General features: G+C 41.1%; 4 protein-coding genes across 8 annotated transcripts; 1 reads left to right on the top strand and 3 right to left on the bottom strand.

The window, feature by feature from the left end:
• Positions 1-19,082: 19,082 nt before the first annotated feature.
• On the top strand, positions 19,083-27,376 carry TMEM14A (transmembrane protein 14A). Of its 2 annotated transcripts, none has more exons than XM_053937923.1 (5): positions 19,083-19,179; positions 20,409-20,494; positions 22,141-22,242; positions 25,681-25,768; positions 26,779-27,376. In XM_053937923.1, exons 2-5 carry the CDS (start codon positions 20,419-20,421, stop codon positions 26,816-26,818), a joined length of 306 nt encoding a protein of 101 aa, XP_053793898.1. In that variant the 5' UTR covers positions 19,083-19,179; positions 20,409-20,418; the 3' UTR covers positions 26,819-27,376. The 2 variants fall into 2 exon arrangements, with proteins under 2 accessions (XP_053793898.1, XP_053793896.1); XM_053937921.1 differs by lacking the exon at positions 19,083-19,179 and adding an exon at positions 19,329-19,822.
• A 1,463-nt stretch (positions 27,377-28,839) lies between these two features.
• LOC128785396 (glutathione S-transferase) lies at positions 28,840-39,771 on the bottom strand. Of its 3 annotated transcripts, none has more exons than XM_053937918.1 (7): positions 39,663-39,771; positions 35,368-35,474; positions 33,952-34,003; positions 33,591-33,723; positions 32,888-33,029; positions 29,929-30,060; positions 28,840-29,168 (listed from the first exon to the last, which is right to left on the bottom strand). In XM_053937918.1, exons 2-7 carry the CDS (start codon positions 35,452-35,454, stop codon positions 29,046-29,048), a joined length of 669 nt encoding a protein of 222 aa, XP_053793893.1. In that variant the 5' UTR covers positions 35,455-35,474; positions 39,663-39,771; the 3' UTR covers positions 28,840-29,045. The 3 variants fall into 3 exon arrangements, with proteins under 3 accessions (XP_053793893.1, XP_053793895.1, XP_053793894.1); XM_053937920.1 differs by lacking the exon at positions 39,663-39,771 and adding an exon at positions 39,229-39,327; XM_053937919.1 differs by lacking the exon at positions 39,663-39,771 and adding an exon at positions 38,363-38,490.
• A 2,150-nt stretch (positions 39,772-41,921) lies between these two features.
• On the bottom strand, positions 41,922-48,153 carry LOC128786279 (glutathione S-transferase-like). The gene is made up of 7 exons (XM_053939457.1): positions 48,095-48,153; positions 46,910-47,023; positions 46,215-46,266; positions 44,366-44,498; positions 43,344-43,485; positions 42,573-42,704; positions 41,922-42,252 (listed from the first exon to the last, which is right to left on the bottom strand). Exons 2-7 carry the CDS (start codon positions 46,994-46,996, stop codon positions 42,133-42,135), a joined length of 666 nt encoding a protein of 221 aa, XP_053795432.1. The 5' UTR covers positions 46,997-47,023; positions 48,095-48,153; the 3' UTR covers positions 41,922-42,132.
• Positions 48,154-50,581: 2,428 nt separating this feature from the next.
• LOC128786181 (glutathione S-transferase-like) lies at positions 50,582-61,086 on the bottom strand. 2 transcript variants are annotated; one of them, XM_053939273.1, is made up of 7 exons: positions 61,004-61,086; positions 56,619-56,735; positions 55,887-55,938; positions 52,627-52,759; positions 52,164-52,305; positions 51,029-51,160; positions 50,582-50,886 (listed from the first exon to the last, which is right to left on the bottom strand). In XM_053939273.1, the coding sequence occupies exons 2-7, from the start codon at positions 56,703-56,705 to the stop codon at positions 50,764-50,766; spliced, it is 669 nt and encodes a 222-aa protein (XP_053795248.1). In that variant the 5' UTR covers positions 56,706-56,735; positions 61,004-61,086; the 3' UTR covers positions 50,582-50,763. The 2 variants fall into 2 exon arrangements, with proteins under 2 accessions (XP_053795248.1, XP_053795247.1); XM_053939272.1 differs by lacking the exon at positions 61,004-61,086 and adding an exon at positions 60,600-60,691.
• Positions 61,087-70,413: the final 9,327 nt, after the last annotated feature.

The raw sequence follows: 70,413 nt of genomic DNA, 5'->3' as shown, positions 1-70,413 counted from the left end.
GCTATTTCACAGATTCACAGAGTTTTTGAGGTTCAGAGGGACATCTGGAGATGGTATGGTTCAACCTGCTTGCTCAAGCAGGGTGACCCAGAACTGGCTGCATGTCCAGTTGGCTTTTGAATACCTCCAAGGATGAAGACTTCCTAGACTCTCTGGGCAATCTATGCCAGTGCTTAGTCGCCTTCACAGAAAAAAAAGTGTTTCCTTGTATTCTGATGGTACTTCCTGTGCTTCATATTTACAGAATCACAGAATCACAAGGTTGGAAGAGACCTTTAAGATCACCGAGTCTAACCCATGCCTGAACATCTCAACTAAACCATGGCACCGAGTGCCACATCCAGTCTTTTTTTAAACACATCCAGGGATGGTGACTCCACCACCTCCCCAGGCAGACCATTCCAGTACTTTATCACTCTTTCCGTGAAAAACTTTCTCCTAATATCCAGCCTGTATTTCCCTTCGTGCACCTTAAGACTGTGTCCTCTTGTTCTGTCAGTACTGTCCTCTTGTTGCTGCCTGGAGAAAGAGACCGACCCCCACCTGACTACAGCCACCTTTCAGGGAGTTGTAGAGAGTGGTAAGGTCACCTCTGAGTCTCCTTTTCTCCAGGCTAAACAACCCCAGCTCCCTCAGCCGTTCCTCACAGGGTTTGTGTTCCAAGCCCCTCACCAGCCTTGTTCCCTCCTCTGGACACGCTCAAGCAACGTCCTTCCCAAACTGAGGGGCCAGAACTGGAAACAGCACTCAAGGTGTGGCCTCACCAGTGCTGAATACAGGGGAAGAATGACGTCCCTGCTCCTGCTGGCCACACCATTCCTGATACAGGCCAGGATGCCCTTGGCCTTCTTGGTCACCAGGGCACGCTGCTGGCTCATGTTCAGTCGGCTGTCGAGCAGTACCCCCAGGTGCCTTTCTGCCTGGGCACTGTCCAACCTCACTATCCCCAGCCTGTAACGTTGCAGGGGGTTATTGTGGCCAAAATGCAGGATGGCCAGGGTATCAGACCCAGCCAGCATGGGTTCAGGAGGGGCAGGTTGTGTTTGACCAACCTGATCTCCTTTTATGACCAGGTGACCCGCCTGGTGGATACAGGAATGCTGTGGATGTTGTCTATTTAGACTTCAGCAAGGCCTTTGACACTGTCTCCCACAGTGCACTCCTGGAAAAGCTGGCAGCCCATGGCTTGGACAGGAGCACTTTTTGCTGGGTTAGGAACTGGCTGGATGGCTGGGCCCAGGGAGTGGTGGTGAACAGTGCTGCATCCTGCTGGGGCCAGTCACCAGTGGTGTCCCTGAGGGGTTTGTACTGGGGCCTGTTCTGTTCAATATTTTTATTGATGACATGGATGAGGGGATTGAGTCTTTGATCAGGAAATTTGCAGATGACACTAAGCTGGGAGCCTGTGTTGATGTGTTGGAAGGTAGGAGGGCTCTGCAGAGAGACCTGGAATGGTTGGATGGATGGAGAGAGTCTAATAAGATGATGTTTACTAAGTCCAAGTGCTGAGTCCTCCATGAAGTCCCTCCGGTTGCAATGGGAAGACTAGGGACAAAACCTGTCACTTTTGGCTTCCCTTATCAGTGGAGAGATAGAGCAAGAGCCTTACCACAGGATCACCAGGATCGCCCATTCTATCCATTCTAATACAGATTTTTAAAAGAGGTGGGATAAATCAGTGAGGGCTATCTGCCTCCACCAGGGAGGGAGCTTAAGCAGCTACTTCAGTATAAAATATCTAACTTGCATACAGCTCAGGTCAATAAGATAAGCCATACACTTGCCATATTTTTTAATTTATTTTAATTCCCTATTTGTAAAATGAGGATGCTATGGCTTCCTTTTTCCTCCCATCTGTTTGAACTGTATGTAGCTGCTATGTTAGGCTGAATGGTGTTTTGCCTGGTGTCTAGAAAAATGAAAACTGACATCTTTTTGAGCTTTATTGGCTACAGGCTACCACTATTAACAATGAGGGGATGGAATACAGAGCTTCTAGAGCAACTAAGTTTTGAGCATTCATACACAACCTAAAAAGCTGACATAGAAGAGGCATGAAGGGAAAAATAAGGCAGTGAATTTCAATAATTTCTCATTGTCTCAACCTTCTGAACAGCTGCCAACTTCAAATCTAAACTGGCATATTTCTTATTTTGCTGTTTTAACAGGAGATAATTATAGCTCATTGTTTCACAGCTTACTGTATAAAATGCTGAGCAGTAATTCTGTCTATTCTTCTTAGGTCTGAGGAACTTTAACTACCTTTGATTCTTGTGTCCCAGATAATCACTACTAAGCAGTTAAAAGTTCATTAAAAATGAGGCCAAACATACATGAAAATGACAACAAAAACATGCCTGAAAAGACAGATGAATAAAATGGTAGTGCCATTAGAAAGAGATTTTCTCAGACTATATTTTTTAAAATATCTAAAGAACATTTTATGTACTTTAATTATATTTGATGAAATTAACTTTCTTCATCATAATTGTCCTAAGGATGTGGAATTTTAAAATGGAAATGATACTCTGAAGCAGTACCCAATGAGGACATTTTCTGCAAATATTCATATGTATATCTTTCATGACCTAGAGTTCAAATTTATCCACTGTTTTCCACACTATGGAAATAAGTTTAAAATATAGTGCACAATTTAAATTAAGATGGGAAAAGTACGTTTGAGTTGCAGGCCTGTACTTTTCCACAATAGGGAAGGCAGCAGGTCCCTTGGGTTTTCTTCCTTTGGCTGTGAAGGAAAATAGCTGAGTAGTATTTCCAAAACATTTCTGTGCTATTCCACAACATAATACCTCAACCAAAAGAGGTTCCTTCTCTCATTCTTATAATCCAAACTCCAACTAAAAACCAATAGAAACCATAATTAGAAAATGTTCTTTTAGATGTTCCCCCTTTTTTTTTTTTTTTTTTTTTTTTTTTAATTTGAAGTTGTCCAAATTGAAATGCTGCTCAGATCATCCCTTCTCTCAGACTGACCTCTGCTAATGAGAAGGCTCGTGGCATTCTTTCTTCTTTGTGGATGGGTAGGGAACAGCCAGTGCTCTTCTTGCTAGCAGATAAACAGGATAAATGAATAGGGCACCACAGTCTTAGATTAGGCCAGAGATTCATCACTGACAGATGGTACAAAGGTCAAATAATATCTTACCAGAAAATATCTAAAATAGTGAAGCACACTTGTAAGCACAAGTTGAAGTCATAATTCCTGGCCAGGTCACAACAATCAAATCTGTTTTCCTGCATTTAAAACTAACTCTAAACAATTACTAGTAAGCTTTGAGTTTTGCAGCACTGGTTGAAGAAGCGTAAGGAGCTGGCAGAGCCAGTGCTGGCAAACAGGGAGCAGAGCAGGATGCTGACCTGAACAAGGCAGTAAAAGCATGCCAGTGTCAGCCAGTACACTGCACCAGGCCAGCTGGTTGTGCCAATAGATGTTTGCTAGAGTCTGAAATAATTGCTCAGAAAGCAAAGTAGGGCAGTTCTAGTAGAGAGACAGGCTCAGTAGCCACCCCCTCTGCTGGGCAGTGGCTGTGAGGAAAAGGATACAGATAACCAGCAATATGACTGAGGGGAACAATTATGAGGGGAACCATTTTTTATTTGCCAGAGGCAGCAAATACCAAAACTCTTGTTGGCCCATTCCTAACAGTTGCATTATTTGCAATTTAGTCCCATGAGAAACTGATGGCCATTCATAGATATAAAATGAGCCTCTTTGTTAGTTCATCTTATGCTGTGGGCTGTTAAACATGAGAAAAATTTAAAGATCTTATTAAATAATAAAACAATGTTTCTGCATTTGCTCCTTAACTGCTGCAGAACTTGAGGAATAATGATCTAACTCCAAACTGCTGTGCTTACATGAACCAAATCAGAAAACCAAGAAACCTAGTGAATGTGAAATGTCAAAGAGAAGATAAACAAATTCATAAAACTACATAAGATATATATAAAAAAAAATAGGCCAGATGTGGTCACTTTGATAACCTCAGCTAAGAGCCTTTCCAGACTGGTTTTGAGCCAACCTAGTGCCTTTCTCTTAATAAATAACTTCAATGATTTGTAGTCCTGTTTGTATGCAGTTTCCTCCTATTTTAATCTCCACAGGATCAGTAAAATGTTAGCTCAGGGATACTTTCTCTCTGAAGCACAAGAGGCTTAGTCAACCTGCTCTGCATAAACATGTGAAAATACACAGATCAATTGATTTACAAAAGGCAGCACAGTATCTACCTTGCCCATTCCTTCCTGTCCTGAGATAGCAAAGATTAGAGACATAGGATGTATTTATTATGTTTTCCCTATGCTTGAACAATCATATGAAAATGCAGTTCTGCTAAGTCTGTAGGCTAAGAACCAAGGATACTTCAACTTCTTGTGTTTAGCCATCACAACAGGTCTTTAAGGTATGAAAGCAGATCAGGTAAGCAGTAAAATATCCCCTTGTTTTCTTCCCCACATTTCTGAAAGACAGTGAGAATGCAATGTGTAATGTGACACTGAAATAAAATGGATGGTTCCAAATCTGGCAAAGTGAGCCAGTCCTTTTCCTTTTTTAGGGCCTGAAATATTCAGACATACAATAGGTTTCCTTGATATTTCTGTATGGCATCTTCTATCTGACAGGATCTTGGGGACAGTTGAGTGCTATTACACACTGCTGAGAGCCTGAAGCTTCCCAGGTGGAGTTCTGGGGCCACGATCCAAGACAGACATAAGGACTAACATACAGAGCTGAAGGAAGCAGCAGAAGAAACAGGCTGCTCTTAAATAGCACAGTGCTAGCCAAGTACCAAAGATGTACCCTTGATTGAAAGCAAGGCCTGTGACATCTTAAATAACCACAGCCTGTTGGTGGCCAAGCCGACATTTCCAGTGCCACTTGGAAATCTGATGCACATCATGTACCAATTAAAGAACAACCTTTGGGCATCAGTGTCTCAGACTGTGCAGTCCAGACAGACTCCTAGCTCTGTCTGGTTGGACAAACTGCACCAGCAATGTACCCGACTTGAACCAACCATTCAAAATGTGCATCTTCATCCTCCTTGTGCCTGGTCTCCCTGGCACCTCATCACCACCATGGCCAACAATCTTGATCACTCACAGGTGAATCAGACAGAGCAAAGGACTGACCTCCATCTAACAGTTTTAAAAGCTCTTGTTCAAGGAAAAAAAATATGTCAGATTGGATTTGAGCTTCTCTGGAGCAGTTGAAAGGAGATCTTCTGTCTTCCCATAATATCTATTCCATAGGAGGAAAAAACCACAGACCTTGAATGCAGCTGAAGCAGGCACATCTGTATCTCTGCCTGAACACTACACTGAACCCCTATTTTTACCCACTGCTACAGCTAAGATGACTGAATTACAAGGTCACGTATTTTGCTGAAGGCCATATCATGAGTCATTTGATTAAAACTCTGCCCTTCCTGGCTCACAGCCCTTTTCTCTACTCATTAGTACACACAATGTAATAAAATGTTGGAATATCCCCAGAACGGAGTCTTACTTAGACCACTTCCTCTGTAGTTCACTAGCACAGACCTCAATTCCTGTCTTAGGCAACTTTCCAGCTCAATTTTGATGAAAAATAACATTTTAAGTTAAATTTCAAGTGGGATAATGAGCAGCTACAGAACTTCAACATTGTTCTAAATTTAAACAAAAACACAAGAGGACTTTTAGAGAGTATTCAAGAGGATAAACAGAATAGAAGCTAAGCAAATGCATAGTGGACACTATTCATCCTTTCTATTATCCATCTTGACAAGAGTTCTTCGATGTTTAGTAATTTATGACCTTCTCCCCTTCTTTTTTTTTCTCACAATTTTAGCAAAAGCCTTTAACCAACTCTCTAATCTAGGATAATTGAAAACTGAAAAGTTCGTAAAATTATCCAGCTTTTCTGACTGATGAGAAATCATTGATAACATGAGGTATTTTATTAAAGTTGCATTAACATTCTTCTAGCACAGTTTAAGGAAGGGTTCATTTTATAAACTCATAGGGTGTTGGAATGAAAGATGTGATTGTTCCCATGTAACCTCATAAATTCTCTTGCTAGTCAGTTTCGAGTCTATGAGCTTCAGTAAAATTCTCATGAGAACACAGTATCCATCCATAAAAACTCCTGAACCCGCCATGGGAATCAGCTGGTTTAGAAGGGTTCAGAGGTTCAAGCCTGTGGTTTATTTATTGAAATTTTCTCAGTAAATATATTATGGTATAATAGATAACAAGCACACTGTTTTGTGCTAGTACCTCATAATATACATGCACAGTAAGTTTCAAAAATAGGAAGGAAGAACACTGAGTTACATTTAAATGTGAGTGCACTGAACCTTTTCTCAAAAAGAGTCTGAAATCATAAACAATAGTGAGAATTTGCTTCCTTATTTTTCAAAACCACTGTCATCAAATGCAGCTAAGATGTTGCTCTATGCATCTTAAAATGATAAAGAGATGTTGCATCTCTTTATGCAAAGGCATAAAAAGGGAATTCAGATTACCAGAGGTTTTGACAGACTGGGCTAAGGTTATCATCTAGTCCCAGAAGATGATGGTGACTTAGAGATAACAGTGGTAGAACATTAGAAGCTGCAGAAGTACATTCCTTCACTGTAGTATCAGAAGTGTGAATCTGACCAGGAGCACCATGTCCATGCTGGAAATACAAGCCTTTCGTAGAGTCTGCGGTTGAAGGCTCTGAACCAATTTTACCTCCTCCCTCTATAAAGCCTCCAAACCAACCCCTAAAAATGTGCAAATTCCTTCCTTTCCTTGGAGACAGCAAACAGCAGCAGGAATGCAATAGACAGCAGAAGCTTCTGTGAGGCAATGTGGTACCCAAGAATAGCTCAGAAACTCACTCAGGTGATGAATTTGACAGCTAGTTTGTGTCAGACTAATCCTAACACAGGATTCACGCAGTTATTTCTACCTCAAAAGGCTTCTGGGGGAAGAAAAATACCACTAAAATCCAAATAGATTTTTTTTCCAGTTGGAAACCAAAGCCAGTTGGTCTATAGTCTCTGGTGGTTGAGAAGAATACTTCCACCCTAAGAAAGAGTCAGTCTTTCAGTGATATTTTTTGGCAACTCATTTCAGGCCTTTAGAAACAGGCTCTGGAGGTGGCAAGAACAGGGAGGTGACAAAGTCACCTTCCTCCCAGCTCTACAACCAGCTGCCAGCTTCCAATTCTGAAAATAAACAGGCAGATGGTCACAGCTCTTCTGGTCCAAAATCATGCTGCTTCATGCAGGTGTGCAGAGCACTGCAGCCCCAGCACACTGCAGGGGCCAGGACTGCTAACATCACATTACTCTAAGGTGTCAGGGATGAGCATGCCATAGGCAGTCTCTGCATCCTCTACTCTGCAACCCCTATATGCTGCACTCTTCTCCTGGCACTGCAGTATTAAGATGAAATGGGAGAGGAGGATGCTATGGGGAAAGGGTGGAATACCCTTGCATATTCCTTGCCTGGCATCCCTGGGACACAAATACACAGCCTGCATACTCAGCTACTCTGTGCTCCATATTGCATCCCATACTCAGGGCCCCCCTGCCTAATGCTGATGGAGTGTTTGCCTAGAAAGAGCAAAAGGCTGTGCAGAAAATGAACCTTTAGTCTCTCTTCTCTGTAGTCTGTGTGCATGCAGATCCTGCTCAGAAAAATGGGCTCTATTCTGATTTCTGCCAACCGTCTGCTGAAATATAAATGTGTTTTACTTTTTATTCTATTGAACTCCAAGTAACTTCACAGGCTTCCTTCACCATTACAGTACCTTGAATATGTTCAGAAAATTTGCTTCGCTTTGATAATAAAGTTCTGGCTTTGTATTTCAAAGTGGTATACTTCAAATCCTGCTGGGAGTGCATTTTTATTAAACATTCTCTGTATCTTTTCTTTCTCTTCATGTGAGCTCAGCATATGTACAGTATTTGAATGCCTGGATTAGAAGGACAATTAACAAAAATATTCCAACAACTTTTTTTTTTTTTTCTGGAAGAAAGAAAACTTACTCTTAGTGTGTGTGTGTGTGTGTGTGTGTGTGTGTGTGTATCTGACAGAGCTGGTTTCCTTCACACTGACACACCTAATAAATGTTTAAATAAAATTCAACAGTTCAATATGTAAAATAAGCATTACAAATCTTTATTAATTTCTTAATGTAATCAAGAGTTTGATCCCACAAGCAGTGTACATTATTATTTCCTGTTAACAGCTATAGCTGTGCATATACAGGGAGTCTGCAGGCACCTTTATATATTTATACACCTTTTCTCTGGAATAGAGCTGGCCTTTCCATTTGCTAAATCATTTATACCATAGAGACAATGGGAAAGCAATGTAATACAGCATTGATTGACTTTTGCAGAGTAGAAACCAGATCTGAATTCCATTTTAGCCTGGTCAAATCTTAAGGCTTTAAGGGAAGCTTCTGCTTGGTCCAATGATAACAGTAACTTGTTACACGGCCCATCTTCTAAAAAATTCTCAAACTTACAAAGATTTAAAAGGGTCACTTCTGTCAAGAGTGAACTGCAGAGAGGGATGAAAAATAGGCTTGTGTGACATAAAGAGATGGGTGACAGAAATGAAAGACCAAGAATAATGTATTCCCTTGAAAAATGTAGAGGATAATAGGTAGACACAATATAAATTCTAACACTGAATTATCCTTTAGCCTGCAAAAAATGACAGGAGACTTTAAATACCTACAGATGGTCAGTGCCTCCATTTTCAATTACCTCTGACAGATGGCCCATCCCTATGGCCCAGTGCTGGTATGCCAAGAACAGAGATTAGAGATTGACTCCAAGGCAAGAGTGGTGCCATACTTTGCAGCTGTATTTATAGACAGACCCAGAGTGTTCTTTGCCTCTGTATCTACAATTCAAAAACACTGCATGAAGACATATTGAAACAATAGCAGTCACTTGGTTCTATTCCCTGTCCTGATTTACCACCATAAATCATAGTGTAGGCTATTCATCCACCATAAATCATACTGTAGGCTATTCATCAGCTGCATGAAGACCCCTGAACAATCCATTCTAGCAGCTAATAGCTCTGTGTATAGTTCATGCATTTCACTATCACTGCAACTCTCTTTCATTCCCAAAAGTTGAGGATTCTGTTATAGATCAAATCATCAGTTAAATTATTGGCCAGTAATCACAAAACCTGAGCCAACTGCTGACAAATCAAATCCACAACTGGCATTTATACTAAATTAATCATGTAGCACATGGGTATTTGTTAGCACTTTACCACATCGTACACAATCTGGTTATTTCCTGACTCCAGTTCCAGTTTCAATCATGGCTCTTCATTTGATGTAAAACATCCAATAAATAAAATTATCCAAATGTCTTTATCACCTCAAAAAATGTAAACTGTGGGAGTGTGAAATGTAAATTCTTTACAATCCATTAAATCTCCAGGTCCAGATGGTCTCTCTGCAGTTTTTCCAAAGATCCAATTTTCTGTTTTCATCCCATTTATGATGCCTTTATTGAGAATCATAATAGGAGTTCAAAACACATTTAGAAAAGCAACTGTTAATTTTATTTTTGTATTTTGGAGCATGAAGGGAGTCTGGAAATAGATTTGCTTGCCCACTTATCATCACCATCAATTGAGTGGGATGCATCCAGAACACAAGTCACTCTGGTTTGAACAGTGTTAGCCACATGTCTGCAGGCAGCTCGGCCATGCCCCTTGCTCTCCCTGCTCCTGTGACCCACGCTCATCCCAGGGAGGGCTCTCCTTCACTATGGATGAGACAGGGATGCACAGCACACCCTCAACAAATGGCATAGGTAACGTCATCACTGAAGATAAAGATGTGTATGAATTGAGTATCTGTGTGTGTCTACAGATGAAACACACCCAACTGCCCAGCCAGCATTTGCCCAAACTCATCATGTTACAGAAGATGATCATCAGCCAGATTAAACAGTTACTGGGGAATTACAAATAGACTTGACAGAAAGTAGAAGCCAGACTGAAAAAAAATATAAAAGAAGTGTGAAAACTCATAACAGGACAGACCTCAGAAGGGAAACAACTTTCTCAAGGGTGTGTGGTTCAGCCTGTGACTTGTAGGGAACTGCAGGGATCTGTAAAAAGATAGAGAATCCACTTCTCCCACAGGAGACATGTGAATAGCAGTCTTTGGGAAGGGGGGTGTTTTTGTAACCCATACTGCCCATGAGCTGAGGCAGTGCATACAACTCTGTGCATATGTGTGCCTGCGTGTTTCTGGGATTAGTTATAGAAGACTGTTTAGAAATCTCTCGTATGGCTTGTCTATTTGTACTACTGATCTCGTTTCCATAGTTCACTGATTGCTGTATAATTATACTCTGCCAATAAAGCAATAAATTGCTTTGATTCGTATTTATTTTAAACTATGTGAACTCATCAGTTTTTCCCCACAACATGTAACAAGTTGCTGAAGCAACCAAGGATTTCATGCTTTCTTCCAGAGCACTGAATTAATTCATGTTTATTGAACTGTATCTAACTACAGGTGAGATCCCTTAAGTGCATGTAATATTTGTCTCAAAATAATTATTTTTAAGTAAGGTATTACACATACAGTTATTTGAGATGTCCTGTTTCATATAGGAGTTCATATGCAGGTGTTACATGGTTGGGATTTGTAACTAAACACACTTCAATCTGGGAATCAGCATTCAATGTTGGCACCGTATTTTTTCCCTTGAGTTATCTGTGAAAAAAATGAACTGGGCTGATTTGGATCTCTATTACCACAATCTCACAGATAGAACACCTAGCTAAGCCAAACAAAGAATCAAAATCAGAACTGCACAAGTGGTTTTTGCATTTTGCAGGGGTTCACTAATCCTACAGGTTTTAGAAGATTTTTTTTGAAACATCAATTCAGAATTTCCTTTTTCTTTAAGACAGACAAATCTTTACAATTTTACCCATTGGGCTGGCCAAGCCAATTCTCCCTCCTTCCATAGCTGTAATAATATACTCTAGTATTCCCTAAAGCACATTTTGCTGTGCATGCCTGGGTATGCTAGTCAGTGCTAATTTGCTATAATCTTGCTGCCCTGACTTTCCCAAACCACATCACTACAAATGTAGGCAGTTTGGTCCAAAGTGTGGACTCTGCAACAGCCTGACAGCCCTAAATATTACAAAGCATTGATGTATTACCAGTGACAGCAAACTCCCCACACATCCTCACAGTACAGATAAGGCCTAAGCAGCCAAGCAATCAGAAAGGCTCAAACACTTATCAAACAATGAACTGTGAACAACTCGGTAAAGGCAACAAACATGCACACAAAAAAGGTCAATTTCTGGGATGAGAATATAGCTGAACATCCCAGCCAAAGATAATTGTATTTCACAAAACTGCAAACCTCACATGAGATTTTATAGTGGAAAAACACTGACAGGCCATTGTCTGCGGCACTGTATTCACAAGGCTGCAATTATAGCTTTACCATAATGAGTGTAACTCTGTGGTCAGAAAGACTGCAAGAATTTGATATTTTCCATGGAATACTTCTTCCTTCATGGATATTTGGCTTGAAATGTGGATTTTATGTTGCAGTGTTGTTGGCATTGTTTATCTCACACTTTCACGTTTGAGGCTGATCTATATAAGTACTTTAACTTGGTTTCTTCTTTTAGGTGTATAAATAAAAGTTACTTCATCTTTTCCAAGCTTGAGTAATTGCACCCAACAGCAGACATGTAAACACTTTCTATCACTGATGTTTATAATCTTCCCTCTGCATTAACAGTGGTACTCCTTTGGGTATCATCAGCCACAAAAAATGGAGACAGCTTTTTTCTCTTTTTTTTTTTAATTAGGTTACTGCTGTTATTAGGCAAGATCCCTAAGGTCTCACTGAGCTGTGCTTCTCCAGGAAGGCTTGGCAAGACATATCCTAACCCACGCTGCCTGATGACAACCACCATGAGATACCAGTCTCACCACCCACTGGGGGCTCCTCTAGCACATGTTTGTGGAAGGTTCCTGGCTCATCTGCACTGGAGGAGCACCAAAAAAACCCTCAGAGGAGACAAAAGATCTGGCTTCATAATCAACCAAGCATGAAACACAGAAATTGTGTATCTCTAAGTGTGGGAAGAGCTTAGGAAAGGGAAGGAAAACAACATGTGAACTGTTAAAAATGTTACTTCTGATAGATGTAAAAGATGGGTTGGTAATCATTACCCAAGGTTGCTGAGTAGTAGGTGGTCCTCCTTAGTGGATGTACCAACTCTAATGAGTTCTGATGAGGAAAAGGTCAGAATCTCAATAGGAAAGTGCTGGAACAAGAACATTGCTTTGAGGGCCCAAGCCTGTTCACCACTTTTTCTCAGTAGTACATTTGTAAGCAATACTCCTGATGTTAATGTGATTATCTAAAGGCAGAAGGAGTACTCATAAGGGCTGGGATTCATGCCTAGTAATCTGTCTAATCTGGCACTCTCTCTCCTTCAGCTGCACTAGATATTTTCCAACAGATGACTCTCAAATAATATTTCCAAAATACACTGATATCCTGGGGGAAATTCTATCACAACTTACGAAATCTTTCCTGAGACATGAGTATTCATCAAGTTCTATGCAGACAAAGCAGAAGGATCTCAGGGGAAAGTGCAACAACAGGAGGGCTATAGTTCAGTCTAAGAGTCTCTGTCTAAGCACTGATACTATGTGGACTGTCTTAAAAGTGTAGGTTTCCTTAATAGGGTACAAAGCAGTGTTAGTGACCTATGTTTCAGGTCCCACTGAAGTAAGAGAACCCTGAGGTATCATCTTCAAAAATTAAAATACAAACTCCTACCAACATTGCATTTATCCTCACATACCTGTGGACACAAAATCAGAGCCCTGAAAAGAATATAAAGGATGTCCTGGTGGGTTAGACCAACATCCCCAGTATCCTTTCTTTAATAACAAGAGATACTATTTAAAGAGAACAAGCCAGGCATATAAATGTCTTTTATTCTCCTCCAGCACCCACAATCATTGTATTAGGGATGCTAGGGAGCATATCCCTACTAAATTCTTTTTGCATCTCTCTATGAATATGCAGTCCATTTAACTGTTTAGTCTCCTTTCCAATGCTTCCTTTCCCCTTTGCTTCCAAAACCTCTACCAGCAATAAATTCCACAAGTTCACTATATCTGCACATAAAAAAGTATATTCTCTTTTACCTTTTCTAAACCAATTTCCTACTGGTTTCAATGACTGCCCCTACTTCTAGTTCTGCAGGATTTGGAAAATATCAATCTTTATTCACTCTACCCACTGCTTTGATTTTATAAATCCTTATTACATCCATTCACTCCAAACTGAGGCTCATTCTGTGGGTAGCTTCACTTCCTTGTATTTGATCCCTGACAGTATGGGATGTGGGTTTGAGTGGGACTGTCCCTCCATCTTTCAGTCCCTTCTTCAATACATAAGCAAGGATCATCTCTAAGGATCAGATCTAAGACTGCAGTTTTAGAACAAAAATGTAAGCAGTGAGCTAAATTTTCTGATGATTTATCATCATGGCTCAGCACAGAGCTCACTGAATGCCAGGTGTGGGTCAAAGAAGTGACTGAGAATGGGGAATTCAGCAACTGAAATAAGTTATTTCCAGTTCATAGTAATCACAGTCTGAGCCACACTCTGTGCACCCTATAAAAGCTAGGATCTCAGAGGCGCCCTCCTTCTGGAAGAGATGTTGTATCTTACTTTTCCTTCTTTTTAGTGTGAGAATGATCTGAAGGATGCCTATGATGTGGATACTCCTGTCCACAAGCTTGCCCATACTGGACCTGAAGAAGGTTCAGCCAGCTCATGCTCCTGTCTTGGTCTATGGCCATGGGCAGGAGAGAAAGAGTTAGAACAGTGGGCATGAACTGATGTCTAGGAAAGAGTAAGGACAGGGCATTTATATATGAACTTTCATTTAAAGCTTCCTTACCTTCAAACTGTTTTTCAGACCAGGAAGCTTTGAGGCACATACAGATTTTAGGTAATTCCTGGTGTATGTGGTGTATCTTGGTGTATCTTGGAAAGGGCAAGTGCCTCTGTGCCTCCGTCCTTCAGTGAGTTGTTGTCTGAAAAACTTGTCTCTCAGTATGTGCAGGCTAAAACAGACCCCTCTGTACAAGCACATAGTGGTGAGAGGTATCATAGATCTGCTGTCTATCATAGGATGAAATATTAGGGAAAGAGTCTGAAAATATACACACACACACACAAATTCCTTCTTTGACCCAAGAAACTTTCATCCTCATGAGTTATTTTCAATCAGCTGAAAACACCAAATAATGACTAATAAGCCACTTCAAATAACTTTGAAATCCCTCAGAGTTTCACTCTGACTTCATGAACTACTTTAAAATCCACATGCTTATTATAAAGATGGAAAATTTGGGATGTATCAGTAGCAGAGAACAGATAGTGGTCTTATCTGGATTTAGTTAGACCAAGGATTCCTGAGATACTGAGATACTCCATTTCTTCAGATGAAATCTATCAGCTTTTGAGAAGTCAGCTGGGAAAACAAAACCACTACATTGAGCAGAACCCAAGGCAGTTTAACCACTCACTCTCAACACCACCTACAGCCCTTTGATTATTCCTGGTGAGCAGAAACAATCTAACATATACTCTGTCAAATCACTGTATATCACAACTTCATTCTTGCACTTTGTTTCTATTGGCCTCTCCATCTTTACATGTAGCTAGAACCTGATTTCTCATACTAATATTGTGGATATTGTCAGCTTACAAGGCCTACAGGTAGGTTTCTGTGGGCATGCACCTTATTTCAGTGTTTGCTGGACTCAGCATCTGGGAAGATTCCTGAGATACCACTGACCAACCATAATCATGGGTTGCATTTCCCCAAATTTACCAAGAATTTCAGTTGGTGCCATACCTAATGGTTTCTTGCAGGCAAAGTTTCCTGACAAATCAAAGAAAATGCATAGCTTCAGGTTATCTCACTTGTTTTTTTGCTGATGCCTACAGAGACACTCCCCAGCCTCCCACCCGGTCATGCAATCCCATCTCTTCCTTTGTGTTCTGATGCTTTGTAAAGACTCCTGACTTAACTAATTTAAACAAATGACTGATTGAATGAATTCAGCAAAAAGTGATACATTCTTCTTATGTTTTTGCCAAGCTACTGAGTTAACTCAGTCATTGAGGACTGGGAGAGATGGAGCAAAACTCATCAATTACTTCACAAAATAACAGACTGGAGCACAAAACTGGAAATGAAGAGGCCCTTTTGGTAGCAGTGACCTGTTAAACTTGAGCACATCTCCTGTGAAATCACTGCCCAAGAACCCATCTCTTCTTCCTTTGTAGCCTTCAGTCCATGTTAATATATGTTTAATTCACAGAAAAGGCCTTAAATTTGTGTGGCTGCCTCTCAGATTACTTCATAGTTATTATTAAAAACAGTACCTTTACCTTTTACTATTTGATTGATGATTCCAGATTTAAGCTTTCATACTAAATTTTCAAGGAAGTGATACCTCAGAACTGCAGTGTAATAACTCACAAGGTTAGCCCAGAAAGCTGTACATCAGTTTGTACATCAACCTCCTCAGCTTTTTAAAACAACCTTCTGTTACTTTGACACCACTGTCCTTCTCACTGCTCTGCATATGTGTGTGTATAGAAAAGCTTACAGAATTTATCCCTCACAGTCACTGTTTAGTACTGGAATATAACAACTGACTTATTCCTTCATTAACTAGATTATTAAACCTGAATCCCCCCCAATGAGGAGAACAACCTTTGCACAAAAACATTCCAGAATGACACCTGTCTCAGGGTGCTCTCTTCTCCCCATCTCAGTACCTTTTCTTCTGTCTATGGGATTTCAGAGGCACCATTCCACTCCAGATCCCTTCTGGTATCACATTATGTTCTGGGATAGCAATTAGCATTAAAGTTTACTTGAAGCTTACGAATATGAGTAGCCCTTAGTGTTAATACAGGAAGACCAACAAAAAGCACAAATAGCTTACCACAGAGAGGGCTCTTTTATGTGTTTCATCCTGCCAACACCTTCTATAACAACAGGCAGCCTCAGCAAAAATGTTTCAGGGGTGGGAGATGGGCTGTGTTACACAAGCCCCTTAGAGGTTTCTTGTTTTAGACATGACAAAAGCAAAGCAAGGCACAAGCTCAGACTTTCTGAGGGAATTCAGGTGAGAATGTAGCTGGGGCTAATACAAGGTCACACATAATCAATACAGGTGAAACTTTTCTAGGGACAGGGCTGTACAATTTTAAGAAGCCTAAACTCAACACTTTTAACTCCTCTTCTCTTCAGGTCACATTTTCCTGAAGATGGAAAAATATATCCCTGAAACTAAGGCAATTTGCTTGCCAGATTTGAAAATTTGTTTTTCCAAAGCAAAGAGATGCTAGGGGCTGTTCAGTTAAATGGTTATGTTTATAATGGACAAAACCATGTATTTTTGCCTAAATTCATCCTTGTAGTTGGCTCAATTGTTGTAAATGGAACTTTCCAAAACCAAAGCAAACAAATCATAATAAAAAAAAAAAAAAAAAACCAAAACAAAACAAAACAAAAAAAAAAAACTAAAATAAAACAGCTGGAAGCAGACACCCAACAGGGGAATTTCAGCTCAAATTGGCAGTAACAAGCAAATGAAAACTATACTAGAAAGCACACAGCAACAGTAACACTGGCTATGCTGCTAGCTTTGTTACAGCTCTCTGTAAGGACTGAGGTGTTTGATTTGTCATGCTACCAAAAACAAATCTAATTAATTTGCCTCCTATTCAAAACCTCCCATCTGTGCTGTAAAATACAGCAACCATTTCACATCAGACAATAGTTAAGTAAAACCTTACGGAAAACAGTACCAAATGCTTTTTGTAATTGAAAATTGAAGGCAACATAACAAGCAGCATTTAATTATGTGAATTCAAATTTTACACAGACTTCAGGGTTACCCAGTCTTCTTAAGTGATGAGTATCATTGAATCAGTAACCACAACTGGTCATTATCCTAGAGGTGCCAAAAGATACTGTATTTGTTGCACTTTGGAATCCCCTCAAATAGAGTTGCATGGTTCTGCTCCATTTAATTCCCTGTTTATTTTACTGTGCTTTTCAAGAGCTGCAAGTCTCATAATACTTCATCAAGAAATCCACTTTCTGGATTTCAGCTTGTGAATCCACTTTTTGTTTGCATTTTGGAGCCATCCTGCCCTCAAGTGTCCTGTGTTTGTTTTCCAAAGTTGGTGTACCTTAAGTCTTCCTTCCCACAGACACTGTGGTGAGATAAGGAGAGCAGTTCTGTTTTCCACTGAGCAGACAGACTTGGACAGCTCACATGGAGTGGGTTTGTATTGCAGCAGTTAAACACCACCAGAAAAAAACAAATGGAATGTTAGGAGTGGAAATCAGATACGTTTACCCTAATGAGAATGTTGATTTGCTTTCCAGTTAGCTCTTTGGAGCGGAAAACTCCCACACCTTTAAGCAAAGAAATCTAAAGGAAACACAGGATTTTGGCAGAGATTTTCAAATGACCCCTGAAGAAGGCAGGTATCCAAGTCCTATCACATGGCATTGTGAGTTTCTCCCTGTTGTGGCCATGTTTATGCTCAGTCTGTTTGTGGGAACAAGGGAAGTGAGGGGAATGTTGCACACAGGCACCCCTGTATCACCCCTGAAGGATGAGACTAGCACGTCTTGTGCTAGTCAAGAATCACTCACTTGAGAAAAAGCTAAAGAAATACTGCAGAGGGGGACAAAATATGGATAAAAATAGCTTGCGGTGGAATAGGTCCAGCAAAAAGGGCTAGCAGACAAGAAGTCAGAGTGTTAAAATAACCACATCAAGCAGTTTCATAAATTAGCTACGTGTTTAGTATCAGAATGTCGGGGCTTGTGCCTGATGTTTTCCCTGACAAACACATCCGAGCATTCAGCCTACGTGCCTGCTCATCTGACTTCACGCAGCAGCCCTCAGACTTTCAAAAAACACAAGCAAGGAGAGAGAGGAACCTGCAGAAGGGTGCCTGACACAGCAATGAGTGCCCATTGCCAGGTCACAGGGCGACTGTGGGGGCTGCAGGCAGCAGATCCTCACCCTGCCCCTGCCCAGGTCTTCATGGGATGGGCACACTTTGGGGACAAGTGGATCTGCAGATGGGACTCCTTCATTCCTGAGTTCTTCCATCCCAAACATGGCAAGGGGTGTTGGCCTTAAAAGAATAAAATAGTCATGGATGTTTCCAGAGCCTGAAAGGCTGGAGAAGGAGTCTCAAGCAGGAAATGCCCACCCTAGAGCAGGGCACAGTAACAGAGAAGCTTCAACAGAGTGTGCTTGCTGTCCTACTGCCCTATTGCACCAGCATAGCCACGACTCACAGAATCACAGAACTGCTGGGGGTGGAAGGGATCCATGCAGATCGTCTAGTTCATTATTAGCACCATGCTCTGTCCAACTGTGCTGAAACTTCGTGTGGTTTAGTTTATGGCCATTGCTCCTTGTCCTGTTGCTGCGCACCACCAGAAAGTCTGGCACCACCCTCTCAACACCCAGCTTTGATTTATATGCATGAATGAGATCCTCTCTCATTCTTCTCGACAGAACAGACCCAAGTCCTGCAGTCTCTTATAAAAGAGATCCTCCAGATCCCATGTAATCTCTGTGGCCTCTGCTGGACTCTCCCCAGTAGTTCCATGCCTCTCTTTTACTGCGGAGCCCAGAACTGGACACAGCACTCCAGATGTGGCCTCACTAGGGCCGAGTGGGGGGGGCGGGGGGGAATCACCTCCCGTTGGCCACGCTCTTCCCGACGCACCCCTCGATACCATTGCCCTCCTGGCCGCAAGGGCACTGCCGGCTCATTGTCACCCACTCGTCCCCCGCGGCCCGGCTCCGCCGAAGGCCGCCAGCCGCCGCTCCGCCCGCGGCGCTGCGGGCGGGCCGGGCCGCGCCGCCGCCATGACGGGGACAGGCGCCCTCCTTCCGCCGCCCAGGGGCTGAGCCGGGCGCGGCGCTGCGGCCGGGCCGGCGCCCCACGGAGCCCGGCGGGCGCGGGAGGCGGGGCCGGGGCCGGAGCAGGTCGGAGGGAGGCGCGGCGGGACGAGGTACGGCGGGGCTGAGCTGCCGCGGGGATGGCGGGGGGGAGCGGACGGCTGGGCGGAGCGGGGGCCGCCCCCCGCAGGCGCCTGCCTTCGGCCGCGGGCTGCGCCGCCGCGCTGGGAAGCGAGATGCGGGCTGCGGGCCCGGGCGGGAGGCGGCCACGAACGCTGGGCACATCCGAGGCCTGGGGATCCCTGTCCCCTGCATCCCTGCCCCCGCCTCTGCAGACCTTGTTGTCCGGGGTGCAATGGCCCCCTAAACCCATCTTTTGTCCTGAGGGGTTACGACTTGGGGAGGAGTGGGCTCGCTGCGAGTTGCTTATTTTTAATACTAAAGGCTTGACATGAAATGCTGACGGAGCACTCTTTGCTAGCACCCTTTAACACTCTAGTCAAGGGCACACGCGCTGAGTTATAAAGAAGGATGTGCTTAATTTGGGAGGAGGAGGGGAAAGGTGTGCCCCACTGATGGCAGAGTGGCCGTGGTGCTGCAGGGGCTGTCTGGCCGCAGAGCACTGCCATTCCTGCCTTTACACAGCACTGCCATTCCTGCCTTTACACAGCCAAGTAGGGACCAGCATCACAACAGAGCCTTAAATGCTTTCTGCGGAACAGAAGCCTAACTCAGACAATGCATCAAAATGTAAAGGTGAAATAAAAGGGGCATAGATACAGGATAAAGTACCTGTATGTGTAGCTTCCCAAAACAGCCTAAGTTTCTGTCTGGAAACTTTGAATAGACTCTAAAAATGTGTATTTTTACTTGGTGCAGGATTTGTTACATGCTGCTTGAAGTGCTCCAGGTATAGTGTGGTTGAAAGGAGATGAAAGCACTGAGCTGAGCACTCAGAAGATCTATATGTATCCATAGGGCGCCCTCAGCTCAGCAGCATGGCACAAGTGCAACAAAACATGCTTTGGATGGTGTCAAGCTTTTTGCCTGTATACATGTATTTGTGACTGGGGAAAATGTGTGCCACATATATCTCAAAAAAATCTCTAATGGAAATTAGGTATACCCCTATACTGGGGTGTAAGGAAGGGCAGCAGTTAGTGAAAGGATGGTACAATAGCCAACAGGCACACCTTCACCTTCTGAATGTTTTGACACAGTAGTCAAACACGACTTAGGAGAGTGTAGTGTTATTTAGAACCTGTTAAGTAATTATTTCTTTTTTATCAGGAGGAAGGAGTTTGTTTGTATATTGTTTGCAATATATTTGGTTTTTTTACAGAGTTGGGACCATGGCTGTTGACTGGATTGGCTTTGCATATGCTTCATTGCTGGTGGTTGGAGGTGTTGTAGCATACACTCGTAAAGGTTAGTACTGGGACAGAACGATTTGGAAATGAAGCATTTGATTTCTTCGATGCAGTGTGAGACATGAAAACTTTGCTGTAATTAGTACAGCTGCATTTTACATCCATCAAATGCTGCTGTAAATGCACTGAGTTTCATGAGATGTTCTTGGGCCAACTTAAGCATTTAAGTGAGTTTGTTTTCAGGGCAAAGAGTGGAGGTTGTCATGTTATCTTTGACTTTAAATGCATTTTGGGCTTTCTCATCTCCTTTTAATCATTCCTATGTTGAGCACAGTATATCCTTGATTAAAGCTCATTTTCTACAGAGAAATCCAGGCTTGATCCTTACATTTTCAGACGCACGGGGCGGGGGGGGAACCCTCTACTTGTGGTGGTTAATTCTCTGGTACTGTTAGAATTGTGCCTTTTCACAGTAAGATAACGAGTCAGGTTTTCGGTGGCAGTGTACCACAAAGCGCAGTTTCGGTATTCCAGGGATTTTTGCAGTCCCGCGGGTGGCAGCGCCGTGCCCCAGCTCAGCACCCGGCAGAGGTCGCAGCGGTACCGAGGCCGCGCAGGCGGGAGCTGCGGGCGGGTTCCCGTCCGCTCTCCGCAGAGCCCCAGCCGCGCATCGGTCACAGTCCCTGTCCCAATGTCCCTCGCGATTCTTTGGTTTAGGGTCACCGTCTCCCTTCGTAGTGTGTACATGCTTTGCTCTCGGAGACACGGCTTCACATCTGAATTTCTGAGAACGCTGTGGTTTTGTGTTTGCAGCCAGCTGCACTCACTGACTATCCCATTCACCTGTTCACTCTTTAATACTTGGTCAATCCTCATGGATTATTTTTTATTTTTTATTTTTTAAATTATTTTTTTATTTTTTATTGGTTATGATTTACATTTTCTTGCAAAGTCTTGATTAAAAATACTCAAATGGATTGAGAGCTAAATGTCATCGGGGGTCTGAATTCTTTATAAACATCTGGGGATCAGCTTAATTCAAATAATGTCTGCTGTGCAGATTCTACGCTTTTATCAAATGGTACCAAGACAAATGTCTTTTCAGAAATTTAAAATATTAGGGATATATCTGGGATTTATGAACCAGTTTTTCAATAGCATTGCAAGAAGATGTTAAGTAACTTTTAGAAGCCCTGTTTTCATCCTCACTGACAGTTTATTTTTTCATTCTTTATTCATTAAATGTGATGTTGGTGATGGCATTTCTTTGTCCAGGACTGATGTCAAACTGAAAGGCTTGACATTATGACCACCCAATTTACTCTTTATATATGTTGGTACATTTCTACCATTTTTGGAGACTCCCAAGTGATGTAAGATATAGTTAAAATGAACATGCAATTCAGAGAAATTACAAAAATCCTTGTTAAGTATGATAGAGAAAATAGCCAAATTTAGGGTTGTATTTTTCCCAAGTTGAAAGTATTACTGGATCCTGATCATCTCCCTCTAACTTAGTTGACTTTGCCCCCAATCCCACATATTAGAATGACCCAGTTACAGAAATATTACATGTCCATTCACACTGGGTGAGGCAAGCTGGAATGTGGCAAAATCAGTTCTATTGTAGAGAGACAGCTGCTGTATAAAGATTGAGCTTGAAGACATTGCATTGAGAAATAACACTTGAATGATTTCTTGCAGGTAGTAAAATCTCTTTAGCTGCTGGACTCGCCTTTGGCTCTGTGGCTGGTTATGGAGCTTACTGTGTAACATGTGATCCGAGAAATGTGAAGATATCATTGTGTAAGTGTTTCACTACAGTAAGCAAACAAACAAACAAGCAGCATCCTGAACTGCATGTAAAATTCTTTTTTTAGTAAATTTTGGGTATTGCTTTGGTTTAAATGTTGGGTTTTAACTAGAGTTCAACACTTCAGCTTAGCTTGCAAAATTCAGGAGCCATTTACAAGGTAAGGCAGATCATTGACACAAAGTCAGTAGGTATGTGTGTGTTACCACCTGGCAGCACCTCCTTTTATGAGATGTTTGCCCAACATTGCACATATTGTGAAATCCAGCTGATAAACAGGAGAGAGTACTGCAATAAAATCGTTAGCGTTACAGATTGAATTTTGCAATTTGAGCAGTAAAGTAGATGTGGGATCTGCTGTTGCATAATGTAACGTATCCTCAGCTCCTAGTGAATGGAACAGTTTAACTTAGTGTTTTTCCTTTGCTACTAAGAAAGGCAGGATACAGACTATGCAATAGTTGTCATGGCAGCTAGTTTGCCATGAAACCCTCATGGAGGCAAAAAACTACAATCCCTAAGGGGGACATAAACCTTGCACAAGTGAATTTGCAATAAGAGCTGTTGGGAGCTTGTCTCACTCATGGTTTTAGCAAAGGTGGTCTAGGCTGTGGTTTCATGTGCAGAAATGCATTCAAAATACATTTAATCCAGATTGTGTGAGTACACAATTAGTTTTTCTCAACTTAGAATTTGTGATATACTGTTCATTCTGGCTTTGTGCTTTGCACCAATCACAGTTATAAAAATTTCCACTTAAAAAAATATTGAGTAGCATTGACAGCAAAGTGTTCCCAGCAAGTTCTTTAGTAAAGGTCGTAATTATGGACCTGATCTGCTCCTAGATTTAAGGCCTAGATGGCCTTAAATCGCATTTCCAGTTTTGCCACCATGACCTTGCTCAGATTAAGTTATCTCACTGTTTAAAAAAAAAAAACCCAAAACTTTGTTTTGGAATGAAAACATAGCCTTAAATATATGTAAATTTATAATCATTAGTGTGAGATGCTTTTAAGTAGTGTATGGTATTATACTTCTATGGGTCAATTAAATCGCTAAGTTAGATACAGAATTTATGGAAAAGAAGATTCATTAAAACTTAATATATGTTGCCTGTTTCCGAATTCCCAAGTTTTGAAGGGACTAATACAAAATTCTCCATTATTGTGCTTTTGAATGTCTGATATCTAAAATACCCACTGTTTTGCATTTAATGTAGTCGTAGGCATGTGAGGACTTTATCAACTGGAGAAATGTATAGTACTTATTTAATAGAAGTTACTGCAATGAGATGAGATAGAGTCTACTACACCTGCCTTATAAAGTTCTTCTTACATAAAGTTAAAGGAACAAGGACTTTTTAAAGCAGTCTTAGTTTAGAATGTTTACAAAGAAATGTTTTAATTGCTTTTTAATATAAATTTGTATATCGCTTTTATGGAAAACTAGAATGTTTTCACTTATGCCTAACATGCCAAAATGTGAAAAGCAGCTAGAGAACAAATGAAAGATAGAAATTAAGTGCATGGAAGAAAGTGACCACTCTCAACTTAAAAACCACTACAGTAAATTACAATGTAAAATAAAACAAGCACCCAAACCCTTAAAAGGTTAGGAAATCTAAAAACACCACATCCATCCAAACCATAACTATTTACAGTAGTTTTCACCTATGCAAGACTCTCCTACGGTAATTTAGGTAATATTTTAGTACAAGACCTTGATAGTAAGGTCGTTGTAACTTATCCTACATACAAAGAGTATGTAGCCAGTGGGTACCCCAGGCAAATTCTCTTAGTTGTTTTATAAATTACTATTTCAGGCATTTTCTTACTTCACCTGAAATAAGCTCTGTGTTTTCTTGGATACTTTAATGCATTTTTATGTGTTTGAAGTAGATTTAGAAATTCAAATCTCAGTATGCAAGAGTTAGTAGCATTCACAATGCAAGTTGATTCTAATTTGAATATGATTCACTGGGTCAATTTGTCTTGATTTATTAAATTTCTTTGCTTTAAGGTGAAACAGTGAATGTATAGCGCTTTCTAAAATCTGGTCTGAAAGCTGAATGTATAAAAAAGCCTCTGGAACCTGTGAAAAGCCAGGTACTAGCAAATGGGGGAAAAAAGAACATTAGCGTGAATATGCTTTGTAGTTTGTAATAAACTGCAAATATACTCAGGACTCTGGCAAGACACATGCTGTGGAATAGTTCACTCTTGAGACATTCCTGAGAGGATCAAGGCTATGTGACTGGAAAATAAGAGCAATGGATAATGGAGCATAATATTTTTTTTTTGCAGGGTATCTTTGATGAGTGCACATAGTTGGTAGAGTTCTGTAAGATACTTGTAACTGTCAGGGCTTGTTTTATATGCTGAAGTGAGTTTAAAAGTAATTTTTGATACCTATGAACACAGGACTGGCCCCAGGATTAGACAGTGGAATTTGAAGAGAATTAGCCAGATGGTTTAAGTACTCCATAAAAAGGGAAGAGATCTGTGTGACTGCCATTACTTTGGCTGTGAGAATGACAAAGCCCAGCTGCTCATGAGAAGTCCTGCCTCTCTGCCCACTTCTAGGAAGCATTTCAAGTGACAGTTCTTTAATGAAGGTAGCTATCTTTGCAGTTTCATGTGTTCTCCTCAGTCTTCTCATTTATGTAGCACTCTGCAGCCATAGTTCAAAGTGAAATCCCTATGCCTGATGAGTTCAATGCTGCCTCCATTTTTAGATAAGACTGCTCCAGGAAGAAGATGCAGTTTCTTTCATAGTTGTTCTCTGCAGTTTGTTCTGCATTTATTGCCCTCTTGGGCTGCCCACCTTTTGTCACAGGTAAGGATGGTTCTCTCATAGCAAAAGGCTCCAGAGGAATTGTAGTCATGAAGAAGGAGGTGTTAATAGCCATATTTTGTAGCAAAAACAGGTGGCAAACCTTCAATATAGTTTTTAAGGCTCAGCACATAAAGAGCTAATATTCTAAAAATAAAACAGACAAGAAGTTGAATGCTCCAGCTCCTTGAATAGTTAGAAAACAGCTGCAATGATCTAGGGTGGTGGGATTTATAAGACACTATTCCTGTAATTCAATATACATGTGACTGCTATGGCCAAGATTCTTTGTACTTTATTGGTATCCCCATGAATTTAGATATGGGTGAGTAGAATTGACTGATTGACAAACTTACCTAGTCTTCATGGGACAGGATTTAGCATTCTGCTGCACATGGAAGCTTTATTTGTAGCTAAAAGAAATCATAATGGTGTCTTTTGGAAAAGCAAGAATGTTTTTACAGACTCTGTTTCTCATCTAATGTTTCACTAAATTGCAGTTCATAGGAAAACAGCAAGGACCTTTGATAACTCTGTGTGTTCCTGAGTGGTCCACTGAGAAAAGTGAGAACATAAATATATTGGATTTTTGTTTACAGTTTCATCTTTTCTTTTGACCATTATAATGGGAATGAGGTTCAAGAGGTCCAAGAAATTAATGCCAGCCGGACTAGTAGCATGCCTGAGGTAAATACATATTGCAGATCTTATTGTAAAGATTTCACTGGTTTTCAAATAGTTGCCAATTCACACCTGATTCAAGGCACTGCTGGTGGAAGTCACTGTCATTCAACAACTATACAGCTTAAGTGAAATTAGTTTGGAGGTCACAGTCCTGTTTCCAGTGAGCAGCTTTTTCATCTTACTAGGCAGATACAGCTGGTGAGAAGTGACTTTCTCAGCACAGAAAGGAGAGGTCAGCAGTTAAATATGAATGCATATTGATAAGGCTTTTGGAAAAACCTAGATAAGCCTTAGTGTTTTCAAATACATACACATAAAATTAGTCCCATTTCATACAACACAGTCATCTTAAAAAAAAAAAAAAAAGGCCAACACTTTGGTTTAGAAGTGCTGTATTCAAAACTACTGGAAGCACAGTACTGTTGAAAACCAGGACATTTCTGACCTAAGAACTTCGGCGAGTATTAATGCAAATTAAAAAAAAAAAAAAAAAATCTGTCACAGCTGCTTTATTGCTGCTGTTCGGCATTCTGGAAAAAATTTTGAATCTATTAATTTGGAATTAAATTATGGAGTAAGTTCAAAACATTTTTCCCAATGAGTCTGTAATGCAAAACATTTTCCAGGTGTAAATCAGAATCCCCATCTTCTGAAGGAATCATATCTGTTGCTTTGTCATTTTAATATTACAGATTTAATATAACACCATTCTGCTTTACTTCAGTTACATACAAGGAGGAAAAAATCAGAAGCAATTTGTCAAAATTTAAGCAAAATTTAAGAATCAGGACTTACACTGGAAAATGTTATTGTCCACTGTGGATTGTTTTTCCAGCCTAGGTGGGCTTTGATTTTCTAGACACTGAGAGTGGAAATCTGGACACTTGAAAAGATTGCTTAATAGAGACTCTAGTGTCAGTTATTTATGAATGAAATGTTATTTAATGATTACTTTCACTGATTTTGCTAATGAAAGCCATATTTATGTTTTCTTGTTTTGGGTTTTTTTTCAGCCTTTTGATGATTTTGAGGCTTGTTTTTATGCTGCTGTAGGAGATTTAGAACCGAATATGACTGCCATGCCCACCAAACAGACACACTCTCTGTACTTGAAAGACAAGTTTGAACACAAGTCAAGTTTGAACACAAGTCTTACACTGCATTTATATTTTCTGTAAAAGATCTGTACCTGTTAATTGATTATTGACATGTGGTGATACTTTAACATATTTTTTAAAAACTAAAGCAAGTGTTTTGTTGGTATATTTTGATCTACATTGATTTAAGCAGTCTATTAACTCATGGGATTTTTCTTTGTAAGTTTGATCTCTTTTAGGGGTGCAGAGCACCCCAGGAAATTGAATTACTCTTGCACTGTATCTCTGAAAGAATATATATAAATACATGTTTATGCTAAAAAGGTACCTTGTATTGAAGTATAATTTTGTAGTTTCTGAGATTAAATAATCAGTTCTAAATAAAAAAAAGTCTTGAGCCTGTACTGTGTTGCACTAGAAAACCAAATTCCTTTCCAACCCACATTCTTGTTCCCCTGGTTCTAAATATAAAAAATCAGTGTTCAAATAAAATGTAAAGTGGTTGAAGCTTATATGTTTTTTAAGCAGAGGAGTGAGCCATTTTTTCAATGAAAGAGTCTGGTGCTCTGCTTTGTACTCAGTAGTGGTTTAAAACATGTACCATGCTGTAAATTGCCAGTGACAAGAACCATGGCTGAGGTTCGTCATGCTACACAGAGAGGTTCCAAGCTCTCAGTACTCTGGAACAGGTTTGCCATTCCATTCTCACACAGATTATCTTGCTGAATTCCCCCCAGAAGCAGAAGAGACTGTTCAGTCACAAACTATTCAGGGATTGAAGTTGCTTTGATTTGCGTACAAAATAAAAATTCCTGGGGTCTCAAAGCTTGGCTAAGACTGTCTTCTGGTGTACAGGGAATACAAGCAAAATCGTTAGGAAGCCGTATGGGTCGGTGCACTCTTGAAGACAAACAGAAATTTTGCTGCTTTTCATTTTTTTCATACAAAGCTTGCTTACGAAGGTTATCATGTATCATGGTACCACCTCTGTGATGGTTCCTAAATCATAGCACTTGTTTGGAAGAGAGGAATAGCCCAGTGAAATGAGTACTGTGCTGGGCATGGCTAAGCACCACTTCCAGCTACTGAGGTCATTTTAATGTAAACCTGTTTGGAACTCAGCAGTGCCCAGGTGACTGAGGCACTTGTGGTTTGTACCTCTGAGATGCACATAGCTCTTCTTAGGCACAAGTCAGGGAAGGAGTTCACTTTGCTGGGCAGCAATTCTTCATGTACACTGCCTGACTGTTTGCCTAATCAGTTGGAGTCCTACTGAGGAGAAACAACTAAGTGCAAATGGCACTGTTATGGCAATGTTCTTAAAGGGAACAGTGATTGTTCCCATGAAATTAGGGTAAAGAATCTGACATAGTAGTGCATGCTTTAAGCACTATACTGAGGTAAAACTCACTCTTACTGAAAAAGAAAGTAGCCAGTGCACTTGGCTTTATAACTGTGGGAAGTGACTGCAGAAGGTAAAACCTTACAAAAAAGCCACTTAAGGGGCATTTGCCTCACTGACCAGCCAGTCAAGCAGCAAAAAGAAGAGCAAGGGAATAGGTGCTCTTCAGTGGATGAAAACCACAGCAGGCCAATTAAACATAAGGACTTTGATCTTTCAGTGAAAAAAATCGCTCCTAAAGATTCATGTGGGGATTAGAAAAGTTTTTTTACTTCTGCCCATAAACTTAAAAGGATAATGAATTTTAATTTTATTTTTAAAGGTTTTATTTACTTAATTTTTAAGCTCTGAAATACAGCAGGGAGACAGTGAACTTTCTAAGAGACCACCTAGAGAACCAACCCAAAAGATTATAGGCCTGATGTTAAATGACTACTCCATTTTCACAGTGTGGCTCCTGTCTCTGGCAGTTTATAAAAAGGGGGTTGGGGATCATGTGGCTTTTCTACAGTACTCCAGAAGCTACAACTGAACATTTTACCCAACCAGGCATGCATTGTAATTGAACACACACAAAGTGTCAGCATATTTTATTTCATATAAGTGCTTCATGAAATTCTTCTTTCTGGAATCAACAGGTCCAAATTAGCCTTTTACTCTAATTTAAAAGTGTATTGTTTCACTGGCCATATGATGCAAGTTACAGAGCATATCTATGCATCTATCTACTCTTACAAAGCAAGCTCTGGTAATATACTACAGTTGGGTTATCTTCATCAGATTAGATATTGAATATTTTCCTCACAACAGCAACAAACTTCTCATCTGTTGGTGGCTTCCTCTGGCTGCCAGGCTGTAAGAATTTTTTGATTGTTGGAATGTTGCTGATTCTTCCTTTAAAAGCCTGTAAGGAGCAGCAGTAAAGCCAGTGAGATTAAGGAAATTATAATTCCGTCCTTTATAGTTTAAAGATCAGGTGACTTGAATTTTTACTTGTCAGTCATATTTATTAAACAGTAAAAGCTTTAAACAGTAAAAGCTAGTAAAAAGTACTAGCTTTTTCTGATCTGTAGTGCTGGTGCTATATCTTAGTTTCCCAGATGGGAATGGGAGAAATTATTATTAAAGAGTTAAGACTCATCTAGTAAAAAGTGGAAGAAAAAAACACCATATCCTGGATCCCAATCCTGCAGATATATTTGAGGGAAAAAAAAAAGGCAAGGACAGGAATATCTCAGTGCAAAGCATTACAGAAGTCAAGACATATGAAACTTTACTGCTCTTTGTATATGATTTCTTAAAAATGTAATTTTGCTGGCAAAAATAAAAGGACAGGAACTGCAGACACACCAAGCCACAGACTTTCCTTCCAGATGTTGTTGCTGTGTTTGAAGACATGGAAGTAGCAGTTTAAGGACCAAACTGGTAGCAGTAGTGAGTGAATTCCTGCCAGCTGGGAACAGCTGGGAAAAGCAGAACTGGAGAAAGGTGAGTCCCCAGCAGCTCTGAGGCAAGGCAGCGCACTGAGAGCAGGTTTTTGTAATCAAACAGGCTAGAGAAGTGTCAGTACAATGGCTCAAAAGATGTAAACATCAATTAACTTTTAACAACAATCAGTGAAATTTGTTTGTTACCTTCCATATGGACACCAGATGATTACTAACCTGCAGCAGAGGGAATGCAGACAGTACATCAGGCTTACATTCTTCTACCATTAAAATGGCTTCCAGCAGATGGACATCTGCCCAGCTTAATTTGTTGCCAACAAGGTAATCCTGTCCATGATCTTTTAAGGCCTATAAAGTATGAACAAATAAACAAAAATATTCACATGGGATGTAACAATTTTATCTGGGTATTTCATTGCAGACAGATTTCTGAAAAAACACAGCAGAGCAAAGCCATGCAAGAACCTATGAAGTTAGAAAGTGATACATAAACAAAAAATTAAATCAGAATTCATGTTTCAGTGTGTGTGATCCCATCTCACTTTAACCTACTGCACCAGGTAGCTGTATACCAAGTCAGTACCACAAGAAAGACTTCATCACACAAAAGAAACAAGACTAAAGTAATTGGAAGAGATAGGCCAGTTTACATGTAAGCACACCTTGAATTTTTAAGAAAAAAGTGAATTACCAGATGTTTCAGCAAAATTTGAGACTGCTGATTACAGTTTGAAATATGAAATTAATGAAAGAATGAAAGAATACAACCTTCCCACCCTTTATCCTGTAAGGAAGGACTCCTTTATGGCAAACTGCTGATGCAAGAATCACAGCCTGCCAAAGCTACTAGCAAGTGTAGTAGACAAGTTGAGATGAACATTGCAGCACAGCTTCAGAGCAGTTACCAGCTCTCCAGCCTACCTTTGTCCTGAAGACTGTCACCCTCCTATCAGGAGCAAGAGAAGGCCATGTCTGTGCCTAAGTCACACCAAGGCTACTCTTAATTAACAAATGTGCAGTATGCATCAGTCTGTGACTCTGGAAGCCAACTGTTTCTCCAGGCCCATCTGCCAGTTCTACCATAGAGGCAGCAATCATGGGCAGAGTCACAGCTGATCCCTTCATGTAGTTGCTTCCTACACTGCTCTAACAAGGTCTAGCACAGCTTGTTTATCAGACTGTGTGGAAACTCCCAAACACAGCATCGGAATCTGATTGCCTGCAGGGCTTTGTATTGTCTTTTGCTGCTTCATCTGGCTGCTGAGTGTTTAAAGTGAACACTCACAGCTAGGTATGTTTCCTGTCAGCTTCCTGAATGAAAAACACATAGACTGCAAACCCTGATAAGCTGAATCAATGGACAGCTTAAACAGCTGGTACAGAAAGAAAATTATTAACCATTTTAACAAAATTAACTAGGCTAAAATAATGGAAAATATCAGCTGCTTCTTTATGGAAGCAAACAAAGATTACTTTAAAGACTCTCCTACCTGGAGTATACATGCTAAAACATCACAACAGTAGTTTATGCCACCTAGGCATTAGAGAATTCTGGTGCATTTTTTTATTGTTTAATAACTTAAAATACGTATCAGACTTTTAATCTTTGAAATATTTGGGTGTGTAATCAATATCTCTCAGCACAGCCCTCCATTGGTATGGCAGTGGATATATATGAACTGTGATTACAGAAGTGCTGGATTATGTAATTTACATTGTTATTTTACAGGGCAGCCTCTGTGGGATTTGTTTTTGCAATTTAAGGCTCTAATAAAGTGGGACATGAAATTGCATCAAGTCCTGTATTTTTTGAGTGGACTTCAGCTGCCTGGTAACAAAGGCTTCAAGCTGGAAACCCAGCTCAGCTGTGAAACAACACAGCTTTGTACCCTTGGCAGATTTCCGAGGAGACCACTGTGCCCTGAAAAAGCACTGTGAGAAAGTGTGTACAGCACAGCCACACATAGTGCGAAAGGAAAAGTTACAAACAGAAACAAACTTGTGAGATGAGGATCACAGATGGCTCAATTCAAACAGGAAAATCTTAACGCACAAAAAAATTAAAATATTCTTACAGGAGAAATAAAACAACAAAGCAAACAGCAAGGTGGTAGAAAATGGCAGTTCAGTAACATCCAGGCAATGTTCCAGGGAGAAGAAAAGAACAATCCATCCCCTCCTGACCAACTCCTCCCTAGCCAAGAAAGCCTCCTCATGTGCTCTAAAGGGATGGCAGGCATACCAATGCCTTCCCTCACAGCTCAGGCTAACTCTTTGCTGCGTGCTAGCCTGTAAATAATTGCTTTATGCTTTCTATGCTACATGTATCTTGCTTGCAGAGCCTCTCTGTGCACACCTAAGGATGCCCAAGTAGCAATTCAGAGAATGAAAATTGCAGTCTCTAAATATAATACATTTAAGCAATGGATTTGAGGAAGAACATAGAATTGGATCCTTAGCTGTAAAGCACAAATATATTTAACTTTGAATAGCAAGAATAAAGGAGGCTGAGTGGGAGACCTTATTGTTCTCTACAACACCCTGACAGGACGATGTAGTAGGGTGGAGGTCGGCCTCTTCTCCCAGGTAACCAGTGACAAGACAGGAGAAAATGGACTCAAGTTGCACCAGGGGAGGTTTAGATAAGATCTTAGGAAATTTTTGTTCATGTAAAGGGTTGTAAAGCACTGGAACAGACTGTCCAGGGAATTGGCGGACTCACCAACCCTGAAAGTGTTCAAGAAACATGTGGCTATGTCACAGGACACAGTTTAATGCTGAATATAGTAGTGGTGCTGGGTTGACAATTAGACTTATTGTTCTTTAGGAGGTCTTTTCCAACCTTAACAATTCTATAACACACTACACTTCCAGACAGTAAGTACTGAAGGCTGGCACAAGTATTGAAATGGTGCATTTAGACAAAACACTGGGAGCCATCAGCAACTAAGCTAGGTTGGAAAAGAAAGACAGCAAAGAGACCCAGTACTGAAACCGGCCAAAAATTATTTTGTGGCCCTCTTTTCACATTGCTGGATACTGGCTCCATCATTCATTTCTAGAGTTCTACTGTCACGTGCCTTCTGGAAGGTACATGTGTGGGAACAGGGAGTGGGGCAGGAGAGGGAGCCCAGAAGTCACTGTCTTTGTGAACTGCTGGTGATTTATCACTTACCTTTTCATAAACAGGGAAGTACCTGGTTGTAGCTCGTTCAATGATTAAGGCAAGATTCTTTTCTTTTGTGTCAGCTGGTTGAAAAGGGAGATACATGATCATTCCCATTAGGTCTGTAGTTCCCTCCACGTACATATCAATCCTGAAACAAATATTTTTGTTCAACATGTATCATTCAAACTTTCTTGATTATTTTCCTGAAATACAACTGTGAAGTGATCATTGAGTAAAATGTTTATTAGTGAATGTAACGTAATACACTGGTTTATTTTCTTGGTTCTTCCACTTTGAGAAAACTTCCAATTTTTTTCAAAGCACAGATTGTAAAACAGGCTCACAGTGTATGCAATAAGCAAGATAAAAGGCTGCAAATAATGTATTTAAGGTAGAATTCATCTGCTTTCCATTGATAATCTGTTCATTTATGCTGTGGGAGAAAAGACTGCATATGCAAAACACTAGGGAAAAAAAAATTAGTTTTGAGGTCTAGTCATGAGAGGATGCTGTCTAGCAATTGCCAGTCCATAATAATCTCCACAATCTCTGGAGCTGCCCTTCCATTCTCACAAAATAAACGCTCTACAGTAAGTGACAGTCTGTTAGGTATACTCACCTGTACGTGCAGATACCTCACAGCAACATTCTTTCTGTAAATATTAACAATCAGGGAGGAGTGTTAGTAAGTGGCACACTGTTACCATACCAGGCTCTCTCCTTCAGGTCCTTCCCATAGAGGTTGTACTTTGCTGCAATGTAGCTGAGGATGGCTCTGGTCTGCACCATCCTCATCCCATCCATCTCCACCATGGGCACCTGCTGAAACAGCAGGACTCCATCTAGGGAAGAAAAAGGAGCAAGCTACTCAGACTGCTGAAATACTACACTGAAAATAAGGGAGAGACCTGGTAAGAGACCAAGACATTGTTAATTCTCAGGGATGAAAGCATCCACAAGGAAACAACTCTTCTTTACAGGTCACATAATATTGCAGCTCTTAATACGTCTTGTTGTTCTTTTGTTCTATTTGTGTGAATTTATGTTTATGGTACAGTTTACAGACTCACCATTGCGTAATTTTTCTAAGTCTTCTTTTGTCTCTATGAATTCTTCCTCAAACTGAAAAGTAACAATAGAAAACAACACTGTCACTCCAAAGGCAGTGGAGAAGTGGAAGGAAGTCTGGCAGTTAGAGTCCACCTCTCCACACTATTCTCCATACTTTTCTCACTGTGTTTACCCTGTCGAGGAATCCATTCAGTGCCAGTAGCTGGGTGAGCAGCTGCAGTTCCAGCTGTTCATGGAGCCCTGGGAGCCCGAGGCAAGAGCTGGGAACTGCCTCCCTTTGCACAACACCTGTGGCACTGGCCAGGTGAAACACAGCAGGAGCCCATGACCCCAAACCTTCACTTATACTGTGAAGGTATAAAAGACCAGTAGTTTTCTTTCTTCCGGGTGCCTCCCTGGAGGTATAATGTTACTCTGTTGTTACACCACCATTAAATTATTTTAAGGACTGATGGAGAGGCTTCTGGGTGGTCAGAAAGGAAAGTTTCCTTAAGAGACCTCCAACTTCATCTCTGCTTCAGCAGAGACTACAACCCAAGACTTTGGTGTCCCCAACCCCACAATGCATTATGCTCCAGAAAGAATTTCCTCATTATAAAGACCAGAGTCACCTGCATGAACCATAAATGGATACCAAATCACTCAAAAAGCAGCTGGTGCCACATGAAATATTAAGAAACTTCTTGTAAATTATGCCTCTTTTGCACATCATTTATCTCCTTCTTTAATCCACTGGATTTTTTTTTCTTTTTAATAAGGACATTTGAATGAGGACAAGATCTTGGTTTCCTCAGCACTCGTGTTCTGCAAACTCTCTGTCATCAACATTCTCAAGTGAGCACCATTTTAAAAAGCCTTTTATTTCCAACTGAGTATAAATAGCTTCAAAAAACCATATTCAAACAAAAACTTAATGTAGAAATTAAGATGTCTTACGATGGCCTTCACCTGATGTGAATCTACATAGATCTCCTAACACTGCCATTGGGGCAGATCTGCTGATTTATCCTACTCAGGTCCTGACCCAAAGAACAAAAGGTACTTTGTTTGGAGAGAATGTTCAAAAGTTTTCATGTGGTATGCATGGTCTTTCAGTGGAAAAGACTCATGAGATACAGGGAAGTTATGAGCATTGAGAAAAAGTCACAGTTTTGTCTGTAGCAACAAATTTACAATTTCAAAATATGTTTCAAAAATAACACCCATCAATTCTTTTGTATGTTAAAATCTCTTCACTGTGTAACTATGGCTCAAGGAACACATGAAATACAACACAAGAGTGTATCACTCAATCTGAGCATTCTGCATCACAATATGTAATGATGTGCATATCCCTAAGCACAGATGCAATTGGGAAACTCTTCCAGAGAATGCCTAATTTGATTACAAATCACTTTATAAAAAATGGTACAAACCTCAACCCCAGCTGCTGCTAGCAGCCATCGGATTGACTCCATCTTCCCCCTTCCCTTGGTGTAGTGCAGCTTGGGTTTCCCCGCCATGATTTCAGAGTTCTTGTTTCCTGATAAAATCAAGATGATGATCTTATGGAAGCATGCTTTAAATTAGCATTTTGAATGTCCCACTCCAAACTACTAAATACAGTTGGATAAACGAGAAAGTAGAAAAACAATCTAGTCCTTCATACTTGTGCTTGATGCAACCAAGTTTCCTGTGGATTAATGGAATAAAAGAAAAACTACACACTACGAGAATATGCAGCCATTCAGACACATCATGACAATAAGCATCTCCTAAATAATATATTATTGTAGTTTTAACAGCTTACTGGAGTTTTACAACCAAAGCAGAACTGTAGGGTATTCCTGAATTAGCACATTTTTAACCTTGCAGTGACGCAATCTCTTCAGTAGGTGTTGGGTTTTGTCACATGTCATACCATACTTGAAAAATGTACTATATCAAATGAATGGCTTCCAAAGAACACCAAACTAGTGTCACCAGCACTATTTTCACCTCTCTGACAATTCAGAGCCCTGTGCTCCTGTGCCTTTACAAATATGCTTTTAAAAGCAACATATATCACCAGGCCTACTGTGTTCCCTATCCAGCTGCTACAGTCAAAATGTAACAGAGATTTATATTCTATCTGCCCTGAAAATTTCACTTGAAAATCAAAAACCAAACGGATGGAACTGACCTCTATTGGGCAGATAAGGCCTGAGCAATGCCCCTGGCAGCAGGGGGCTCAAGTCAGCCCATCAAATGATGGCACGGGGATGAAACACTTGGTCCTTTCAAATTTCCCTACCATGTGCAGTCACATGGCACTGTATGACATGGGCAGCTGATGTGAGCTTGCCTGATGCTGGAAACAAAGCTAACACTGTACTCTTATCACTAATGGGTCACAGAAGAATGAAACAAATTTCCTAAGACAGAGGCACAGACTAACAGAATGCTTCATTGTTAAGCCAAAAGCTTATCTGTTCACAGGCAGGCTTATTTATGCTTGCATACACTTCACAATACATAGCTGAGCCACAAAGTAAAAATTTTGGCCATAATCCCAAGGCATCAATAAAGAGGCACAACAGTACAACAGTGACAGGGGAGACTGCATCCTTGACCCACTCTGTCACCAGATGACACAAGCAAAAACGCCGCACCACAGCCTTGGTCACGATGAAGAGACTAATTTATTTTTTCTGACTCCAATCTTTTATAGTACTCAAAAGGTGCCAGTGGATTGGAGGGTGAACGTGCCACCTCTCCAACGACACTGGACAAACTACCTGTACATCAAATTTCTCCGCCTCTATGAAAGAATGCAAAACAATAGGTTGTTTACAGAAAGTTGTGTGAGAAAGTTCTCTACAAGAATGTAAACTCAGAAGGCTTTAGAAAAGTCTTGATAACCAGGGCGACACCACTCCACTGAAGTCCTTTGTGTTGGGTGCTATCTTCCACAGGCTCTAGAGCACACGCCATCACTCTGTTAGGAACTGACTCACAGGAGAAAGAGGTGCACCCATCCAAAATGCAGGTCTTCAAAACCACTGCTCAGCTTCCACCTAGCCCTGTGTCATAGTTTAGCAAGAGAAGGATTTTAAAACTTCCAACCACTAAAAAACTAGACATGAAAAAACCCAAGAACTTCCTCTTTTCTCTTCCACAAGTTACCAGCAAATCAAGTAAACATTTACAAGGCCCAAATAACATGTTAACCCTTTCAGTACTTCAATCCTCCCTCAAATAAGAAAAAAAAAAAAAACAACAAAATACATACATATTAAAAAAACCATTAAAACATCAGTCAGTTTAAAAAAAATCAAATGCCAGATAAAAAAAGATAAAGAAATACCTTAAATTTAAAACTAAAATCCTCTTATAAACTATAGAGAAAAAACCCTTTTTCCCTGTAACACATAAAACTAAGAAAAATCAAATTAATATCAGACATAAATTTCCATATTAAAATACACATTAAAATAACTGTAATCCCATAAAAAGTTTAAACAAACAAATAAAATGTAATCCTATACCCACAAGGAAAAATAATCTCTTCCTAAAAATAAAAATAATTTTTAAAATAAATAATAAAAACTTTTACCTTTAAACAACTAATCTTTAAAACAATACCCATAAATCAACATAACCCATTAAAAATATAAGAAAGCTTATAAAAAATAAGAAGAACTTCACAATTACAATTTTCCCCAAAATACTACAATTTGCAAAAAAAAAACCACAAGAAAACTGGGGTTTTTTCCTTATAGAAAAGTCTCCATAATATTGACAAAAAAGACTTCTCTCCCTAAGTAAACTAAAAAACCACTATTTTAAAAACAGTAAACTGACTAAAATTTTAAATTTTGTTTCTTTACATTAATAAGAAAAAATATATAAAAATATTCTAAAAATGTTGTTCTAATTCTTATTACTTTCTTTTAGTTACTGTTAATAAACTTTTCTTTATACCCTTTTAAAATTTTAAACCTACTTTACCTTTCTCCTAATCCTACCTCACAACAAAAAATAAACACATCAACAATTAACCAACACCAAACCCACCACACTCTTAAATACATTAACCAAAAAAATCTCAAAATTTATAAAATCTCAAATTAACAACCCAAAACCACTACACAAAATTAGTATTTCTACCCAGTTTCAAACTGAAACCACCACACCCTGGCAGTGTCTGTGTCCCCAGACACCTCAGTCTCTGGTAGCAAAGTTCTCCTGATACAAAAAGATGTGCTTGTCAATAGATTGTCTTGAGTGCAGCTGGCACCTACTCCAGCACTGCTGGATGCCCAGTTAGATTTCTGACACCTGAACAGCAACAAGGCACTCAAAAAGTGACTTGGCACAGCTCCCTTACCAGGCCCTACACACACAGGACCATGACCTACACTTCATTTCTACTTCCCATGTATGACTTACACTATAACAAGTAAGAGACGTCCTGAACTTCTATACTTCAAAGTACTTCATTCCCTGATGCTCAGAAAGTAGGTGTTGGTCTCAGCTTCAGCAGAGAGGAGAACTGCACTTAAACCCTCACGGACTGGACAAACACTCTAACCTCCAGCACGTGGGATCAAGGCTGAGAAACACACTAGTAAGGACAGGCTAGCAGAGGCAGAAAGAGCAAACATCCTTGACCTCTCCACAAAGCAGAGCTGGAGCTGATAAAATTCAGCCCACGCAGAGCCCTGATTGCCAGTCTCAACTCAGTGCTCCATTGAAAACAGCCGGGAATATCTTCCTGCAAATGCCCTGCTAAAGGTCCGAATTTGGGGTTGCGGCTGAATGCTTACATAGGGCTGCAAACTATTTTGATGACCCTTTTATGGATCTGTAATGAATATCCCTTTGTAAAATAGCGAGTAGTGATAAAAGAGCCGCAAAATTGCTAAATTGTCTTCTTGAATAGCAATAATGGACCTGAAAATTAATCACAAACTTTCTTGACGTTTTAGTGCATTGGACCACAGCCACGCAGGTGTCAGAGAGGCAGCTGCTGCTGTGATGACTGTACTAAAAACACCTCACATTGCTTTGTCCAAAACAATTCAGGCACCAGCCTTTCAGTGAGGAACAAGTAAATTAATTTAGCAGCAAGCTTATAATCTGATCCAAGATCTGAAACCTTCTTCCTAGTTGGATAAGGGCCCCAGAGCAGTTCTCTGCAACGCTTTGTTGCTCGACCCCGTCCCGCACGGGGCTGTTCCACAGGACGACCTCGCAGCACAGCGCCGCACCGCCCGGCTCGGCCTCCGGACCATCTGAAGACTGCAACTGCTCACCAGCGGGTGGTTTCCACTGGGGCTCGGGCCAAGTCCGGCTTCGAAAAGCTTCCTTCCACCGCCGCAGCTGGGAGGAGTGGCTGGACGAGGGGAAAGTACTCCCAGAGATTGCAAAACTTGCACTCCGAAGAGCAGTTTCTCTTCAGCTTCCCCGCTGATCCTACCCAGAGCCAAACACACACCCCCGTCGTGCTCACCCTCCCGCCCGTCTTGGTCCCTGCTGCAGGAGAGAAGCTGGGGAATAACCCCCGGACAAACTCCGGGAATAACCCCGTGGAGCGGCACGGCAGGACGTTCCTGGAGAGCCAGCCGGTCTGTCACGCACCTCGCCCTTTGCCCTCCGGGCAGGAGCCCTGATCCCGGCAAAAACCACTCACTCCACCGGGCTGGCACCGCCCGCCCCCCGCCGCGACCCCCGCCCGCCGCCGCAGTACCGTCTGCCCGGGCCGCTCCGCCGCCACAGCACCGACACGGCACCGACACGGCACCGAAAGAGCGCCGCGGCAGCACTGACACAGCGCCCGGCTCCACCGACACACGACCCTCCCGCCCCGTCGGGCGGCCGCTCCTCCCCTGGGCTGCCGCCGCGGCCGCACCGTGCCCACCGCCCGCCTCCGCTGGGCGCATCACCAAACTCTACCACCGCAGCTCGGGGAAAAGCCACCTCAGCCTTGTCCCTGCAGTCTTGCCGAGTTTCTGTAGCAAGATGTGGAATATGCGAACATTTTCTTGACAAAGGATGTGATTTGACGTTTGATCTTTGTACACTTTCAAGCCTAATCGACAAGAAAAAAGTTCTAATCTGTGAAACAGAGAGCAGCTACCAAACAAGGTCTAAGTGAAGTCCAGCTGTGGGAAAGAGAAATTACTTGTCAGGAGAATTGCCTTGTTAAGGGTTGAACATGTTTTAATGATCTCAAACCTAGGAGGAGCTTAAGAAGGCTTGGAAAGAAGGATGTATCTCTGATAGTGGATACATAAAATACAGAATTTACAGGGCACAAGGGCATTTGGCAGAACTCCCAAGATAAGGAAGAAACTAGAAAAGCCCACTCAGCAACTGTGCTGAGATCAGCTCTGAACGGGTAAAAGATAATTCCGGCAGGGAGAGATTCCCACACCACTGACTCACAGCCCATCAACTCAAGAACCGCAACTCAAAAGAACAGAAGGACCCAGCGAGCATGCAGACTAATTAGCATGAGAAGAGGGAGAATCATTAACCAATAGAAGAGAGAACACTAATTATTAAGAGAACTAGGCAACTTGTAGTCAATGAACATTAATGCCCTTGCTTGCTAAAACGAATAAATAGTAAAAACTTGTCATTGATTTTTGGAATACCACCAAGCAACCAGGCTTGCACAATTCTGAAATTCACAGTCAATGTCTCTCTTAAGTATGTAATTATTGGTTTGCTGCACACTGGTAACAAACCTAGGTTTTCTGGACAATATTTCCACTGGGCTGGCTCCGAGGCAGCTGCACATCAGGACATGGCCAGGACACACTGAGCAGGGGACACGCTTAGAGACCCCGAGGCAGCAGTGACTGTGTGACCAGGGGGAGGCTGGGGCTGCAGCCCCTGTGCAAGGGGTGCCAAGCACTCCTTGTGCCAGGGGATCTGGCTCTGTGTGGCCAAAATGTGGGATCTCTGTGGGGGATCCTGAAACCACATGGACATGCCTGGATCTCATCCTGGCATGGAGTCAATACCAACAGGCCAAGTTTCTGGCTTGAGTTTCTGACAGCACTCAGCAGCTGTCAGTGTTGTCCAAATGCTTCAGTGAGGCAGGAGGGAAACAGCTCCTGCAACAACTCTCTGTAATATATGCTTTGCTGCTGAAAAACATGGGTTTATTTCCTCTTTTGATGATGAAAAACAGTTCATGCTGCATGACATTACTTACGAAGAAGCTGTTCAGCAAGAGCTACAGAGCCCTGAGTTTGCTCAGCTGAAAACTGCCAGTGCTCTAGTTGTAGCTGGATTTAGGGCACTGGCTCTTTCATTTACAAACTTGGTTTATTTGGTGTCTAAATAGTATCCCAGAATCATAGAATGGTTTGGGTTAGAAGGGACCTTAAAGATCATCTAGTTCCAACTCTCCTGCCCTGGGCAGAAACACATTTAACTGCATAGAAGTACATATTTATCAAAATTCAACAGTCTTGCTAACCTCAGTAGTGGAGCTTGATCTAAGTGATTAGAATGAAGAATTCCAGTACAACTTGGATTAAACTTGGTTTAATATGCAGTGGTGTGAGTCAATATGGATTTCTACATTCCAGGGTCTCACTAAGATGTGATACCATCCTGACTCCTCCTCAATAAGTTTTAAACTGGTGGCCAGCATTGGTTTCTCAGTCTGCAAACGGCTTTTAGCTGCTGCAATAGACCTTCTGATAAAGGAAACGTTGGTGAAGCTGCAATACAAGACTTCAAGTGTCTAGTGACAAAGCAGAGGTGTAGTAGGAGCTCTGGTCCAAGGATATTCCAAGTTAAGCTCAGAGGAAAGCTGAATCCAAACTTTCATCCTCAGCTAACCAGAACCTGCAGTCTTTTCCTGGCATTTCCCAGGAAAAAAAACCCATGACCTACTCTTTGGGATTATCTCTCCTAATTTTCTGACAATTCTTGGGAATAACAGAAAAACAGAACCATACAAATCTTGGGCACAGAAGTAGCAGCAAGAAATCAATGAGCAGCCAGGTTTTGAGCATCAATAGCAGGAATTTATTTCAGGTATTCTCTTTAGTTATTTAAGGCATTCTGTGTTGTCCAATACACCCTCGATTTAGTGAACTATTTTCTTTGCTGGTAGGATCAAAAAACTTGGTTTCCAGTGTTTTTATTATTTTCCCACTGTCAGCAAACACAATGAAATCGTTTCTGCAGCTTTAGACTCAGTGGAAAATTTTCATCACTTTAGGTACGTCTTCCTCTCGTATTAGTGGTTTCCTCTGGCTGCCAGGCTGCAGGAATTTCTTTATTGTGGGGATATTACTTATTCTTGCTTTGAAGCTCTACAAAACAAAACCAAAACACCTCAGTGCTTAAGAGTCATTGCAACTGTCAGACATTTCAATGTTATCCATGCTCTGAAAGTCCCATTAAGACTTGATGCTGCAGAAGAAACTATATGCCCCTCTTCTGCTTTTGAGGCTGTAGTGACAGAAGGTGGCATAAATAAAAAAAAGAGTATGTGAGGCCAGCTAAAAGTTCTTAGGGTATCTGATTATTTTGTATGTCACTTCTGACCCTCCCACTCTCCCATATTTCTCAGCTACTTTAAATCAGTGGTCCTTTACAATTCATTCTCCATTCAAACTGCCCATTCATTTACCTGCAAGAGAGGAAATTTGGCAAGTATATCAGGTTTGTACTCCTCTGCCATTAAAATGATTTCAAGTAATTGAACATCTGCCCTGCTCAGCTGGTTGCCAACCAGAAAGTCTTTTCCATGGTCTTTCAAAACCTAAAAACAGAGAACCAGAACCAGATGACGTCTTTTCTCTGTGTTACTTAATATGAGATCTTCAAAGCAGGGTCACACATTGCACGGAGATTTCTGTGAAAGAAGGAAATGCAGTTCAAACACCTGTAGTACAAACAATGATCTGATGACACTGCCATCCTAGGCATCACCTATCAGCTCTTTCTCTTCTACATTTCTGTCTGGCAGCTCAGTTGTGCTCATCTTGCCTTGGCTGCTGTAGCTGCATTGAAGGCTAAGCTGCAGGAGATACAGAAGGAACCGTAATGCTTTTACATAGCATGTATGGTACAGGGCCATCTGCACTTCAGGAGGGAACTTGATGTCAAAGCTGGTGCTGTAGTGTCTTTTGTCTGAAACAACACACACATTGAAACATGGACATTTGGGGAGCTCATTGTGTGCTGGGTTTTTGCAGCTTTACATCTCTCCCAGATTTGAAGTGCCTTCTGTCCCCTCTGTAGCATCCTGTCTCTACCCTGATTCCAGCACCACCAAAAACAGAGCATTGATATTCCAGTGGTAGTTTTTCTTCTGTTTTCCTCCATAAAACTTGTGTGCTTCCAGGATGGAGGTTCAAGGTAACAGTATCAATTGAGCTACAGCCTCTTTGCCACATACCTTCTCAAAGACTGGGAAGTATCTGTTTGTTGCCTTGTCCATCATATTTGCAAAATGTTCCACCTTTTGGTCTGCTGGTAAGAAGCCATATTTCAGGAGTAACTCATTCAGATCAAACAGTCCTTCCACGTACATATCAATTCTGAAAGGAATAGATCCACTTGGTCAGGCCACACACAGTAGCTCTGAACAGCACAACTACTCCTGGCACAACTTCACTGAGATGCTGGGAAATCCCTGCCCCTTTTATCCCCCACACACATACCCTGGCAAAGTTCCCCCCCAGAATGCAGTTGCACTGGAGGCAGGCAAGAGAGGAGCTTGGGCCAAAGGCAAATGCAAAATTCCTAGGCAAAACCTAAAGATTGTAGCCCTTTCACTTCTTACTGGGACTGATTCTTGTCTGGACTATGGGTTTTTGCACCTGACTACGAAATTGTCAAGTATGCCATCCAAACTTGTGTTAAAAATCCAATCAGACAGCCTAAGTTTAACAGCAGGTCCATACAAATATCTAGCAAATACCTTGACATGTGTTTAAGAGTGCTTATTAATTCCAAGCATTCAAAAATACCTCAGGTCAAAACATGTGCCCTAGGAGTCCTGTCCTTTAATAACCTGTTATTAATTCTAATTCTATACTAATTCCTGGTTATTAGAGAGAGGAGAGTTTTTGTTTCCTTAAAAGACATTGCCCTGAATGTGATGAGGAGAAAATGATGTTGCTGACAACTGCAGGGGAAAATGAAAAGCAGCATCAGTAGGACAGTCTGCCCCCCTGACTGCTGTCTTCTGATAAGTGCATTGACCTCTGATTGATGATTCCTGGGCTCACTTGCCCTATGGAATCCAGCTGACTATCTCTGCTGTAGACATCAGCTGCAGTCACAGTCAGCTCGTGCTGCACAAAGCAGCGCTGCTCTCTCCCACTGAATCGAGCTGTGAGCTGGGATATCCTTGTGTTACACTGGGCTACAGGGTGAGCTGGGGTCTAACAAGCAAAGGTGCTACTGTTACAGTACAGGGCTCTCTCCTTCACGTCCTTCCCGTAGAGGCTGTACTTCGTTGCTATGTAGTTGGCAATGGCTCTGGTCTGCACCAGCTTCATCCCGTCGATCTCTACCATTGGCACTTGCTGAAAGAGCAGGGATCCATCTAGGCCAAAGGGAATAACACAAGGAGACATTCAGCCCCTGAATGAGAACCACCAGCACGTGTTAGGCAAATTAACCACATGTATTACTTTTTATTTAGAATCTGAATCATTCAGGCTGGATAAAAGTCCTAAGATCATCAAATCCAACTGTAAAACCAACAATGCCTAATTCCACCACTAAACCATGTCCCAAGTGCACATCTACACACAGTGACTCAACCACTTCCTTGGGCAGCCTGGTACAATGCTTGACAACCCTTTTGGTAGCAACCGTCCTCATTCTTGCAAGAAGGTGTGGAAAATGCTCACCATGCAACAACCTTTTCTTAGTGACATGTTAATAACTTAATACTATAGCAATGAACTTGTGGGAATTTCAGATTTGAGGAAAGAGCCAAATGCAGAACTTTTAGCTGTCACATACTGAAAAATACATGCACTGCATGGCTCTAACATAGGTGATTTTCAAGGAGGTTAATACAGACAAGAAGGATTGAAGGATCTAGTCCAGCCAGTTTCTGTCATGTTTTGCTAAATATATCTGGACTTTCTAAGCACTGGCCAACACACAATGTGAATAATAATGAATATATAAATAATAGTGAATATAAAAGATCTTTGTGACTACTTTATTGACTTTACAAATGGCATCTCATCTGTACAGGCACGAAGTGGGAACGAATGAGTTCCATGAGATTCCTGCAAGACCCAAATATCACTTGGAGTGAGGCAGGAGCCATGCAACTCTTTTGCTAGCATGCAGAAACCTTGTCTTAGCATGAAAGAAGTAAAAATACCTCCAGAACTAGAGGCATCATGTCAGAGAAGCGTGGAAGAGTTTTTGCATTATAGAATCATATTTCTTGACTCGGATAACTGATCAGATATGTTTCTCTTTGTAAGTGTGCATGTGTCTTTACGCTTGTGTCCACAAATACTTTTTGAAAGGCAGCCTGTAACAGGGGGACCTGTCCTACAGGACAGCTGGACTGCAAATGCTAACCCAAGCTCAGATTGCTTTTGACAGGCCAGGTGAAGAGCATAGACATGCAATTTGGTTTGGAGGAAACATGATTATTATGATGATCAGGAAGATGGAAGCTGAAGCTAGCACGGTGGGTAGTTGCTTTGGGTGGCAGGAATGCAGTAAAGGTACGTACAGGTCAAGTCGGAAATCTGAAACTCTGTTTTCATAGGGATTATAAAACAACAACTTTGAAGGCAACTTAAGATGCTAATGAATTTCAAGATGATTTGATGACAAAAGCCTCTATTGCCATAGGATGGAATGGGCACAAGCTGAAGCAAAGGAAAGTCAACCATCTGAACTTGAAGAAAGACTCTTTGACTGTGTGGGTTGTCCAGAGAAGCTGTAAATTCTCCATCCTTGGAGATACTCAAAACCCAGCTGGACATCATCCTGGGTAACTGGCTGGAGGGGGGCTTGCTTGAAGAGGGGAGGTGGAGTAGACAATCTTGAGAGGTCCCTTCTGACCTCAGCCCTTCTGTGATTCAGTGGAGATTGAAGTAACTGGGTGGATAACACCACCTTAATGCTGCAGTGTGCACCTCTGAGACTTCATGTACAATTCAGTTAAGAGATTTTCTTTTTAAGACACTAAGACTTAAGAATTCTTAGGTGTTCTCAGACAAGTAACTCTAATTCTAATTCTTACTATTGCTGCTGTTATTATCTAAAAGTGAAAGAAACTTACCCTTCTGTAACTTTGTCAGATCCTCCTTTTTTTCCAGGTAAGATTCTTCAAACTGCAGGAAGGAGAGAAGAAAAGTTCTGTTGTCATTCCATGATTTAGCTTCTTCCTCATTTAGGTAAAGAAGGTGTAAAGAGATGTGTTTTGGGCAATTTTATTTCTTAAAACATATATTTGAAAGCTGTCAGGCACATTGGCCATCACTGTGACAGAAAGCCATGGATCTTGAAACACACAGATTCCCATACTCCATCTCTGGTTTAATATCAGAATCTGTCAGAGGTAAAAAAAACTTACTTTGTGGTTTACAATATCCAGTACCTTCAAAGGTAAAGTACATCCTGGCAGCAATAATAAGCTCTTGCTGTTTTGGACACTGGAATTTAACTGAAGGTATTCAGAACTGCAGGTGCTTGACCTCTGTGATCAGAAGATTAAGAAGCCAGGTTCTGCTGCTGAGGAGCTCTCTAGCTACAGGGGAGAAGCATTTGTGGTGCTACCAGCAGGTTTTGGACCTGATGCTTTGAAGTAAGACAGGAACTTGCCCCCTGCTTAGGATAAGCTTGTGGTCGCTCGTGGCTTGCTCAGCAAGGCACTAAAGGCAGAGCATGAAACTGCTGCTCAGTCACAGTTTTCAGAAGGAACAGTAAAAGCACATATTTGTCACAGGATCTCAGTATAAAAGACCAGAAGCAAACCTCAACCCCAGCTGCTGCCAGGAGCCACCGAATTGGTTCCATCCGGCCACGTCCATTGAAGTAGTGCAGCTTGGGTTTTCCAGACATGTTTCCACGTGCCTGATTCCCTAGTATCTGCAATGAAGTTTTGCAAAATAAAGATTCACAATCCTAGTTTGGAGTCTCTAACTGTCTCTCAAAGTTATCTTGTTTGAAACCATCAGTTGTGGTCCAAGACTTGAATCAATTAATAGTGGAGCTAAAAGTTAGATTATATTGAGAGACTGCCTTGTATCATTCTGCCTTCAAATGTTTCTTACACATGCAGAATATTTAAGCAGAACTCTGTAATTAGAGCAATTGGCCCAGTCAGAGAACAAGTGAATCAAAACCACTTCCATCCAAAGCATTCTGTTCTGACCAGAAAGCAGAGGGTGCTCTCTGTGCATTTTGGCTTTATCTCAGAATACAGTTTACTGTTTAATCAGATATATGCCATAAACACAGCAGTTTCTGTGCTTGCTCAATCAGCCATTATACTCCATTATAATCAGCCAGGAAGGAATTCTTTCCCCAAGTCAACCTCTTTTACAACACTCCCTGCTTCTTTAATTTCTTTAGACAAGCCTCCAAAACATGGAAATTAATTTTGCCTCTGGTAACATCAGATTTGCCTTTACCACAGGCACAGCCTCAGGGCAATGCTTGCTTGGTCCAGTTCCAGCTCTGCTAGAATTTCAAGCAACAGCAGTTTCTAGGCAGCAACTTAAAGCAACAACAGTTTCTAGGCAGACTGTCACCCACCCCACTCAGAACCACGCGTGCACATCAGCGACAAACACACGCAAAGTGTCCAGCCTATACCAGCCTCACAGCTATTGACACCCTGTCAGCAACAAAGCTGAAGCATTAACAGCAGCAAAAGGAAAACGGCCAAACCACCACCATATTCCCCTTGTAAATAACATGTCAGCTTCTCTACAGTAGGAAGGAGGTGAGAGGAAACACTCCCCACTTGTGAGATCTACACTTCTTTTTCTTAATTCTGTACACCTCAAAAGCAGCTGATTAAGAAGTTAACATTTGGTACATGTAACCATGTTAGTAAAGAAAGTACATACACACATTTAATCTATAAAACCCATCCACTGACTGAGTTTCATGTACAACAACTCCCTGCATGTCCCAAATAATATCCCCACTTACCTTGTGCACAGTGTAACCCACTCTAAGGTCACAGCAGTTCTGCCTTGAGATTATATAACTCCCCGGGAGCCCCTCCTACACTGAGTATTCCAAACAGCTCTCTGCAAACAGGAAACTTCTCTCTCTTAAGCAAACAAAACCAATTAGCTCTGTTAAGTTACTCCTCACCTACAGAAAATAAATTCCTGACTAATGCTGACAATGTAGAAATGTAAGGTAGATGAGAGGTCATGGTCATTGGGAACATCTGTGCCAGCACAAAATTATAATATGCTTTCCATTTTCTAGTTAAAAATAATTATAATGGTTGAAAAACTCACTCAGTAGAAAAGATTGCTACTATGGCAATCACACTTTTATTCTAATGTTTTCTGTTTTTTTACTTTTTACACATTGTCACTCTACATAAATCACATCAACTAATTCAGCTCAAATCTGTCACAAGCTTTTATGCCTTGCTTAGTGTATATTCCTTTAGGACACTTCTGCTCAATTTCATCTCTGGACATTGGGGTCGGTTTTGAATTTTTTTCTATCAAAAACATTTCCCTGAATTTGACTCAGTGAAAATACAAGATAAAGAAAACTGTAAGAGACAGTGAATGAAGTGTGGTATGAGAAGTCAAACTGCACTCTGCACTCCTGACTGTTTTCTTTGGCCAACTGTATTGATTTCAATATGTCAGTACAGAATAATCTCCCATGCAGCATCCTGCCTATCTAATCTACATGGTTAATACTGATGTAGTCAAGGTCAATATATACATACAAAAGCAAACTTTTGCTGAATTGCCCTGGACATAGCCATGAGATGGCATATTATTCTTATGTTAGACAGGGAGGTTGTCTAAATTGCAGTTTGTCACACAAAAAAAAATGGTTGTTACAGTAGGAGGGGCTTTCTCCTTCAGGTCTTTCCTGGACACTAGCTGGAAGTGTTGTCTGAGTGCTTCAGTAAGGCAGGAGGGAAACAGCTCCTGCAACAACTCCCTTTAACACATGTTTTGCTGCTGAAAAATATGGGTTTATTTCCTCTTTGGATGACGAGGTACCTGTTATATTGATGTGTTCCATGCTTGACAATAAAATAAGCTTCATAATTTACTGAGAGCTAGAATCACAGATGGACAGGGCATCAAAAGAATCACCACTACAATGTATTGTCTTTTAGGAGGTGCCTAGTCCCCAGGTGAAACACTCTGTATCCCATATGGCACAGAAAGGGAGCCAGGCTTCACAAAAGAGGACCCCTGACTGAGGGCACCTCTTGTAGCTCCCCATTCTGGTTAGGGCTCTATGTCCCTCTATCCCCTCCTTACATTTTGGGAAGGTCTTCCATCCAGCTTCTGACACTGTTGGAAACAGTATTTCCCCCATTTTTGGACACATATGACTTATGGCACATGTGCACCAAGGAGCATCTGGCTGTTCCACAAACCCAAACTCCTCTTAGGTAACTTGTCTGGATTCACTATTTGTAGGCCTGCCCCTGATAAACTCTAGGCGACATCCTGAGTCTAGTGATCACCTGGTAGGGAAATATGAGTTCAAGCCTGAAAGTTAATTATAGTGTAGACAACTTAGAAAAACCCATCTCATCCAACTTTGTAGACACCTACACCTGGTCTAGCTGTCTAGTCTCTTTCCAATAGGTCCAAATTCAGGAGGAATCCCTCAGCATGCTCTTCAGTTATGGCTGAACTACTCAAAATTATTCTGTCTCTACTGAGATAGTTAAAAGTTTTGATGAAGCCATTCCCTTCAGCCTTCCTTAGAGGTAGGGGAGAGGAGCACTGTCTTCAGAGGATGATTTAATCCCAACACTGACGTTTCTTGTTCTGTCACAAGTATCCACTGAGATTTCAGGCAACTAAGTCCAATACAGTCTGTCTCGTAACTTGACTTTTGGAAATGTCACTTCACTGAGCTATTTTGGGAAATGGTGTTCTTCTGTTTTCTCCCTCAGGTTCATTTTCCCATATTTTTTTTAATTTCTTTTTTCCTTCACTCATGTCATAGACTATTAAGCATCAGATCTGGTTACTGACAGTTGTTGGAACACCGTTTCCTTGTAAGCAGGTGCTTCTCTGTTGCATCAGGCCACTTCACAAGGCTGTTCATTGTCTGCTGTAAATATTTTTATTTGAAATTAAATGGACCGTGAGTATCTGTTGCTCTGTGTTCTGTCCTAAATGTGTAGAAATAAACCCCCTCTGTCTTGCCAGAGTCTGCAAAACAGACTGCACCTTGCTTTCACAACAATTTGCTCTCAAGAGGTAATATATTTGTAAGCAGCTGGTATGATCACACAGGTTTGAAATACAGAAAAATAATCCAACAAGTTACATTCTAACAATATAACACTGCATTGTTCTTTTTCCAAATTAATAAATTCCCGATCCTACAAATAATTCTTTGCCTCCATACTCCTTTGTTTTCATGTTTTGCCAAGCATTTGATATCAATAAAGACAAAGTTGCTGTCACATTGCCAGTATAACAGAATGATTTATTTCTGGTATGGGTTGTTTTGTTCCTCTAGCACTAGTTTTAACTAAAACAATACTAATTTGCTGAGCTTCCTTCTCCTTTGGTTTAGGGATTGGGGTTGCTGCTCTGCTTTCCCCCGCTCTCCCAGCATTTTGGGTCTCACCAAAGGTGGCAAGGCTCTTATTTCTTAAAAATCTTCAACACAGTTTCTACATAATGGGCATCTGGTGGGGGTTTCCTTGGGCTGCCAGGCTGCAGGAACTTCTTAATTGTAGGCATATTGCTCATTTTGCTTTTAAATACCTAAAAAAAAAAAAAAAAAAATTAAAAACAGAGCAAGAGAGGAATTCCAGCCACAAAAATGTGATTTACCCAGCATAGGGAGATGATTACTTCAGGACTGACCTCTAGCTCCTGAATACAGCATACTCAGTAATTAAATTACCTGCAACTGAGGAAACCCTGAGAGCACATCAGGAACTTTCTCCTCCACTGCTAAAATGGCTTCTATTAGCTGAACATCTGCCCAGCTGAATTTGTTGCCCACAAGAAAGTCTTGGCCATGTTGTTTCAAAACCTGGAGAAGACAAGAAAATGTGGGCTGCAGATGAGAGTGGGGCATATGGGCATCCTTGGCAGCTAAGCCTCACAGCACAGCTGCAGAGCTGAGCAGCAATTCTACCTGAAATTTCAGAGTGGACCTTTCTGCTGAAGCTGAGCCTAAATTTCATTATTGCTGGGAAAAATTGAAGTTTTGTTCATTTCATGTTCTAGTACACAGACTACAAACTTTGGTCACTCGGTAATAATGAATGACGATGGGGACTAGGAACAGAAAAAAAACCACGTGCTAAAGTAGACTAGTAACAGTCCTAGGATTAGAAACAGGGATAATGGAGGAAGCAACAAGCAATTTAAGGAATTCATAGAATTCCCATTTAGATATTTCATATGAAGTGATGTCCAATGCTGATATCAGGAAGGAAACTTAGAAATGCAGAATTGCAACAACTGACTAAACAAAATGCCTGCCTTTGGGAACAGACTATTTTAGTGCTAAGAACTTGTGTGATGTTCAGCTTTTATTATTATTTTCCAAGAAAACTAGATCATTATCACAAAAGTGTGAAATATTGCCAGATGCATGAATCATATGGGTTGGGGTTATTGTTTTATAAATCTGTGACTGTCATTTTACTCAAGTACTCCTCTATACCTGATTTATGTACAAGGGATTTTTGCGTTCTTCCAGGGAAACTTTTCCAAATGAAATTAAGTATGGGGGAGAGATGGGCTTTAAACAAATATAAGTACAGAACTGCTCCTTCAAGAAAAATAATCACAAAACTTTTACTGAAAAGTTTTTTTGTACAGCTGAGAACATATTGCTTCGCAGATGTTCAAATACCACAGCCCTGACAACACAAGCAAACAAAGAGCGGAAGATGTACTGCTGTATTTCCCCTTTTTTGATAACCAAAAAAGCTGAGGATTGGGAACTGACCTACACTACATTCTTATTTTGAAATTATCCAAAAAGTTTCTGCAAGTTTTATAGACACATACTTCCTGTCACTTACCTTTTCAAAGACTGGAAAGTACCTGTTAGTTGCTCTCTCCTTAATTGACTCAATATTTTTCTCTTTTGCATCAGGTGGAGAGAAAGGAAACATCAAAATCATTTGCATCAGATCTGATATTCCTTCCACATACATGTCAATCCTATTGGTCAGGGGAAGATGGTAGAAAAAAGCACAGAAATTATTTCATCTGTTTTCCAATTAACTAAGGCAACTTGCAGGAATTTTATATCACCAACATAATGCCAATTTTCACAGCCAAAACTAAGTATGAATGAAACCTGAATATTTTTCTGAAAGAACAGAAGCCTATTTCTGTTAGGAACACTTCAGAAGCAGTGGTTAAATCTTATTGTTAGCCTTTTTGATGCCTTTATATGGGATTTACAGGATTGAATTTGGTTTATATAATGTAGCTATCAAATAACAGACTGCTCTGTTAGTGATAGGAGGTGTTACATACAGGGCTCTCTCCTTCAAGTCTTTCCCATAAAGATTGTATTTCCCTGCTATGTAGCTCATGATGGCTCTGGTCTGCACCATCTTCATCCCATCGATCTCAACCAGGGGCACTTGCTGGAAGAGCAGGAATCCATCTAGGGTGGAGAGGTGAAGGAAAGCCTGTTAGTTCCTCCTGGACTGCAAGGTGTACAGGAGAGTGAGACACTGAGCACACTTCTCTTGCAGTGTAGGGGACCACTCATGTCTTGTTCTAACTGTAAAACTCACAGCATTCAACTAACATTGTGGGGAAGATCAAACAGCCTGCATCACACTCCTGTAGCAAAGTCACCACAGCACAGCTGGGCCCTGGGCTTGACAGCACTGACAGAGCTTCACTGGCTAGTGGGAGTTGGTCCTGCCTGTACCTCTGTACTTCTGGAGCCTGCCTCATACTGGCAGGAAAAGCCTGAACCAGCACTTCCAACCCAAGGAATAGGAGGAGAATAAAGATACATGGTAAATATGAACTTTAAAAAAAAAAAAAAAAAAAACCCAGTTCTTTTGAATGCAGATCAATTCCCTGTCAGGGACATACCTGAGTAGTACTGCAGCAAGACCAAGCTGCTGGAATACAGGAAGGGTTCAGGCAACTTTAAACATCCTGAAGCTACAGAGCTAAAGGCAGAGCCTGTGAAAGCTGTTGGTGTTTGAGTAAGTTTCACACACTCACTTCAGGACCAGAGTTAGAGTGATTTTACAGGCCTAGTCTCAGTGCCATTCTACAACAATTTAGGCCTATATAGAAACATCTTTATAGTCCCATTTTCCGCTGGTGCTGGTAGAAGCAATTGTCTGAGCTTTCAGTGAGGCAGCTCTGAGAGCTAAGTATACACAGAGATTTAGCATTGCAAAGTCAGTCTATTCTACACCAGTTTTCTGCTGGACTAATTCACTGTTTTTAGAGACACCCCCTCCTCCATCTACACACTAATGGCATCCTGAGAACAATCCTGCCCTGCTTATAATCACAGCAGAACTCCAAATCCAAATAGGCAGCTGCCACTTCCATTGCTCAAAGTTAATTTCTTTTAATTGCTCAATTTATATCTGTTTGGTGAATCCTTCTTTCAGATATGAAGGTTCATTTTAACAGGCATATCTGCCGATCTTTTTCTCCAGAGCTGTTAAAATACCTTGCTAGGCTAGAATTAATATTCTTCACTCATTCTATATTATTAATTCACAGTTGAAATTCAATGAGTAGTTATCTCTGCAGCAACAAATAGCTTGTGTTTGCTTCTTGTAAACATTCACAGAAAGATCATGTGTGTTCTTGTCTTTCCAGAACACACCTCTGCATCTTAAGGAAAAAACATTACTTGGTATCTGTCTAGCAGAAACAATAGAATAGGAAAACTAATAGATCCTGAAGGGTATTTTTCAGCAGAAAGATGTGAAGTGAAAAATAACATTTGTCTTTCTGGCCCTTGACAAAAAGCAACACAGCAAATATGACTGAATACACCATTTGTTTCTTATCTACGTAACAGAGGAGTCCCTCTTAAAAATCAGTAGTGGACTGCCTCTCCTCCCTCATTTTGCAGAGAGAACCACTTCACATAACCACAGCACAGAATACATATGCAGGATTAAAAGGAGTTTACCAGTCATTCCAGGGATTGGATTGTGCTGTCCAAAGGTGGTCTGTCCAGCACACATTAAAAAACAATCACCTGCTATTTGCAACCAACCAGCTGAGCTCACTGATACCCAGGTACCACTTGGGCAACCTCTGGCTGCACAGATTGTACCAGGTTAGTCATCCCACAGGCCAACAGGTAGAGGTCTGCAAAGGCCAAAGCTATTTAACTCTCTCTGCCTCCAAAACAGCTGCCTCTCTGCAAGCTGCCTGTTGGGAACAGCCCCTGGCCCAGGCATCATCCTGACTCTGCTGGGGCACTGCCTGAAGGATCATCAGCTGGCACAGGCCAAAGTCATGCCTGGGCCAGTCTAATGTGTGGTAGTGTCTAAACACAGGAAACTGTCAAAAATCATATTGGTAGGGAGAGAAAAAATGTTTAAGGGAGAAGTAATATGGAGTTGCTCCTGTTGAGTCCTGCCCTGCACAACTGGCAACATTCCAGAGGCCCCTTTATCAGGATGACTAATTTATCTCTTTCTTCAACCCATTCTATTAAAAAACCACACCTTTTTTCTTTGTGTTCTCACCATCTTAAGCTCAATGTATAGACATAAAACACTTGATTTTCCTTATAAAACTTCCCTATCCTTTTCACCACCATTTAATTTTTCTCTCTGGATATCAGTAAGCTCAGATACAATCCTGGTTACATTATCACTCTTTCTAGATAACCTACTCTTGTGAAGGATATAGGGATTTGGGGTTTCAGGGTCTGTACTCTTACATTTAGAGCTGTAATTGGTTTGTGTACACTGCACTGTCCTCCCACATTTTAAGAGTCCCAGCAAACTGGACCTGTAAATTTAATTCTGATTTATTTAATATCATTTCTATCTTATTTTTGTTCACCTTAGTTTTCCCTGACAGAATTTCTTTAGACACAGCTTCTTCCTTCTTAGCTTAGCCACAATGCAGGCAAGACCTCTTCCAAGTCTCCTTTTATGGTTTGGCAAGTCCAGCCTTCTCCGAGGTTTCTCTCATGGGTCTTGGCAGCAGGTAAACTGTGGGGCATATGCACTACTGCTCCTCACTGTCCCAACTCCTTCCCCACTCTGGCAGGAATGTCTTCTCTTTCCAGGGTCTCTGTAGAGGGGTTCACTGCTGGATTTCTTCTGACCAGATATCAAGGGCAGTGGCTAGGGGTCTGCACTGGTGTGCAGGAAGAACTGGTCATGCTCCCAAGGTTGGTATGAAGCCTTTGTGGCATACTGCGTTGACCATGCCAGGCTTTCCTGCTGGCTCCATGCTTTTTAACTAGGGGAAGCTTCACATCTCTGGCTCAGGGAGTTCTATTTGCCCTGGACTAAAAATGTGCCAGGTACCATACTAACAATTCAACAGCATAGGTGTTTTCCTGTTTAATGTACTACAATAAACACAATCACAGAAGCTCTGGCTTTTAGCTTATACCAGTTATTTGGCACTGGAAATAGCAGGTTACTCAAAATTAGTATTGCACTATTCAAGGTGTGCACCCAGAAGTTTCCACTGGTTCAAATAAACTATATCAAACCATAAGTTTAACTAGGCTGGACAATTAGTTTGAAGGACAAAGTCTCAGGTATCAGGATTCTTACCTTTGATTAACTTGTCATACTGCTCTTTTGTTTCCAAATAAACTTCTTCAAACTGAAAAAGGAGTGAGAATTGTGTCACACTGCTGTATTTGAACATTTTTCTTCTGTTAAGTGATAGCACATAACCATGCCCAGAATTACTGAGTCAAGCAAAAGGTAATGGGCCAGGTCTTCAGCTGCACTGTTTAGGTGCAGATGTCCCAAGGATCCCACACACACCCTGACAGCTGATGGGGAGCAGAAGGAGGGCCTGGACATTTCTGCATCAGTGCACTGATTCAGAAATAACTGAAGATCAAGCACAAACAGAGTGCAGGCATCTACAGAAACAAGACAGGTTGGAGCCAGTGCCAAGGGAAGCACATATTTCTAACCCCACCCCAGCTTACACACATTGCAACTGCAAACTTAATAAGATTGAGTTAAGGTAGTTCAGCACAGTTAGATAACTGACAATTAATAAAGGCCCTTTAAATAAATCCCCATTTTGTCCCTTTATGATTAATCACTTCAGGAGACTGCTACTACTTCTAATAAACTCTAAATGGCACCAAGTTTGCATCCCAAGTATCAACCATGGAAAAAGGTAGTTACAAACATGCAGTGCCACTGGACAAAAGAATTTAATCACCCTCATGCAGCTTTTATCCGCCACATGCATGTTAAATCATCCCTCACAGAGGAAAGTAGAGAACACTAGTCTGTAACACTCTACTGAAAACGTCAACCAACCTCCACACCAGCTGCTGCCAAGAGCCATCGTATGGGCTCCATCCGGCCCCTTCCATTCAAGTAGGTAAGCCTGGGCTTCCCTGACATGTTCCTGAGCTCCTGGTTCCCTAAAAGATACTAAGCAGAAAACAGTATCTCATAAAACTGGCATTTTAAGCACTATTATTTTGAGGCGAGATAGCACTTTTTATTCTCACTATGCCCATTGAAGTTTAAACTTCATTTGGTTCAAAACATAAAATGAGAGACAGATCAGTGACACCACACAGCCAGTACTAGGAAAGGAAAGATGTGTGAATCTGTAAAGCCTTCCTCAGTGCTGCCAGGGAGGTTTCTTATGATTGCAAGCAAACACAGACCTGTTTAAACAAGTGGTATGAGCCCCTAGCTACAGGGGGAACACTGCTGACTATGAAAACAATTATACAAAGCTACTGAAAATCCTTCCACATCCTCAGGGAAATTACTCATTTAGCTTCATTGCCATCATCATCATTGAAAAGAAGAAAAGAAGGAAAGGAAAATATATTTTACCAGTAGGCTGAAATTTGTCTAGCTTTGTTTGCCTTATTTGCATTTTGCAGCTTCATATGCAGACCATTTCTTTCTTCAAATAGGGGTAAATGAATTGTTGCTATTCCCTTTATTCCATGAAACAGGATGAGCTTCCTTGGCCATTCTGCATGGCTGCAGCCTGTTTCCTTGCTGCTTATGGCAGCCTTGAGGTGTCCCTTGAAGCCAGATGTGGAACCTAGCTGCATTGGCTTCATGTGCCCTGAGAAGTATCCCCTGGGGCATGGGGCCCTGTGTTTCCAGGGGGACTGGCACATCGAGGCTGTCGATGCTTTGCTGTAACTGCACCTCTCCCAGAGCACACGGCAAAGACAGCGCGTTCGTACCGAGCAACCAGCTGGACTGGCAGTGCTCAGATGTGAGCACAAGCATTTCCACATCCAGGCCTTAATTCCTCTGTGCTCGTGCCCTAATTACTAAAAGAACAAGAATAGCATTCCCCTTCACAAAGATGCTTGTATCATACACTGATGATCAGAAGGAAAAAAACAATTTAAAACAGATTTCCTCATCATATCCTAATGGCTCAGAGTGCCTCACTTAAAATTCCAGATGACTCCAGTTTTCCCAGAGTTAAAGCCAAAGCTGCAACATTACATCTGTCACACCTTACATCCACTTGACACTTCTTATTTGAATCAGCCTCAGTACATTTTAGTGGTATGTTTTCTTCAAGCCACAATGCTTTGTAGGTGAACTTAAAATAAAGTACATCTGGAACATATTTTGCCCAAACTTGACTTAAATAAAAAACAAGATTGAGAGTTCTCCCTTGAGCAATTCCAGTAAGAACTGAGTTGTTACTAAAATAAATAGGAATATTTGGGGTAATTTAGTAAATATAATCAAAATACACATTATGGGAAAAAGTATGTCCAGTTTTAAAGTGTGAATAGTTGTTCCTAATTACAATATTTGGCTCTAGGGACAGTGTTTTATTAGTTTCTGCATCTTGTGTGACTACTTTTCACTGTAGGGCAGTTTATCAACATAGTTCACAATAACTATCTAGTGCTTCTTTTGTTATCATACTTTTCAGTTTCGTTGCATCTCTATCATTTCAACACACATTGCCCTACCTTATAATGTGCTGAAACTTACAGTAAATAAGACTTTTCCTTTAACTAAAAAAGCCAACAACCGAAATATCAAGTATATGAACTTCAATCCTCCTGGAAACATTATCTTTTGTTTGCAGAAGAAGAATAGGCACAAGAAGCCTCAGGTATCATTTTATCACTTCACATGAACAAGAGATTCCATGTGGCATTAAATTATGTGAGAAGAACAATGACAAACATAGAATTAAAACTTGCCATTATATTTTAATTAAAAAAAAAAAATCTGTCAGCTCTGAGTGGATTTTAGTTACCTTAACATTCCAACACAGAAAAAAAACCCAACAAAAAAAACCGCAAAACCACCACCAACAAAAAAACCCCACAAACAAACAAAAAACTAAACAAAAAAAACCCCAAAACCAAAAAAACCCTCTTGAGTTTTGGTTAAAAGTCACCTTAGTCTTTAGATGTGCTGAATGCATCTCCATTGACCATACAGGACCTGACACCTGTAGCTCACATACAGCTACTTTCAGTTAGTGGGTCTGAACCTGAGTCTTGTCTGGTGGGCTCAGTTTAGTTGCTCACTCCCCTGGGAGTACTGACACCTGAGATTCCCTAAAGATCAGAAGATACAACCCTCGACTAATGAGAAACTTAGCAACTTCTACATTAAAAAAGCAAACCTATTCATCCAGGCCCTCAACACGTTTTTTCATTTATTTGGGGAAAGATACAGCCTACAGAGCCAAGGTCTCAAGATTTCACTCAGACCTCCACTATTTTTCTAGTTTTACTAAGAGACTTTCAGGAGGTACTGTTTTAAAAAGTTGATCCATTTTTGATAGAATATGTTGATGCTTTATTAGTAGCCAAGTAATCTTGTATAGCTGTCACCCATTTCTTACTGTTTGCCTTAATTAAAAATGGTCATTGGGTCTTTCTATATAAATTACAATTTGTGTAAGAGAAGTATAGAATACCTGTATTACATTCTTCAGTCAGATGAGCAGCTATTATCTGAAAATCATATTAAAATAATTCAAAACCTTCCAAGACTCGGTACTAAAAACTAACACTTTTCAGAAGTTGTAGGATTCTGCCACCACCAGACAGCTCTTTCAAGGAAATAGAAAAACCCCTGATACTGATAACCTAAGGTGATGAAGAGCTCATTCACTGGGCAACACACAAGGTAGACACTGAGGATTTTGAAGCTAGTTGCACTTGTCCTGGGACTGCCAGACTGTAGTAAATCATTCATTTTGTTTGCAGAAGAAAGGCAAGGAACAGCCTCTGGGATAGTAACTGACATGCCAAGTCCCACTACATTACTCCTTCCTCCTGGGGAAGGAATGACATCACAGCTGTGTAGCAACCACCCATAAAGCCTAAAAGGCTCAAGCAGATGTAAGATGCACTGTTTCTAAATACCCATCTGGAATTATTATTTCTGGGTGGTCATATTATCTGAGCAGCAACTGGAACACAGGTTATTGACTAAGTACTGCAAATGAAGCAGTGGAAGCTCCACCATTCAGTCCACAGCTGAGCACACAAGCAGCTGAATTAATTGCATTAACAAAGATCCATCAGCTGCTCCAAGTCTGTAAATATTTATGCTGATTTTCAATATGCATTTGGAGCATGCCATGCCACTTGGTAGCTATGGAAGCTGTGTGGATTTATGACTTCTAGTGGAAGTAAACTATCAAAGGCTCCATGAATTGCTGAACTGTTAAAGTTATACAATTACCAGAGAAACGTGTTATCATTCATCAGCCAGACCATATGGCAGAAGGACAAAAAAAGAGATAGGCAATGGTCTAACATATATTTCATAACAACAATACAAACCACCAGGCTTACAAGCAGTCCATGGTATGAGCTGGTGTTGCTCCTCAAAAGCTATGTCTGACTGCTCCTGCTGAAGGAAATTGACTCTTGAAAAAGGTACAAACGGCCAAATGTCCAGGGACGGTTGAGAACAGGCATGAAAAACCTTCTAATTTTGATTAAGTAATATCTGATTCCTATAGCCAAAATACATCACTACTCAGGACATTTGGGGACTACTGCACTAACCCAGAAACTGATGAAGAACAGGTTCATGTTATGAATTTATGCTGCAGCAAAATAAATAACTGCATCTTGCATACATTGCCCTGATATCTAGCAAAAGCCTCAACACATCACTTGACTACATACAATTTTGTAAATTGTTTTTGTCTAAAATCCATATTTCTATCCTATTTACTATTGCCTTGTGAGCCTTAGTAACATGCCTGTCCAGAACTTCTCTGAGCATACATCTCAGGGATGCAAGAACAATTTAAGAGATCATCACCTTCCAAAAACAGTAGCACTCAGCATGAAATGCTGTTTAGCCCTGGAGCTGAGATTAGAGTCCAGCATATCCCACAGGCCAGCTTTCCTGCTCAAACCTGGAAGAAACAACACAGTGCTCGAGACTTGCACTTTGTCCTCTCAGTTGTTTCATGGCTGCCTTGGTCAGCTCCACACTGCACCACAGAATTAATTTCCTGATTAAAACACATCTTTCTCTGGCATTTTCTCTCCTGCAGCTTCCACTGGTAAATAATTATCAAGCCATTTTTAGTCTACCTGGCACACAGACAAAGGAGAGCAGAGAATTTACATTACACCAACAGATGCCCTAAAAAACTTAGTCGTTTCACTTAAAAATAGTCATGCAAATGCTTTAAGGAAAAGGAATGTTTAAGTTCTTACCTTCTGACCTTAACTCAGACTCCACCCAGCACAAGCAGGTTCCCCAGGGCTGTTTAAACTCTGCAGCTTGGGGGAGTTTCCAGCCATACCCAATAAGAGAAAAAAGCCTCCCAGGGCTCTTAAACTGACACTATCCAGTTTAAAGAAGTATGGCTCTGAAAACTGACACCCACGCAGAGATAGTCTTTGTTTGCTGATTTGACTACACCATGACACTAACCTCACAGTTTCTAAGGTAGCCATCTATTCAAACTGTTCTCTTGGAATTTTGGGGGCATTTTACCCAAATACAACAGCAAGACATTTGAAAACACTGAGAAAATTATAGATTTTTTTTTCTGGGTCATATTTAAGGTAATAGTAATCATTTAAAGAAAAACCACAAAAGTTTCTAGGGTTATTTAATTATTTGGCAGGTTTTTATTTTTGCTGCTGTATGGCATAGAGAAGTAACTCAAAGTATGGAATAATGGGGCTCAATTACTTTGAAATACAGTATCAAGCTTACTTGATATAAAAAATGGATGAGCAGTTTATGTCACAACCCACCCTATGTCTCAAGGTAATAGCACTAATTTTTGAAATTGAATGTACATGGCTAATGCTCAGAGATTAAATAAATGATGATTTTCTTACCCAGAAGAAGTAACTGTTTCAGCTTTTTTATCTGTATTTCAGCTAAAAATCCCAAAACTGAAAGTGCATGTGAACAGACACAAGGACAGCATAGCAAATGGAAAACGGGATTTGGGTGCTAAGATAAAGTTCTTTCCTCTAGCACAGACCCACATGTGATGTTGGGCATTGCTTTACACTCCTGCAGCAGACATCAGTACAATTAATCTGAAGATCTGTTCACAGAATCCACACTGTAATCAAAATTGTATTTGTCTGTCTAAAGCCATGGCTCTACTAACACAGCACGTCACTATGGGGAATCTCAGGACAAAATATTTGTAGGTAACATTTTCCTCACAGTTGGAGTTTTGTAATGGCTTCTCTGCCTGGCAATCGCTGGCAGTTTCTTCCAGAGGATGCACTTCCCTTAGAATTTGTAATTTATGTTTGTAATTTATGTGCTTCAGATGTTGATGCTGTCAGCAAAACCCAACTGTGTGGTGCTTCTTCACACTTTGCCTAATTCTAACTCTCTCGTTAGTTCATAATATACTGAGTAAAGCATGACATTAAATGCATGTGTCTTTATGTTTTCTATGTCAAACCCAGTTACTAACAGGCTACCCTAAAGAAAATTCCTTAATATGGGTCAGAAGTCCAGCAGAGGCCTAGAACAATACCCAGCTGGCAAAACAGGTACCCTGTTTAGGAATATCTGAACATTATGTAAATGCATGCTGTACTAAGCATGGGCACAGTGATCCCTGTGTAATGCAGATGTGGCTCCAGTAGGAATGCAGCACATACAGAGATAGCTGAGTAGGAAAGGAGCATTTGTTCATAGCTATCCATGATGGCAGTACTGAATCAAGATTAATCTATTCCTGTTTCTGAAGTCTTTAATATCAGTATGCACCTGAGTGCAAGAGTTGGTTCAGGAAGAGAAACCACAGAAGAGTATGCATGTAACTGTAGTCTCTCTGTCTTCTCTGCAGTCTCAAAAGCTGCCAAGGCCAGCAGTAGGCTTGGTGGCAAAGAATGGGAGGGGGAGGTCCCTAATTTAAGGGTCAGGGATGACTGAGTGGTCAAGCAAAGCATTCTGATACTTGTTGGATTTGCTGAATATGGCCACATCCAGATTTGTTTGTTTGTTCCCCTTCTACCCATTCTTGTTTGGCAGAAAGACTTTCTCTCTTGTTCTCTTTTTATTTTGCTTCCAGCACAGCCTTTCATAATGTAATTACAAAGCTCCTTTGGAATCTGAAGGTAATCATATCAAGGAGGTTGCTGTTTTCTATAACTAGAATAGGTGTTCTGTAAACCTCTAGAGCAGAAAATAAGTTTCTTTTACATGATTTGTTTCTTTACATTTTGTTTGATAAGTTTCTTTACATGATTTGTTAAGCCACACCTATGAGTATTCAAGAAATGGGCATGGGGCCCAGGTGCCACTGAAGTGATCTGGGCTTGGGCAAAGGCAGATTTTAACTAGCGAGTATACCATGCCCTGGCATGTCACCGTCCCACTGTGCTCTGCAGACACACTTCCTTGTGCTGTAGATGAGGTAAGTTCAAAGTCTTCTCAAAATGTACCTACCTGCAATCCTCACAAACCACCAAGCAGCTGGCTTGGGGAACAATGCCTGATTGCAGCATCCCCTCAGAGGTGAGCACAGGGTACATCACTAAATGCCACCAAAGAATTAAACATAGAAGGGTAGGAGGATTCTCCCCATGCTGCTTATTGCACTCCTAAACATGCATGCTCCTAAACTGACGCACCACACCACTGTGACAAACATAATTTGAGTCCACATGAATAGTTCAAACAAGTCATACATCACTTAAGCCTTGCTGCAAACCTTCAGTCACTGCTCTGGTTCTGTGCAGGAAGCTTTACTGACTGCCCAAAGCAAGGTTAACCAAGCCTTTAGTAACCCTCACACATATTTCCCTGAGCTCTTTGACTCTCAGCTGGCATAGGAAAGTCTGAAAGTAACCCTAATTCTGATTTACACCCACTGTAGTGCTGTGAGGAGAGTTTAAATGGAGAGCTAGTTTTCAGTACGTTGTTATTTGGATTGTTTAGTCTTTATTGATCTAACTATCTCAACATGGTCAAAGGGCTGCTTTATCAAGACATGAGATAGGTTTCAAAAACTGAAACATACCTTCAGTATATTTTACAAATTTCATTGTAAAATATTTAACTTAAATAGCTAATGTATTGTAATTACTTCATATTTTGATAGAAACTTGTATTGGTGTATATTTCCTCTATTTGGTAACTGTTGTGTTCTGGGGGTCTTTATAAGATTCTCACTTTATGTGCATTATTACAACTAAAACTACTACTAACCTAAACTTAAAGAATCTTTTTATTTTTTACTACTAAGAATAGGGGTGGGAAAACCCTTAATCATGCCAACAAAAGCCAGTGAAATCAATTTCATCAGATGGTGGCTCAGGGCTGATGATGAGGGAGGAGGCAATTTCCTAAAAGCAGACAGTCCAGCTTCAGAGAAAAGCAGATGCAAGTCAGATGGTACAAGCCTACAACGCAAGGTTTAAAACCATACAGTCAGTGATCAGTGCTGGGATAACCTCCCTTTCACAGTTTAATCTTTTTGCACTGGAGAGCTGCTTAGCCCCTAAACGTTCAATGTCTTTCAATATTTCACCACGTTCACTATATCCTTCACACTACTTTCATCTGTTTAAATTCCTGGCCTCAATGACATCCTCTAACAATGAGATGCACTGGCTTAGTGTGAAAATGTTGCTTTTATTTGCTTGTATTTTGCTGCTTTTATTTAATTCTGTTATTCCACTTCTATTATAAGACAGGGGAGATGAAAGCCCTTCTCTGTCTCTCATACTGAGATCACATGCATAAAAAATAATTTATCTATTAATTTTTGTAACTAATTGATTTGTAATTCACGTCTCACATGCATTTCTCAGCCGTGTTTTTTCCTTTTGTATTCTTTGTATTTTACTCTGTTGGTTGTGTTTCCTGATTCTCTCTTGATTACATCTGCATTCTGTAAGAGTGCAAGAAACTGCCAAGGATTCTGTCTTCCTCAAAACTTGAAATGAGTATGTGTGCATAACTTTAATTTAATTTCCTGCAGAAAAGGAAACTTGGAGACAATGGAGAGCACTTTCTCTTCTACCATCAGAACAGCTTCCATCAGTTGCTGGACTTGTGTCTACAGAAGTTTGACAGATATGAAAGATTGTAACCAGCTTGATTCAAGAGGAAAAATATTTACAGGAATAAAAAACCTAGTGACTTTTGTGAGTTTTGCTCCAGAACAGAGGCAATGAAGTTATTAACAATCTAAACCTTCATTTCAGGTTTATTTCTGCATCCTTAGTCAGTTCTGTAGGTTGCACATGTACAACAGTTGTTGCATTTCCATAAAAACTACAAATGAAAAAATATCAGAAGAAATTGGCAATATGGTACAAGATACATAAAAAGTGAAGGGAAAGATAAGTGCATTGGGCCAGATACAAACCTTCATGTGCTTTTGTTCTCGTTCTCAAGGGGAAGTTCTCAGTGCAGGTTTGATAATGGAATAGGAATCTGGTTCATCCTGCCCAGCTGCTTAGCAGCACTATAGACCTCAGCACGCAGTTCACAAAGGCAACAGCACCCTTACACATACACAGGCCTCTTTCCATCAGCCTGAATGGTGAGAGGTTAAACTGAATGGATGTACACAGAAACCTGAACTGTCCTTACCATAGCACCAGTACTGAAAGATGGCTTGGGTGTGCTTAAGAACCATGCTGAAACTGCCTGTGGTCTTTATACAGAAGGTGATAAAGTTGTAATAATAAAATAGAGGACTTTCACTCATGCTAGAAAAGTGTTGATGGGGATATGTTTCACTCTGAAACTGGAGATTCCTAATCTTCTATATTGGAATGAGCAGAAAAGACACAAAAATCTTTGGGGCCCAAACCTACACAGTTCAGTTGTCAATTTTGAAGAGGCATCTCTCTTGCTTCAAGGAGAGCCAGGACACTGTCCAATTAGTGAAGTCTTACTCGGTGTCTTGTAGAGTAAAAATGACCCCCACATCCTGGAGACACACGTTCTCCGGCCTCAGCCCTACACTGCCTTCATTTTAGCACCTGTTACCATTAGCAAAAAAGCACCCTGGCACTAGAAAAATAGTGTGCCTGTTTAACTAAGACACAAACACTCCTGTCACAGCTGTTTTGTTGTGTCAGCATACTCTGGGAGAACATAGAACACCAAGAAAAAGTATCAGAGTTACACTTCAAAGCTGTCTCTGTGCAATCCACTCCGAAACTTCTTAGAAATAATTGTTCAAATCGGGTTTTCAAAGGAATCCAGAAGAGTTGTCTCCCAGATCACCCCCTGACTAACGTTCTGCAGCAAAATATCTGCTGAATAATAGCAAGAGTTAAATAAGATCTATGTCCTTAAATAAGGACGTAGATAAATAAGAGTTAAATATGATCTAAGCTAAATAAGAACTATGTCCTTGAAAAAGTGAGTGGAAGGATATTCTCTGCTTGAACTAATGTGTATCAAGTAGGCTGGCAGGGCTGGGGCCTTACATACAAAGCTCTGTCATCTGAGGCTGAATGATGAGGTGAAGCTCCCTTTCTCTTGCCAGAAAGGCTAACATTCCATTCCATCTTCTTCTCTTGCATGACATTTCCAGGTGTGAGATTAAATGGTACAGCTACAGTGTTTAAATTGGTCTGAAAAGTAGTGCTTGTAGGGTAAGCAACACAAATCTGCAGCATAACTAGAAAATTGTCCCCTGTTCTGCACTAGGATTAAGTGATGCCTACAGCTAGGTAGCTCTTGGGTCAATGTCAGAGTCAGACATACAGTGATGCTATTTGAAGATTTCCACCATAGACCAAGGTCACACTAGCATTTTCAGATGTCAGTGGCACACTGGGAGCTGGCATATGGCTGATTATCCATCGTGTTCTTCAGCTTCTCCTCCTCTGAGTTCCTGCTTCTCACATCAACGGGAATTTAGGCAAAGTGCATTTAACTAGACAAAATGCCTCTAGTTTATTAATTCCTATGTATGGAATACTGATTCAGATAACTGAGTTTCAACTTTCCTACCTATGATCACTTTATCTGCTATGAAATGTGCTATTTTTTCTTTTAGCCCTTTGATAAAAATGTGAAATAGTGAAGTGCCAAGGATCTGGATTCTCTCTTCACCGACCTAGTATGTAGTTGCAGAGGGGCCAGGACCAGGCTCTCCTGAGAGGACCATCGGGAAAGTACAACAAACAGGTACAGGCTGCAGCACAAGAAATTCCAACAGGTATCTGCACTGAAACAAAGCCTGGAAGGAGCTGCTGGAAATGTGTGTATATATCCTTTTCACTGCTCTGCACTCCAAGTGGCTTGCAGACATGCTTCCACTTATGTGCTCAGAGGTTAACCATGCCTTACAGATGAACTGCATTCTGATAATATTATTTGTTCCACTGATTCCAGAAGTAGTCACATGTTAAAACCGAGCATCTGGTGCTTAGAGGTTTGAAGTTGCTGCACCAGGGTCTGTCCCTCAGCTCCTTCCCACGGCGCGCGTACTTTTCGGGCTCTGTGGCTGAGGACGGCTCCGGGATGCATCGCCTCGCTCCAGCCAGACCCCACCAAGGGCCCCTGCGGAAAGCGCAGGGCCCCACCTGGGGGCAGCAAAAGTAATGTCAGGCTAATTCCCTGCCCAGAGCTCCCGAGTTGTTGAAAAAGAACCCGGGGACACGCCGAGGAGTTGTCTACGACGCAAATTTTTCCCCAGCAGCAAATAAAATAGCCTTTCCTAGGAGCAAGGCTGGGTTCCGAGTGCAGCCTCCTGAGAACTCCTATGCAGCAGCAGTGTCCAGGCGCCCTGCTGTCCACGTCCTACGCGCCCCTGGAACGCGAACCTTGCTCTCTTGGACCTCAAAGGTGTGGCCAGCACCAGCAGGTCCCAGTGATCCCAGCGACCCGCTGGGAAACCCGCTGAGAGACCAGCTTTTTAAACCAGGCACGGCTGTACGGGCCATTGGCTGCAGCGGCGGCTCCGTGAGGGGAGGCTGGGGCTGCCCCAGCCGGACACAGCTGGTTCCAGCCGGTTCCAGCCGGACACAGATGGATCCAGCCGGACACAGCCGGATCCAGCCGGACACAGCCGGATCCAACCGCCCCCCGCAGGGCGCGGCTGAGCCACGGCCGGGGCCGGAGTGGGGCACGAGTTTAACAAGCGGCAAAAGTCGGCATGGCAGAGTGCCAGGGAAAAACAGTGGAGAAAGTGCCTTGCGAACACACCAAGAGAAGGAGGGGAGAAGGCAGAGGAGTCGGGAATGAAGGAGGGAGGTTAAGTCTCGGAAGAAAAGGAGTGGGAGGAAGGTATTCCAGTTATGGTCTATAATGGCAATTGGCAAGTGATACTAAACATAGGAATATCTGCTAAGTGCCTGCTAGAAGCAGTCAACCTTGGTAGTTTTCCCTGAATCTGTAATTTTGGTTTTAGTTTTTGTTTGGTTGGTTTTTTTTTTTTGTTTTGGTTTTGTGTTTGTTTTTGTGTTTGTTTTTGTGTTTGTTTGTTTGGGTTTTTTGTTTTTTTTTTGTGTTTTTTTTTTTTTTTTTTTTTTTTTGTTTGTGTTGCTATAGTCAGGTGAGAAGTGGTACCACAAGAAGCACACAGGAGACTTGAAGAAGTATCAGCTATAAATAGCTTGAAAAAGTGTCAATACTTTTTTCAAGTATAAATACTTGAAAAAGTATCAGCTATAAATAGCTGATGCTTCTTTTGCACATTTAGATGTGCTTAAACAAATAGTAGAGTTCCACTGGAATTAACTGTAATCTATCAAGGCATCAGCAAGCACAATGCAAGCACAAGTAAAGATCCCACACAGTTATCAGAAACCGTAACTTGTACTAAAGCAAATATCCTGTACTTGCTAGTAAATCAGTGAGAATTATCCCAGTGTTTTCAATGGAAATGAACTTGTTGTTCCATTGGCAGAGCGTTTTAAACCAGAAATGGTTGTATAGGATCACAGCCCTTACCTCTACCAAGCATAATTTACGTGCCTCTCAGAATGATGCTTAGGCTGATTTGTACATAAGTAGGTCTTACCAGAGCAAGAGTTGAAGAAAACCCCTAGTCCTTCTTGGAGAACACTCAAAACTGCCTAACACCTAAGTGATTTGTGACAGATAAGAGTGAAACAAATCCTGAGGCTATTGTGTATTAAGTAATATTTAGCCAGTAATTATAGGTCTGGCAACACTGAGAGACATAGGAGAAACAGCAACAAACATCTGTACATTTTACTTGTTTACTATTGTCTTGAAGGCTGGTAACAGAACTGAAGAGCTCTTATGTGTTGTAAAAGCATTACTGAAGTCAGCTAATACTCTAAATAATTCATGCTAGAGTGCTTACCAGGACTCAAGGTTGCTCAGTAAAGAAAGATACTCTGTAAAAGACTTAGATTTGAGCTGATTTCATCCCTAGTTTGCCCAGAATATAGAAGGTCACAGAATCACAAGGTTGGAAGAGACCGTCAAGATCATCGAGTCCAACCCGTTCCCTGACACCTCAACTAAACCATGGCACTGAGTGCCACATCCAGTCTTTTTTTTAAATACATCCAGGCATGGTGACTCCACCACCTCCCCAGGCAGACCATTCCAGTACTTTATCACTCTTTCTGTGAAAAACTTTTTCCTAATATCCAACCTATATTTCCCTTGATGCAGCTTGAGACTATGACCTCTCGTTCTGTCAGTTGCTGCCTGGTGAAAGAGATCAAACCCCACCTGACTACAACCACCCTTCAGGGAGTTGTAGAGAGTGATGAAGTCGCCTCTGAGTCTCCTTTTCTCCAGGCTAAACAACCCCAGCTCCCTCAGTCGTTCCTCAGATCGGCAGTAAGAGTCTGTAAACCTGGTGCTCATTACAGGTTAGAAAGTAAACTGACAAATCTGCATGGGAATATCAAAATAAGAAGGTTATCAGACAGAGTTAACCCAGAGCACCATGTCACACCATGTAGCCCTGCATAAGCAAACATGGCTGTAGATTTTGTATGGAGAAGTCTTCACAATGTATAAACACTTTCAGGTATTTTTCATTTCAAAACAAACCAAGAAGATAAGTAAAAAAGCAACGGAACAAAATTGGAAGTTCTTATCAACAATTTATTGAAATATCAGAAAATGAACCTCACCTGGACCAGACCTGGAGCTTTACAGGGTATGTCTACATTAGTGGTCTGGAACAGAAGAATGTTTTAAAAAGTAATTTCTTAACTGTGCTTTGGCTCCCATCACAGTGTGACCTTGGAGTGTACAAACTGGATTCTTTCTGGATGAAATTAAACTCAAAAAATTCACTTCAAGAGTGCACCAAATGCTGTTTAAGTGTCATTCAGGCCACACAACCACTCTTGAGCTATGCTGAAGTTAACTCTGTCCCAAACACAGTGTTGATGACAAGGCTTCAGTGCCAGCTGTTCTTCTACTCATTCATTGCTGCTGTACCACTCTATTTACTAATAGGAATAACTATCAGCTGTTAGGCTTATCACCAACAAGTACTGGCACCTCCCACATCTGCTGTATCTTTGGTTGTGGAACTCTTGAACAGCATTACACACTTTTACAACTTTTACAATTTTGTAGAGAAAAAGTTCACTTAGCAAAGGAATTATGATCAACAACTACAGTGTTTTCCAAACTTTTCTAATAAACTAATCTGAGATAAAAACAAGGACTGAACTGT

This window comes from Vidua chalybeata, chromosome 3, assembly GCF_026979565.1.
Source record: "Vidua chalybeata isolate OUT-0048 chromosome 3, bVidCha1 merged haplotype, whole genome shotgun sequence".
Classification (NCBI taxonomy): Eukaryota; Metazoa; Chordata; class Aves; order Passeriformes; family Viduidae; genus Vidua; species Vidua chalybeata.
This window is presented reverse-complemented; position numbering and strand designations above follow the sequence as displayed.

What these genes read in the sequence shown, in the direction of transcription:
- TMEM14A (XM_053937923.1), top strand. Translation starts at nt 20,419, where the DNA reads ATGGCTGTTGACTGGATTGGCTTTGCATATGCTTCATTGCTGGTGGTT. An exon ending in TGTAGCATACACTCGTAAAG is followed by an intron (nt 20,495 to 22,140) that starts GTTAGTACTGGG and finishes GATTTCTTGCAG; the next exon opens with GTAGTAAAATCTCTTTAGCT. An exon ending in AAATGTGAAGATATCATTGT is followed by an intron (nt 22,243 to 25,680) that starts GTAAGTGTTTCA and finishes TTTTGTTTACAG; the next exon opens with TTTCATCTTTTCTTTTGACC.
- LOC128785396 (XM_053937918.1), bottom strand. Translation starts at nt 35,454, where the DNA reads ATGGCGGGGAAACCCAAGCTGCACTACACCAAGGGAAGGGGGAAGATG. An exon ending in GACCTGAAGGAGAGAGCCTG is followed by an intron (nt 33,030 to 33,590) that starts GTATGGTAACAG and finishes TATTTGTTTCAG; the next exon opens with GATTGATATGTACGTGGAGG. An exon ending in ACTTCCCTGTTTATGAAAAG is followed by an intron (nt 30,061 to 32,887) that starts GTAAGTGATAAA and finishes CATACTTTATAG; the next exon opens with GCCTTAAAAGATCATGGACA.
- LOC128786279 (XM_053939457.1), bottom strand. Translation starts at nt 46,996, where the DNA reads ATGTCTGGAAAACCCAAGCTGCACTACTTCAATGGACGTGGCCGGATG. An exon ending in TCTGACAAAGTTACAGAAGG is followed by an intron (nt 44,499 to 46,214) that starts GTAAGTTTCTTT and finishes CCTTTGGCCTAG; the next exon opens with ATGGATCCCTGCTCTTTCAG. An exon ending in CCAAATTTCCTCTCTTGCAG is followed by an intron (nt 42,253 to 42,572) that starts GTAAATGAATGG and finishes TTTGTTTTGTAG; the next exon opens with AGCTTCAAAGCAAGAATAAG.
- LOC128786181 (XM_053939273.1), bottom strand. Translation starts at nt 56,705, where the DNA reads ATGTCAGGGAAGCCCAGGCTTACCTACTTGAATGGAAGGGGCCGGATG. An exon ending in TGGCAGCAGCTGGTGTGGAG is followed by an intron (nt 55,939 to 56,618) that starts GTTGGTTGACGT and finishes CTCCTTTTTCAG; the next exon opens with TTTGAAGAAGTTTATTTGGA. An exon ending in GTATGACAAGTTAATCAAAG is followed by an intron (nt 52,760 to 55,886) that starts GTAAGAATCCTG and finishes TCTCCACCCTAG; the next exon opens with ATGGATTCCTGCTCTTCCAG.